We start from the raw sequence: 72,089 nt of genomic DNA on the forward strand, positions 1-72,089 counted from the left end.
AAGATTAATAATTTTAAAACTTAATTTACAAAGATAATCAGTTTTGAAATTTAATTTTTGTCATTTTTGAAAGTAGCTATATGATCTTTCATGAAATTTTGAGTTTTTCCCTAAGTCAAGAATGCTTTCACCAACTTGCAAGAAAGTGTGGTGAATTGTTTATATCTATTGACATGAGCTCCCTTTCGATTTTTATAAATTTTAGATTTTACGTTTCCGAGTTACAGGGTTTTATTCATAAAAAAAGGGGGATTTTCTAGATTTCGGACAAAAACTCAAAAATGCTTTCAGAAATTCTTATGAAACTTTTGTGAATTGTTTGTATATATTGATGTAAGCTCCCTTTAGAATTTCATAAATTTTACATTTTACATTTCTGAGTTATGGGGTTTTATTCATTAAAAAAAGGGGTGATTTTCCAGTTTTCGGACAATAACTCAAAAATGCTGTCACCAATTCTCATGAAACTTTGGTGAATTGTTTATATCTATTGATGTAAGCTCCCTTTTCATTTTCATAAATTTCTAATATGACATTGAGAATTAATTGAACTTTATTTGTTTATAGTCTGACAACAGATTTACTACGTATTGCACAACAGCAAGAAATCTTTAATTGAATATAAATTCAATTCATATAACCAATTTCAAGTTCTTTGACTACATTTATTCAGAAACCTATAATATGTCAAATATTAAATTACAATCCAAATTCAGACCTGAATCAAGCTTGAATATTGTGTCCATTTTTGCCCCAACTGTTCAGGGTTGGACCTCTGCGGGCGTATCTAGCTGCGCTCAGCGAAGCAGTTTATTATTTAAGAATTCTTTAAAAAAAAGAATTTTGCACTAATTAAGATTTCAAACAATGTACCTTTTTAAGAGCTAAAATTTCATTTTATATAGGTTATGTGCATGATTTTGTTTCTTAAGTTTAAGTGCTCTTCCTAGTCTGGCTTTTTGGGTAGATTGTACTTTTGAAGTTTGTTTATATTTTTATTTTTAAGCCAGGGGCAAAACTCTGTGAAAGTCCAGTGCACACTTTTAAAATGCTTATACAGTGTATGTATATCTCCATGTACAAACAAATACTAAAATAGCTAAATTACCCCTTAATTCATTTAAAAGGGAAAAAAATCAAAATCATTTCATGGTAATTGGATCTTGTATGAAAAAATTCAAAGGGAACATATATTTGCCAAATCAGGATATTGCATAAGGTTGTTGCATGATTTACTCTAATTTATTAAGTTATATATTATGTAAAAACAAAACATTTAAATGTACTGGTTTAATATTTTAAGAACCAATAAATAAAAAAACATCCCAATATCCAAGCTAAATTTCTAAAAGAACATCTTTGTGAAAAGAAACTGGTTTTCTCCCTCTTTTATTGGTGGGGGAGGGAGGTGCTAACACTGGGTAACACGAGTTCTGCTCAAGAGTCATTACGAGTATGTTTAATAATTACAACAGAGAACTTTTGATAAATTAAATATATTTGATCATGAAAATTTAAATTATATGCTCGTGGTGGGTCGCTAGAGGGCGCTGTACATGAATGTTCAGTGAATTCACCAATAAAACCGGTGGACGTGTTTAATTTAAAATCCCCAAAAGAGGTTTATGGCAGACACATTAACAATTATAGAAGTTATTCAATTTTAAATCTTAACAGCTTTTTATTATTCTAACTCATAAACCACATAATCCATATACTGGTAAAAAATAGCAAAATAAGATCTTAAAAAAATAAGTTTTAGGATTTCAAAATATATAACTCATTATTTTATAATTTGCTAAACTTAAGATAGTTTTGCCTATTCATTTGAAACATTTATTTTAATACATAACTCGAAATTTTAATAAAAAATATTAGTGACAGCATCAAGAAAAGTTTTACTGAAATGCTAATAAACCCTTTATAGGAGTTGTTGCCCTTTAAATGATAATTTAGAATAGTTGCTGTAAAGGAGAGGTAAAAGACTAAAACCATCTAGCCAATAATATGATGCATTTACTATACTTCTTTGATCTAAAAATGTGAAAGTGCATGAATCCATTTTACTCCTGTACTGTAGAATTTATTTTCCTTTATATGTTTTTTTCTCTCACAAATTTGGGCATTTTTTTAGATTAAAGTATTAAAATTGATTGAAATTTTAAGCAGCAAAAAAAAATCACCCGTACAATAATTGATGTAAAATATTATTATTTCCTCTAAATCAATACAGAAAAACATTTTTCTCCAGATGAGTTTAATATTCAGAATGCTTTTTTGTTCATAAGAAGGTGATAGAATTTATTGTAACTTATCTTTTTGACATTTTTGCAGAACTTTTGGCTTGTACATTTTCAAACAATTTCTACTCAAAGTATAGCTTGTGTTTGGAAGATCACAAACTTTATTATAAAATCAAATTAAATTGTTTAGATTCAGCAAATCAATATAAAATTTTACGGCCTATAAATAAGTTGTTGGTGTATCAGGGTTCGATTCCCTGCCTAGGCTTATAAATTATGTGGCTGGTTGCCAAAGTGGGTAAATTGCCTAGTGGCCCCGCACCAACTCTTATTTTTTAAGCTTGCAGAAATTTTTACCATTAATAAAATTTGTGAAAATCTTCCATTGAATAAACTATAAAGCAAAATCTCATATTAAAGTAACCTAGGATTAAAGAAAGGAAATGATGCAGCAAACAATCATCATTATAACCATGCATGTTCAGATAAAAATATTTGTTTATGCCCTGCCTACAATAGTAGAGGGGCAATATGTTTTTCAGTCTGTGTGTCAGTTTTGTCCGATCATCCCATTTCTGGTTAAAATATTGGCAAGTTAGTGCTATAAATTGTTTTGACATGTATTTATACCCCACGCAACGAGTTGCGGAGAGTATAATGTTTTTGACCCTTCTGTCCGTCAGTCCTGTTTTTTGTCATCGCAACTCCTCTCAAACCACACAACAGAATTTCAAGAAACCTTTTTAGATAATAAGGACATACTATGTAGTTGTGCATATCGACAGGAAATTACGATTCAATTCTTTTTCTAGGAGTTACGCCCCTTTGAACTTATTTACTTTAATGTACTACTGCAACAGTTTGTCATCGCAACTCCTCTTAAACCACACAACAGAATTTCATGAAACCTTTTCAGATAATAAGGACATACTACGTAGATGTGCATATCGACAGGAAATTACGATTCAATTTTTTTTCCAGGAGTTACGCCCCTTTGAACTTATTTGCCCAATATACTACTGCAACCTTTTGTCATCGCAACTCCTCTCAAACCACACAACAGAATTTCATGAAACTGTGTAGATAATAAGGACATACTATGTAGATGTGCATATTGACAGAAAATTATGATTCAATTTTTTTTTCTGATACAATTTTTTTTTCTTACACGTATTTTATTTCTCCAATGACAATTTGGGGACGTGAGGTATGTGAGCGTGCTCACTAAGATTCTTTAATTTTTCTATGTATTGTGTGTTATTTTGTCCCATGTACATTTACTCCATCTCCTTTTATTTTTTACTAAAACAGGTGATATTCCAGTGTGTTCACTCTTGTAGTAATTAATAATTTGAGATTTCCATACAAAGGAACAGCCCTCTAAAAATTCTCAAATTAAAACAAGTCTGAAGAGAATACGTTTAAAAATTGTATTTAAATATATTATAATTAAGTGGTAAATAAATTTTACATATTTGTTCAACACTTAAGTAATTTTAAATTTTTTTCTGAATTTCAAGTTATAAATGAATTATTGTTTAATACTGGAAATTTATTTTTTTAAATTGACAGATATTGATACAGTTGACAGAATAAAGATTTATTAATTGTACTGAGCTCAGTCCTGCATCTTCAGAAATTTATGAATAAATATACTTGTACATATTTGTGTAGTACTAGTTAGAACCCCCAGTGTCCATAGTGCTTGGAGGGACTGGTTAGAGATCCATATGTTATAAAGCACTGTACAACATCCACCATGCAGTTATGTTATAAACTAACTAGCATACTACAGGGGGTGGTTAAGGATCAGAAGGTGCATATACTAAAGAAAAGCAAGCTAATGTGTAAATATCAAAATATATTGCAGATTTAGGAAAGCAAGCTAATGTGTAAATATCAAAATAGAATGCAGAATTAGGAAAGCAAGCTAATGTGTAAATGTCAAAATAGAATGCAGATTTAGGAAAGCAAGCTAATGTGTAAATGTCAAAATAGAATGCAGATTTAGGAAAGCAAGAAATTGTGTATATGTCAAAAATGGAATACAGATTTAGGAAAGCAAGCTATTGTGTATATGTCAAAAATGGAATACAGATTTAGGAAAAGCAAGCTCATTAATTACTGGTGCAAAGAATTAAATATATTAAATGTATACATGCATGCTGTATCTGATAAATGCATCATTAAAATGTGCTGGTTAATGTATAAATTTTTAGCAAAACAAATGAGATAAGTACATAATACAAACATAGATTGAAGTTAAGAAATAACAGTCCTGTCAGGATACCCGTTAAATATTTGTTAAAACTTGAGAGTTTGGTTTTTATACGACCGCAAAAAAATTTTGGGGTCGTATATTGGTATGACGTTGGCGTCGTCGTCCGAAGACACATTGGTTTTCGCACTCTAACTTTAGTTTAAGTGAATGGATCTCTATGAAATTTTACCATATGGTTCAATACCACAAAAGGAAGGTTGGGATTGATTTTGGGGGTTATGGTACCAACAGTTAAGGAATTAGGGGCCAAAAATAAGCATTTTCTAGTTTCCAGACAATAACTTGTGGAACGGTGTATGGATCTTTCTGAAATTATACCACAAGTTTCCAGACAACAATGGGATGGTTAGGATTTGCTTTGGGGGGTTATGGCTCAAACCGTTTAGGAATTATGGACAAAAAAGGGGGGAAAACAAGGTTGTCCTGGTTAATGGACAAATACTTTAGTACAAAACATAATTTAAAGCAGTGTAATGGAGATAAATCAAATACAATATTTGAAGTACCTCCCTTACACTGCTTTTAAATTATGTATAAAGTAATGTTTAGGGACGACATCAAAAGTTCAATGTAGGATAAAAAACTTAATTCACATAGTTTTTTCACTGACCCCCATCCCCCCTCTTAACTTTATTTGGGAAAAATTGATTGACCAATATGGATATATGTAAAATCTATTTTGGATAAACAAAACTTGCAGCAATTTTAACCCCCACCCCTAAACTATTTGATTTAAGTTTTTTATCCTACATTGATCTTTTGATGTCATCCCTTAATGAACAATTAAGACAATTTAAAACAGTGTAAGGGAGGCAGGCATGGGGTAATGCAAATTTGTAATTGTAATGCATGGTAATGCATTACATTTTTCCAAGTAATTGCATGTAATGTGTAATGCAGCAATTTGTGCATTACATGTAATTGTAATATAATGCATTACTTTAGCAAAAAGTTGTGTAATTTCATGCATTACATGGCATTACATGTCATTACTTTCACATACTACATCTTTAACATATTGTTGGAGTTTTAGATAAACCAATTTTAAGATTTCTTGATTAACTAAGAATATGTTAATCATTAGAATATATTCTTTATTTCATCTTATTTCATACATTTTCCTGCATAAAAAGATTGATATTTGAAAAGCATAGCTGTATTGTTGTCATAAGATCAAAGAATATCTTTGTTTTGCTTAAATAAAAGATAATTAAACTTTGTTATAAAACACTAATTAGCTTGTTTAACAATCATGACATCAATATTTTCACCATTTAGACAATTGTTCATTAATTAAGGTCTATGTTTATTTTATAATTAGAGAAGTAATTCACAGTAATTAAACATTTCGTTTAAAATAAAAAAAAAAATAAAAAAATATATTTATAAAAGTAAAGTCAACATTAAGTTAAAATAATTAAAAATTGTAAAAGTCAAATTAAATAGACTTTTTACATGTATACTTATATTCAATTCATGGAACAGTTACTGCATATGCTAGAATCTTTTGTGACTTCTAGTTGTTTTTTAAAATGTTTAATTTTTCTATTCACTAATAAAATTTTCAAATGTAATGTGTAATTCAAGGCATTACTTTGCAAAAGTAATTGTAATATATTGCATTACTTTGATAAATGCATGTAATTGTAATTGTAGTATAATGCATGGTTTGGTCAAAGTAATTGTAATATAATGCATTACATTGCAATGTAATTCGCCCCATGCCTGAAGGGAGGTAATCCAAATACAATGGTTTGATTACTTCCTTTACACTGCTTTTAAATTATGTTTAAAGAAATGCATATTTATAAAGGAAGACCAAGAAAAATATCTGCAAATGTTGCATTTTTTTTTTTTACCAAAAAATCCATATGAAAGATTTGACACCATACCGTATTTTAAATTCTATTATAAAATAGATTAAGTTAGCACTATGGTAAATTTAAATGGGTAATTGGAAATTTGAATAGCGATTATGACCATAACTTGAGGGAAAGAATTTTTTTGGGGAAAAAGGGGGGGGGGGGGGGGGGTAAAAAGACATTGTGGGGGGTCAATTTTTTCTCATTTCAGATTTCAGAAATTAAAAAGAATTATTCTTCAAATTTTAAATATTGAAAAATTTCAAGAAGTAATCTTTTAAGTGCACAGTATGGCGCATTAGATTTTTAAAATCTTTGACCACATTTATTTATTTGTTATGCTGAATCTAACCGTGTGTTTAGATTTTTAATTTTGGGTCCAGTTTTCAAATTGGTCTACATTAAGGTCCAAAGGGTCCAAAAATAAACTTAGTTTGATTTTAACAAAAATTGAATATATGGGGTTCTTTGATATGCTGAACCTAAAATGTATTTAGATTTTTGATTTTGGGCCCAGTTTTCAAGTTGGTCCAAATTGGGGTCCAAAATTAAACTTTGTTTGATTTCAACAAAAATTGAATATATGGGGTTCTTTGATATGCTGAACCTAAAATGTATTTAGATTTTTGATTTTGGGCCCAGTTTTCAAGTTGGTCCAAATTGGGGTCCAAAATTAAACTTTGTTTGATTTCAACAAAAATTGAATATATGGGGTTCTTTGATATGCTGAATCTAACCATGTATTTAGATTTTTATACGACCGCAAAAAAATTTTGTGGTCGTATATTGGTATGACGTTGGCGTCGTCGTCGTCGTCGTCGTCGTCGTCGGCCGGCGTCGTCGTCCGAATACACAATGGTTTTCGCACTCTAACTTTAGTTTAAGTGAATGGATCTCTATGAAATTTTACCATAAGGTTCAATACCACAGTAGGAAGGTTGGGATTGATTTTGGGGGTTATGGTACCAACAGTTAAATAATTAGGGGCCAAAAAGGGGCCGAAAGTAAGCATTTTTGTAACTTCCAGACATAACTTGTGTGTTATTGTATGGATCTCTTTGACATTGTACTACAAGATTCCATATCACAAAGGGTCGATGATGGGATTGATTTTGGGGTTAATTTCCTCGAAATTTTAGGAATAAGGGGCCAAAAGGGGGCAAAAAACAAGCATTTTTCTAGTTTCATGACAATAACTTGTGTGTAAGTGTATGGATCTTTCTGAAATTTTACTACAAGGTTCAATTTCGCAAAGGGAAAGCTGGAATTGAGTTTTGTGGTAATTGCCCAAAACGTTTAGTAATAAGGGGCCTAAAAAGGGGTGAAAAATAAGCATTTTTTAGTTTCTAGACAATAACTTGTGTTCAAGTGTATGGATCTCTCTAAAATTGTATTACAAGGTACCATACCACAAAGGCAAGGCTGTTATTGAGCTTGGTTTGGGGGGGAAGGGGGGTGATGAATCATAGGGGGGGGGTCAAAAAAGGGGTAATTATTTTTTTTTCGTTTAAGGAATAAGGGGAAAAAAGGTTAAAAAACTAGGGTTTCCATTTTAATAGACAAATAATTGAGTAAAGAACATTATTTAAAAGCAGTGTAAGGTTGGTAATTCAAACTCATTTAAATATCTCACCTGCACTATGTTTGAATTATGTAAATTGGAAATTTGCCAATTATTTTAGTATAATAAACTTCATTGGAAATTTGCCAATATAAAATTTTGCTGATGAAGGTTTTTTGTTTACCTTTAGTCTGACTATGATGTCATTTTCTATTTTAATAGCCTTATGATGTAGTTAATTTTTTTTTAATACTTTTATGATGTATTTTAATGCGCTTTTATGGTTGCAAATTTATTGTTTTAATATAATAAACTCCATTGGAAATTTACCAATAGTTTGTTTATTTTTAGCTATGACTATGATGTCATTTTCTATTTAATTTTAAGGTTACAAATTAATTTCAGTTTTAAATATTATTGTAAAATGTTTGCCCAAAACATTTATTAATAAGTGGCCAAAAAAGGGGGCAAAAATAAGCATTTTTTTAGTTTCCAGACATTAACTTGTGTTCAAGTGTATGGATTTCTCTGAAATTGTACTTAAAGGTACCATACCACTTAGGGAAGTGGGTCAAAAAAATTTTGTGGGGGGGGGATTTTTTTTCCTTTTTTTTTTCTTTAAAATTTTCCATTTTAAGTTGGTTAATTCTGATCACAAAGAGAAAGTTGGAATTGAGTTTGGGGGATAATTGCTCAAATGTTTAGGAATAAGGGGCTAAAAAAGGGGTTAAAAATAAGCATTTTTTTTTAGTTTCCAACAATTAATTGTGTTTAAGTAATTGGATCTCTGTGAAATTGTACTGCAAGGTACCATACCACAAACTGAAGGCTGGGATTGAGTTTGGGGGGGCGTGATGTGTGAAAATTTTCCACTTAAAGTTGGTTAATTATTTCTGATTTAGATATAAAAGCAAATAATAATGATGTGGTTTGATTTTATCAAAAACTTAAATTGAAGTTATGTATATTGTAAATTTAGGTTACATTGGAATTTAAGAAATGGCTTTGGGGTAGGGTTATGGCTCAAACCTTTAAATAATAAGGGAAAAAAAGGTGAAAAAACAAGGGTTTCCAGGTTAATAGATAAATAAGTACAAAACATTATTTAAAAACAGTGTAAGGTTGGTAATTCAAACTCATTTAAATATCTCACTTACACTGCTTTTAAATTATGTAAATTGGAAATTTGCCAATAACTTTATTGTTAATAAATGCATTGGAAATTTTTCAACAATTTTAGTATAATAAACTTCATTGGAAATTTGCCAATATAAAATTTTGCTGATGAAGGTTTTTTGTTTACCTTTAGCCTTGACTATGAAGTCATTTTCTATTTTTATAGCCTTATGATGTAGTTGAATTATTTAATACTTTTATGATGTGTTTAAATGGGGTTTTATGGTTGCAAATTTATTGTTTTAGTTTAATAAACTCCATTTAAAATTTGGTAATAAAAAAAATTTTTGTTTATTTTTAGCTATGATTATGATGTCATTTTCTATTTTACTTTTATGGTTGCAAAGAAATTTTTATTTTTAGATATTACTGTTAAATGATGCTGTTTAAGGTTTTTGCTATGTTTAGCCATGACTATGATGTCATTTTCTATTTTAATATCTGTCATGATGTATTTAAATGGGCTTTTATGGTTACAAAGGAATTTTATTTTTAGATATTACTGTAAAATGTTGCTGATTAAGGATTTTGTTTATTTTTAGCCATGACTATGATGTCATTTTCTATTTTAATACCTTTATTATGTAATTTCCATTTTTAGATATTACTGTTAAATGATGCTGATTGAGGGTTTGAATGCTGGGATTGATTTTGGGGGTAATTGCCTCCAAATTTTAGGAATTAGGGGGCAAAAAACAAGCATTTTTCTAGTTTCATGACAATAACTTGTGTGTAAGTGTATGGATATTTATGAAATTGTACTACAAGGTTCCATATCACAAAGGGAAAGCTGGAATTGAGTTTGGGGGTACTTGCCCAAAACGTTTAGGAATAAGGGGCCAAAAATAAGCATTTTTCTAGTTTCCAGACAATAACTTGTGTTCAAGTGTATGGATCTCTCTGAAATTGTACTGCAAGGTACCATACCACAAAGGGAAGGCTGGGATTGTTTTTGGGGGTAAATGTCTCAAAATGTTAGGAATTAGGGGCCATAAAGGGGAAAAAAACATGCATTTTTCTAGTTTCATGACAATAACTTGTGTGTAAGTGTATGGATCTTTATGACATTGTACTGCAAGGTTCCATATCACAAAGGGAAAGCTTGGTTTGAGTTTGGGGGTAATTGCCCTAAACTTTTAGGAATTTGGGGCCAAAAAGGTGCAAAAAACCCAAGCATTTTTCTAGTTTCCAGACAATAATTTGTGTTCAAGTGTATGGATCTCTCTGAAATTGTACTGCAAGGTACCATACCACAAAGGGAAGGCTGGGATTGAGTTTGGGGGTGATGAATCATAAGGGGGTTTCAAAAAATTTGGGGGGGGATTTTTTTTTCCTTTTTTTTCTTTAAAATTTTCCATTTTAAATTGGTTATTTCTGATTTATATATAAAAGCAAATAATAATGATATGGTTTGAATAGGTAAATTAAAAATTTTTAAGTTCTTAGACTAATTTCATTCTGTGTGAGAAACCTATGCTGTGTCAAATATTTAATTACAATCCAAATTCAGTGCTGTATCAAGCTTGAATGTTGTGTCCATACTTGCCCCAACTGTTCAGGGTTCGACCTCTGCGGTCGTATCAAGCTGCGCCCCAGCGGAGCATTTTATTTTATTTTTGGGCCCCGCTATCAAATTGGTTCATATTGAGGTCAAAAGGGTCCAAAATTAAACTTTGTTTGATTTGATAAAAAATTGAATTCTTGGGGTTCTTTGATATGCCAAATCTAACCGTGTATTTAAATTTTTAATTTTGGGTCCCGTTTTTTAAATTGGTCTACATTAAGGTCCAAAGGGTCCAAAATAAACCTTAGTTTGATTTTAACAAAAATTGAATTCTTGGGGTTCTTTGATATGCTGAATCTAAATATGTGTTTAGATTTTTGATTATGGGCCCAGTTTTCAAGTTGGTCCAAGTTGGGGTCCAAAATTAAACTTTGTTTGATTTCAACAAAAATTGAATATATGGGGTTCTTTGATATGCTGAATCTAACCATATATTTTGATTTTTGGGCCCATTATCAAATTGGTCCACATTGAGGTCAAAAGGGTCCAAAATGAAACTTTGTTTGATTTCATCAAAAATTTAATTCTTTGGATTCTTTGATATGCTGAATCTAACCATGTATTTAGATTTTGGATATTGGACCATAATAGGTAAATTAAATTTTTTTAAGTTCTTAGACCACATTCATTCTGTGAAACATTCATTATCAGAAACCTATGCTGTGTCAAATATTTAATCACAATCCAAATTCAGAGCTGTATCAAGCTTGAATGTTGTGTCCATACTTGCCCAAATTGTTCAGGGTTCGACCTTTGCGGTCGTATCAAGCTGCGCCCAGCAGAGCATTTTATTTTCAAAGATGTGATAGGAAACACATATTTTTTTATTTGGCCTTATTCTGCACCCATATAACCCTCCTGGGTACAAAACAATTGAATTTACAATGTAGTTCAAATTTGTTAACAAACTTTGAAAGCTTTGAATGATGTATCATACAACCCAAAAACAGTTCAATCCCTGACTGAATGTGGGAAAATGAATATTTGTTTATGGAAATCACTTGATGTTACTCATTACTGGGAAATTTGGAAGCTGTGTATGTTTCTTGAAAGTCATACATGATTTCCTGTTTAGAATTTTGTTACACTGGTCATTCTGGGCCCTTTATATTAGGATGGGGACGTTAAATATGAGGTCCCATGTTCAGAGAGTACCACGTCCTGTGCATGTTAAAGATCCCTCTCAACAAGCTCAATTTGAGTGGTCCATAAGTGGCCAGTTTTTAGGCTAAATTATTTATACTGGTTTCAGCATTAGTATTTTCTGTAGTTTTTAACTATTTGGTATTTTGGCTTTCATTATCTAACTTTTGTCTTAAAAATCTGTCAGATTTAATACTTCGATGCGTTTTCAGCTTTTTTCAATTAGTTTTTTGTAGTGTGTCATATTATGTCGTATTGTTACACCACTGTCTAAGGCTAGGGTGAAGGTTGGCGCCAGTTAAAACATTCAAACCCACTGCATTTATTACATGCACCTGAGCCTGTTGTTCAGTGGTTGTCATTTCTTGGTATGTTGCATAGATGTTTCTTGTTTTGTAAATAGATTAGACTGTTGGTTTTCCTGTTTGAATTGTGTTACACTGGTAATTTCGGGGCCATTTATAGCTTACTTTTCGGTGTGAGCAAAAGCTCCGTGTTGAAGGCCGTATTTTGACCTATAATTGTTAACTTTTTATACGACCACAAAAAAAATTTTGCTGTCGTATATTGGTATGACAATGGCGTCGTCGTCGTCCGAAGACACATTAGTTTTCACACTCTAACTATAGTTTAAGTGAATGGATCTCTATGAAATTTAACCATAAGGTTCAATACCACACAAGGAAGGTTGGGATTGATTTTGGGGGTTATGGTACCAACAGTTAAGGAAAAAGGGGCCAAAAATAAGCATTTTTGTAACTTCCAGACATAACTTGTGTGTTAGTGTATTGATCTCTCGGACATTGTACCACAAGGTTCCATATCACACAGGGAATGCTGGGATTGATTTTGGGGGTAATTGCCGCAAAATATTAGGAATTAGGGGCCAAAAAACAAGCATTTTTCTAGTTTCATAACAATAACTTGTGTGTAAGTGTATGGATCTTTCTGAAATTGTACTACAAGGTTCCATATCACAAAGGGAAAGCTGGAATTGAGTTTGCGGGTAATTGCCCAAAACGTTTAGGAATAAGGGGCCAAAAATAAGCTAGTTTCCAGACAATAACTTGTGTTCAAGTGTATGGATCTCTCTGAAATTGTACTTCAGGTACCATACCACAAAGGGAAGGCTGGGATTGAGTTTGGGGGTGATGAATCATAAGGGGGTTAAAAAAAGGGGGGGGGGGGGGGGGGGGTTCTTTAAAATTTTCCATTTTAAATTGGTTATTTCTGATTTATATATAAAAGCAAATAATAGTGATATGGTTTGAATAGGTAAATTAAAATTTTTTAAGTTCTTAGACCACATTCATTCTGTGTCAGAAACCTGTGCTGTGTCAAATATTTAATCACAATCCAAATTCAGTGCTGTATCAAGCTTGAATGATGTGTCTATATTTGCCCCAACTGTTTAGGTCTCGACCTCTGCGGTCGTATCAAGCTGCGCCCAGCAAAGCATTTTATTATTATACATTGTGACATGGATGGAGAGTTTGTCTCATTCTCACTCAAACCACATCTTCTTATTTATATGTAGGTGAGTTTGGTTTTGTCAGGAACCCAACTCTTATATGTAAGAAGAATTAAGAAGAAGCATCGAAGAAGAGGTGGCATTTTCTAGAGATGTGTTCTACATGTTCTAAGTGTTTTTGGTATCTTACTTACTCATGGGTCATAATTTATGATGACTTATAAATATCAGTTTATCTTGCAGCTCGTTTCATTTTGTATAATCTTTTTTGCATTGAAAATCATCAAAGTTTAGCTGTAACCATGCAGGGACCTTACACTAGGTCCCTGCTGTAACACAGTGACAGTGTGTGTTAAGCCAACAATCTGTCAAGTAAGTGCATGTATTTGTTTGACCACAGCCACAGGGCCTGTCAGTGTCAGGGTTTAAGCTTGTTATTGCTTGCCTTGAAGTTGTTTACCATCCATATGAAGCCCATAGTAGACTCTAGTTCTCTCTAATCGACTCTGTTCAGTATCACCGACACGTTCAACATTAATATTTCCTAGTTCTGACGAATTTAAGAGTTGAAACCACTTGGTGATACTATGTAAACTTGTCCGGTGAAAAAAACAAGGGACATAATAAAGGAAACGATAATGTGTAAGCAAGAAACGCTTTCGGGGCAAAAATCCGGGTTTCCGAGCAAAAAAACCCAATCTTCAAAATAGGTACAAAAAAATGTTCATTTACCGATTTTCACAAACGAGGGCACATTTTAAAGCGGAAACACTCAGTTTTTAGAATATAGCAATCTTAAGGTGTCTCTCGAAACTTTCTCGCTTCGATTTTTCACATAAAGGAAAAAATGACAATTTTTTAGCTTGAAAATTTACACTGAAAAACTTGATTATTGTCGTATTATGCAATCGATCTGCCCTTTTTGGTCAAATGAATTAAAGAACAGCAATAACTTGTTTTGATTACCATCTGGAAACTTCGATATTTTGAAAATTATCATTGAAATTTAATGAAAACGGTCTTTCAAAAATGACACCAAAATTGGCCGCCATTGCAACTTGTCTGACAGACACTTATGATTAGGATATTCCTACTCAGAGGCTTCCGGTTGTCCGACTGTTATGAGCAACGAAATATCACCATGCATGCAACATGGTCTTTTCAGACCAAACTAGCTTTAAGAAACAAAACATCTTTTATAAAAAATACAGATATATTCAAAATGAATCTTTTTAGCCGACACTGTCGAAAAATAAAGCGTCGTATTTCTCGACTCGATTGTCGACATAAGATTTGTGACGTCATCAAATTATGACAACAGCGAGCACCGACTCCATTAACCATATCCGCCATTTTTTAAAATGAAGCTTCAATGGGACGACATTATGACCGAAGACTTTGACATCCATGCATGAATTTTATGTGCAAAATATGCATAAAATGTGAATAATTATATGAAGTGTGATACGAAAGGTGAGTTTTTTGTCTTAATGGTATAAAATAAGCCAAAATCTTGTTCGAAGCGGGCGAAGCGGACATGACCTAGCGGCCATTCACTTGCTTTTGTTCTGGTCCCGATTCACAAACACTTCATGATTTACGTAAAAGAAATGTAGGTCAAATGTTTTTTCAAAATTTTATTGTATTTTTAACAAATCTGCAATAATTTTAATGTGAAACTTGGTACACTTCAGTAACTTCCGGTTGCGATCTTCCGAAACGACGTCAACGCCGGGATTGACGTGAGTTTTAACGTGTCGTAAAATTGGACGTTTTTGTCACTTTATAAACTGAAATAGATTTTAACAGATGTGAGACAGCAACAGAGTCAATTCTAAGAAGTGGATAAATACCAATTCCTTTGTTCCAACTCGTAGATCTGTGTCATTTTCATGGAGTAAATACTGGCAAATTTGGAACCATACTATGTATCTTTCAATCATATGATTCAATCAACAATTTAATTTTACATTATTATTGTTGTATTTACATTTTTGTATCATAAATGCAGGGTTCAAAAATCTACCAGATATCTTATAAATGAATTCAATTATATTCTTGCGCCAAAGACAACTTTCACATTCGTACATTTTCTCATTGATTTTGGATATCGCAATGTTAATGTGATTACGCCACAATAAGACAACATTATTTACCTTGATTGACTTCGGGTCTATCTGCATAGTTCATTCACAAAAAAGAACTTGATATTTGTCTTTATTGCTACTTGTCTTGTAAAATTTGGACATTGCTAGAGAACAAGAGACACCCCTGTTCAAAAGCAGTTGTTGTTTTACGTGAGGGTACCCAAATTGCACCTATTATTAGAGTCTTTCTGCCTTCTTTAAGTAATTAAGATTCATTTTGAAGAGGTATCCTTATTTACTATATATAGAATTATAGTTATCTCGTACCATTGCAAACTCGTACCGATGTGAACTTGTACCACTAAAAACAAACTTGTACCAATGCAAACTCGTACCACTGATAACTCGCACCATAGTAAATTCATACCATTGTAAACTCTTACCAATTTATTTAAATGCATTCAAATGGTGTTTAATGATGAATAAATATTTAAATTTCACTCAATACCTCTTAAGTCTGTAAAAAGTATATAATTTGAAATCACAGACCAATTTGTAGCTTATTTTTCCTTGGCTAATTGGACAGAGAAAACTGTGGCAGATTGGCTTTGTTTTCTCCCTTGAACAGTTCCTTTATTTAACTTTTACTGACAGCTATTTGATTTAATTTTTAATCATTACAAATTAGTAACATTGAATATATTTTGGTAGTCAAAATTGTTTCTAAAAGGAATTTTATTTAATGAGACAATATATTTATACAATGGTCGTCTTCCATTGTGGTCATGAGGAACATCACAAACATGCCCCTTTTTATGTGGAAATTCGGCTTTGAGACGACTCATGTCAGCTTTTGTTTTGATAATCAGGAATTTCATTTAATAATACACATTAAACATTTAATTCCAAGCTGTTAAATTTTATAACAACAATCAAAATTTAATAATATGATTCAACAAGTTGATTGGTTAATAATCACCCAATAATCACACAATCAAAGGAATTTAATATATTAATTAACATGGTAATTAAGAAATTACTTTCGTATTTTTGTCTAAGTTTTCATTAAAATCTGGTATAAAATTCAAGAAATGTATTGAATATATTTTCAATGGTACGAGTTTGCAGTGGTACGAGTTCTGAATGGTACGACTTCGCAGTGGTACGAGTTTACGTTGATACGAGTTGACTTTTACAGTCTTCACGCTTAACCACAAGTCCTACAGCATTGGCTTGTAAAATTGCTTTCAGGCTTGTAAAATTTTTCTCTACAAGCCAACAGAATCCAACTTAAATTTTCAAAAAACTGAGCTTCAGGCTTGTGGACTCAAAAGTTTATCGTGAAGGCTGCTTTTAGTGGTACGAGTTGACGTGGTACGAGTTTGCAATGGTACGAGTTAACTTGCTTCCCTATATATAGATCCACAAATTTGATTTTGAATTCATACTGAAGAATAGTAAAATTATGTTCGAACAAACCTTTCAAGTAATATGAAACTTCATATTAGACAAAATAAGTTAAATACATTTGATATACTTGAATGGCTAAGTTTTACTATATAAAACAAGTGTATGGGAACTTTCTTATAAAAGAAAATCCTTTATATTATCAAAATCTGCATAAATCATGTAAATGAACAGCTATAGAATTATTGTCTTCCCATACTCTAATTCACCGATAGTTTCCTTAACTATGAGACCTCTTGTTAAAATTTCGACAACCGCACAGCGCAAGTGTGAGGGGAAAACTGTAAACAAACATGCACTAGAAGGTAAATAGTAATAACTGATTCTTAAAGAGCAAATTAAATACATCTTATCATTTAATAACTTAACAAATGGGAACGCATGGAAAATATGAAAAAAAAATATCATGGCTCTATCAATTCACTTATTTTTCATGTGCTCCGTGTTGATTGTTTATCAATGTCAAGATCCATTTTGGATTTGAATAACAATTTAATTACAAGAAACTCGTTTGATATGACTATAATCTATTCATCTATTTATATCTTATGTGGCTGTTACATGTATGTATTTTTAAGGGCGTACATAATGATGAGCACAGATTTAAACATTGTTTTGGCAACGTTGCTAATAGTAAGCAATCAAAATTCACAGAAAAAGTAGAACATCATCAAATCAGTAACATGAATTTTGAAAGTATATGCAAAGGAAAAAGAAGGTGTTGTATAATTTAGCAAGCGAAATACACAGCAGGGTCTTAAAATCTGAGGAGAAGATAATTTCCTTTTTTACCATCAATAAATTAGTATTTGATAGTAAACCTTGTAGCATTTTGATGTACGGCAAGAATAATTGCACAACAATGTTGCATTAAGAATACATTTTGTACACTGTGACATAATTAAGACCCCCAAAAAAGTGAAGTAGGATCTCCATCATTTGAATAAAAGGTTTTTTATTTCCCGCTAAAAATGAGCACATGGACCCCCTATTTTTTCTGTTACATTTGACTATGACTCAGTGAGTGAGTTTCCTACTTCAGTTAGTTTGATAGGAACTACTTGTGATAGACAATGATATTTTGGATAAAGTTGCATGACTATCAGTACATCTCAGTTTGTTGACCATTTCCAGGCCCTGCCCAGTAGTTCATGTCAACTTTGAATTAATTAGCAATGTTGCAGTCCATCAGATTGTCTTTTCTGAATTTTCTGCTGACAGGCAAGACAAATCTCTGTGTCAGCAGTTTATTATCTTGAAACAATTGACTTGATATTCAGGGCCGAATAGGGCCCGTACCGAAAATACTCCTTTGAGGGTTGACAGTTGAAGCCATTTGCAATGGTGTTCAACCACAGTCGATGTTTCCAAGATATCACAAATGTTATATTTTGAACTTTTAAAAGTATTGCATTAGACTAGAAATAACAGCACTTTATTTGAAGAATTGCCTCTGTCAGTTAGTGATAGGATGGTCACAAATATCCATTTAACTGTTGTTTCCTCATCACCAATAAAACTGCATTTAGAACTGTCAAATTCCAAGATTATTCACTAAAATCTTTCAATGAAAATGTGTAAATTTAAGTTATACAGGAGAGGTTATGACTATGAAAGACAATTGACCACTTTCGAGTTATGTCCTTCACCGGAAAAGTTCGTCAATTATGCATGCCTTTATGACATCATTTATTAGAGGGTATCGCCTGTATCCCTGCACTATTAAAGTTCATAAGCGTCTTTGTGATTGTCATTATGCAGGATAAACTAGAAGTTATGTTTGTTTTGTAGGTACATAATCACAATTCCCTAATGACAGTAGTCATCGTAGTGCTGATTATCAATTATAAGAATTTAATTTGCCAAATAATTCGTGCAATTTAGCATCATATTTTTTCAACCGCTCGCTCAACATGGGAAGGAAGTGACGATGCCCCTAAACACAGAAATGATGTTCACTAAAACCTAAGTATTTGACGGAAATGCAACGAACTCGAACGTGGTCTATTAAAATAGATGTTTGTGAACACAGCAGAGTGGTTCTTTTCTACTTAATTTGAGTTTAAATAAATTTACATGACTACAAAATACCATGATGAATCAAACAAACATTGTTAGTGTTTATTAACATGATCAAAGACCATTCAATTTGATAGATTATACCATTGAAACGAAATTTTCCTATTTATAAAACTTGGTAGATACTAATCACACTAATCACATTAGAATTATAGCAGAAAAAAACTGAATTTGTTAATTGTCATTAATTATTGTTTACAGAGAATACATAGAGCTCTGGTGCAGACTTAATACAGCCAGAAACGTCCATACCAGTGATTCTTCTGGTGTCAGTCAAATCTCCCATTTTTAAGCCCTCTTCTGTCCCTCTTGTTTTAAACATTCAAATCTCCTGCTTTTTGAAAATTTCAACCCTGAAAATTTGTCAGTCTCCTTTTTGTCGAGCCTTCGACTTTAGTTGAAAAAGGGAGACATAGCGATCCTACATTCCGTCGGCGTCGTCGTCGTCGTCGGCGGCGTCCACAAATATTCACTCTGTGGTTAAAGTTTTTGAAATTTTAATAACTTTCTTAAACTATCCTGGATTTCTACCAAACTTGGACAGAAGCTTGTTTATGATCATAAGATAGTATCCAGAAGTAAATTTTGTAAAAATAAAATTCCATTTTTTCCGTATTTTACTTATAAATGGACTTAGTTTTTCTGCCGGGAAATATTACATTCACTCTGTGGTTAAAGTTTTTAAAATTTTAATAACTTTCTTAAACTATCCTGGGTTTCTACCAAACTTGGACAGAAGCTTGTTTATGATCATAAGATAGTATCCAGAAGGAAATTTTGTAAAAAAAAAAATCCATTTTTTCCGTATTTTACTTTTAAATGGACTTAGATTTTCTGCCAGGAAACAACACATTCACTCTGTGGTTAAAGTTTTTAAAATTTTAATAACTTTCTTATACTATTTTGGATTTGTACCAAACTTGGACAGAAGCTTGTTTATGAACAAAAGCTAGTATCTAGAAGGAAATTTTGTAAAAAAATAAATCCATTTTTTCCGTATTTTACTTTTAAATGGACTTAGATTTTCTGCCAGGAAACAAAACATTCACTCTGTCGTTAAAGTTTTAAAAATTTTAATAACTTTCTTATAATATTTTGGATTTGTACCAAACTTGGACAGAAGCTTGTTTATGATCAAATGCTAGTATCTAGAAGGAAATTTTATTTTCTTCCAGTTAACATTACATTCAGTCTGCAGTTAAAGTTTTTAAACATTTATTAGATTCATAAACTATCCTGGATTTTTACCAAACTTGGACAGAAGCTTCTTACAATCAAAAGATATTATCAAGAGGAATATTTTTATTGATTTACTTCCTCATTTTTGTTGAGCCTGCGATTAACAGAAAAAGTAGGCGAGACACTGGGTTCCGCGGAACCCTTACGAATTTTTAGTTAAACAAGAGCATTAAAGGTTTTTTCTTATAAAAGTAGATAAGCCTACACAAAAACAGCCTGCACAATCTAAACTACAGTTGCCCCTCTATAAGTGGAAGTCGAAAGGACCCAACTTTACTTATTTTCAAAGATTGAGTCATCAGAAGTTGCTACATGTAGTAATAACAATATTTTGTCTAATTCAAATTATAGTAGACTTTTTTATTGTCAGCTTGGTATTTGAAAGAGGAAGATGTCTTTTAAATTTCTAATTCATCTTCATCAATATTAAATGTAGTATTAAAAATATTATGCATTAAATAAACACAGATAAAGACAGTATAAGAAGCAATTATATGCCTAGAGTGCATATTTTTCACATCTGATGACCATCTGATGTTTACTAAAAGTAAGTATATATGATATATACGGAAGAAGTTGTGGAACAAAACAAATTGTTACATATAAATGTTTTCAACTTTCTCCTTTCCTAATGAGGTTGAGCCTTGGTCTTTTTACATAACTTTTATCAGCTTGATTTATAAAAATTCAAACGATTATAATATATCATTTATTGATTTTCTCAACCTGGGTCTTTCAATTGGTTCTGTTATTACAATGTATCGCACGTAAAAGTGCTCTACCAACAGAATTTTCAGCATGGTCAATCATTTGTGGTCAATCTTTCAAGGTGTCCTCAAACTAAAAGTTTGAGCATTAATTAAGGAAACTCGTTTTCAATCACAATAAAAACATATGATTTCAGTATTTCGAACTTTACACAGCCGATTGCATTGAGTGTGTAGGTAAAGGTAATATCTTTGGTTAGCTTGCTTGCTAGCTGAACCGTGAAGTCATTATTAGGTTAGGTAAACTACCCTCCTTTAATAGTAGACTAGTCCGACAGATAACCAATCTATCTGTCTGTAGGACTAGGCTACTTCGAAAGGAGGGTAGTAAACCTTACCTAATAATGACTTCATGGTTCAGCTAGAAAGCAAGCTAACCAAAGATATTACCTTTACCTACACACTCAATGCAATCGGCTGTAATTGTTTTCTTTTACTTTTAAATTCTTGCACCTTCAACTTCTACACATCAGAGCTTATTAGTCCCCTACTGACAAAGTGGAAGGGGACTTTAGGTTTGCACTCCTTCCGTCTGTCTGTCTTGTCTGTCTGTCTGTCCATCAGTCATTCTGGCAAATCAGTTTTCCACACTTTTTTTCTTCATGCTTGAAGAAATTGATTTGATATATGGTGTATTGTTTTATCATGACAAGTTACAGATCAAGTTCGAATTATGTTCCGGTCTGACGATTTTGTGCAGAGTTATGGTCCTTGGACTTAGTAAATTCTTTCAAATATTCAGTTTTCCGCACTTATTTTCGTCATGCTTGAAGAAATTGATTTGATAATTGGTATATAGGTTTATCATGACAAGTTACAGATCAAGTTTGAATTTTGTTCTGGTCTGATGATTTTGTGCCGAGTTATGGTCCTTGGACTGAGAAAATTCACTCAAATAATCACTTTTCCGCATTTTTTTGGGTCATTCTTGAAGATATTGATTTGATAATTTGTATATAGTTTAATCATGACAAGTTACAGATCAAGTTCGAATTTTGTTCCAGGCTGATGATTTTATGCAGCGTTATGGTCCTAAGACTTTAAAAATTTACTTAAATAATCAGTTTTCCACACTTTTTATTCTCATGCTTGAAGATATGGACTTGATATTTGTTATATATAGTTTACACCATGACAAGTTATAGATCAAGTTAGCATTTTGTTCCAGTACAATGAATTTTTAACCGGTAGGGGACTATGTATTGCTATGCAATACTCTCAGAATTCTTGTTTATATTAATTATTCTTCAAGGGGAAAAAAAGTCTCAAATTAACCAAATAACCAAAATACCTGACAGTACAACAGACCAGATCAACCACCAACCGTTATTCCTCCAAAAAGACATACATTATTGTAGGATTTTCTTTTGTGAAAAAGGTTGCTGTTCTCCAATATATGTAAGATCTTTGGTTAAGTTTTTATGCCCCCGCCATTGTGGAGGGGCATTAAGTTTTACCCTTGTCCGTACATCCCGAAATTGGTTTCTGTTCTCTCACTTTAGTTTGCCTCAACCAAATGTTATGAAACTTATACACAATGCTTATTACCAAAAAACACAGATCAAGTTTGAATTTGGTGGGCATCACTTTTACCTTTCTAGAGTTATGCCCCTTTACAAATGGAAGAATTGCAGAATTTTTCGTTTCCATTCTTTAACTTAAGTTTGCCTTAACCAAATGTTATGAAACTTATGCACAATGCTTATTACCACAAAACTCAGATCAAGTACGAATTTGGTTAGCATCACTTTTACCGTTCTTGAGTTATGTCCCTTTATAACGTTATATGTACATGTAAGTGGGGGCATCATCTGTGTCCCACGGACACATTTCCCATTTATCTTTTTTCATTCTCTCATGTGTTTTTTTTTGCCCCTGCCGTAGCGGAGGGGGCATTAAGGTTTATCCTTGTCTGTACGTCCGTATGTCCCGAAATTGGTTTCTGTTATCTATCTTAAGTTTCCCTTGACCAAATGTTTTGAAACTTATACACATAGCTTATTACCACAAAACACAGATCAAGTTCAAATTTGGGTGGCGTCACTTTAACTGTTCCTGAGTTATGCCCTTTATAAATGGAAAATTTGCTGAATTTTTCCTTTCCGTTCTCTAACTTTAGTTTGCCTCAACCAAATGTTATGAAACTTATACACAATGCTTATTACCATAAAACACAGATCAAGTTCGAATTTGGGTAGCATTACTTTTATAGTTCTCTAGTTTTGTCCCTTTATAAAGTATGCGAGCAGGGGCATTATCTGTGTCCCATGGACACATTCTCCATTTATTTCTAAATTAGTTGTCTAATTTTCTGAAGGCAGTTACCATATTTACACAGCAGACTTTAGGCTAATAATACACAATTTTTGTATGTTAAAAAATGTAGTGGATTTATAAGTTTCTGGTAATCTCGTAAAGTAATAAAATTCAAAGTTGGAATGGATTTATCATTTAGAAATCTTCTGGACAACAATTTACATCATTTATTATTTTGTTTTGGGGCAGTTTTATCCAACACAATTATGATGATCTTGTAATTAATTTTTATTCAAATCAAGTGGTAGCCAAAGGTGGAAATTAAGTGGTTGAGGTGTCAAAAACTCAAATTGTCCAATAAAAACTTGTGAATTTGAGTGGTTTTAATAGGATTTGTTGGACTTGGTTGTTACAAACAAGTTTTTAATTTTGGCCTGAAATATTATATGATGAGTTTTTCAACAAACCAATATAGCAAATCAACATGATCCATGAGTATGTGATTACTACTAGTAGTAATTAGAGTATGCCCTTTTTTGACATGTGAAAAAAGATGTTACTGTCTTAATTTTTTATAACTTTAGACAATTACAGCACTTTAAGTTCAAAAACAAAGGACAACTGAAAATGTTTTAACAGTATAAATATTGTTTATGACTAATCTATGCGTGAATCATATAAAATTTGGAGCCATCACTGCTAATATTGCAAGTCTTCATTTCGTTTGTAACAAGATTAACATGTATTTATAATTATGACCATGCTGACTAATGGTCATTAGTGTATAATGACTACTTACAGATAGAGTTAGGCAATTAGAATTTTTTGTTAGGCCTGGATATCAGGAGAGGTATATACATGAAGTTCTTATGGGGCTAAATTTAGAATTCTGTATAGCAAAAAATAAACTGAAATTTTCCCAAATAGAGGCAGGTATCTCAATCAACAACCATTCTTTACCTGTCCTTTGAATTTGACAACAGACCTATGCCAAATGTTTGTAAAATTCAATTTAAACTTGTAACATCTCCATTTACGTGTATAGGGAATTGTTTTTTTATACGACCGCAAAAATTTTTTTCGGTCGTATATTGGTATGACATTGGCATCGTCGTCGTCCAAAGACATATTGGTTTTCGCACTCTAACTTTAGTTTAAGTGAAAGGATCTCTATGAAATTTTACCATAAGGTTCAATACAACAAAAGTAAGGTGGGGATTGATTTTGGAGGTTATGGTACCAACAGTTAAGGAATTAGGTGCCAAAAAGGGGCCAACAATAAGCATTTTTATACGCCCGTCAAATTTTTGACGGGACGTATTATGGTATACAAATGTCTGTCCGTCTGTCTGTCCGGCGTAAACATGTCGCACCGTAACTTGAGAATGACTTATCCAAATTTCATGAAACTTAACATAGTTGTTTCTTATGATGGTCAAACGATCTGTATACTTTTTGGTGAAAATAAGATTAAAACTTTTTGAGTTACGGGACTTAGTAACTAAAACAGGTGTGTGTTTTTTTCACATGTCGCGCCGTATCTCAAAAACAATTTATGATTATTGCTGAAAACTTTACACACTTCTTAGTTATATTAATCTTAAGATCTGTATACTTTTTGGTGATGATTCAAAATTTTATTTTAGAGATATTGAGTATTTTGTTAAAAAAGGGGGAGGGGTTTTTCACATGTCGCGTCGTATCTCAAAAACAGTTTATGATTATTGCTTAAAACTTTACACACTTTTTCGTTATATTAACCTTAAGATCTGTATACTTTTTGGTGATGATTAAAAATTTTATTTTTGAGTTATTGAGTATTTTGTAAAAAAGGGGGAGGGGTTTTTCACGTGTCGCGCCGTATCTCAAAAACGATTTATGATTATTGCTTAAAATTTTACACACTTCTTAGTTATATTAATCTAAAGATCTGTATACTTTTTGGTTTTGATTCAAAATTTTATTTTTGAGATATTGATTTTTTTTTTTTAAAAGGGGGGTTTTCAAATGTCGCGCCGTATCTCAAAAATCGATTTATGATTATTGCTTAAAATTTTACACACTTCTTAGTTATATTAATCTAAAGATCTGTATACTTTTTGGTTTTGATTCAAAATTTTATTTTGGAGATATTTAGTATTTTGTAAAAAAAAAAGGGGGTTTTCGCATGTCACCCCGTATGTCAGAAACTATTTATGCTTATTGCATAAAAATTCACACACAAGACGACGGGCGTATCATGCGCTCATGGCGCAGCTGTTTATTGTAACTTCCAGACATATCTTGTGTGTTAGTGTATGGATCTCTCTGACATTGTACCACAAGGTTCCATATCACAAAGGGAACGCTGGGATTGATTTTGGGGGTAATTGCCTCCAAATTTTAGGAATTAAGGGCCAAAAAGGGGCAAAAAACAAGCATTTTTCTAGTTTCATGACAATAACTTGTGTGTAAGTGTATGGATCTCTCTGACATTGTACCACAAGGTTCCATATCACAAAGGGAATGCTGGGATTGATATTGGGGGTAATTGCCTCCAAATTTTAGGAATTAGGGGCCAAAAAAGGGCAAAAAACAAGCATTTTTCTAGTTTCATGATAATAACTTGTGTGTAAGTGTATAGATCTCTCTGACATAGTACCACAAGGTTCCATATCACAAAGGGAATGCTGGGATTGATTTTGGGGGTAATTGCCTCCAAATTTTAGGAATTAGGGGCCAAAAAGGGGCAAAAAACTCATGACAATAACTTGTGTGTAAGTGTATTGATCTTTATGAAATTGTACTACAAGGTTCCATATCACGAAGGGAAAGCTGGAATTGAGTTTGGGGGTAATTGCCCAAAACGTTTAGGAATAAGGGGCCAAAAATAAGCATTTTCTAGTTTCCAGACAATAACTTGTGTTCAAGTGTATGGATCTCTCTGAAATTGTACTGCAAGGTTCCATATCACAAAGGGAAGGCTGGGATTGATTTTGGGGGTAATTGCCTCAAATTTTAGGAATTAGGGGCCATAAAGGGGCAAAAAACAAGCATTTTTCTAGTTTCAGGACAATAACTTGTGTGTAAGTGTATGGATCTTTATGAAATTGTACTACAAGGTTCCATATCACAAAGGGAAAGCTGGGTTTGAGTTTGGGGGTAATTGCCCTAAACGTTTAGGAATTTGGGGCCAAAAAGGGGCCAAAAAACCAGCATTTTTCTAGTTTCCAGACAATAACTTGTGTTCAAGTGTATGGATCTCTCTGAAATTGTACTGCAAGGTACCATACCACAAAGGGAAGGCTGGGATTGAGTTTGGGGGTGATGAATCATAAGGGGTTCAAAAAATTTGGAGGGGGGATTTTTTTTTCCATTTTAAATTGGTTATTTCTGGTTTATATATATTATAAAAGCAAATAATAATGATATGGTTTGAATTAAGACTAAGGTAAATTCAAAAATTTAAAAAAGTTCTTAGACCACATTCATTCTGTGTCAGAAACCTATGCTGTGTCAAATATTTAATTACAATCCAAATTCAGTGCTGTATCAAGCTTGAATGTTGTGTCCATACTTGCCCCAACTGTTCAGGGTTCGACCTCTGCGGTCGTATCAAGCTGCGCCCCAGCGGAGCATTTTATTTTTATTGTTTATGCACAAGTAATAACATTTACTTCTAGATGGTTATATCTTTTTATGGTCTTTTGGTAAATTTTTACCATGACTATTGCTGAACTGTTGATAGAATAATCAGTTGATCATTTTTAGAGTTTTTATCAATTCACATTTCAATTTTACATTTATTTTTTCTATTCAGATACATTTTGGTCTTTAATAGTAAATAAAAGTACAAGAATTAAAGGTTAAATTATTGTCCTTTTCAAAGTACAAATGTACTGTTATATGTCATGTATGTGTGATTACAAAATAAAAGCAGATGTAGGGATTACATATCCCGATAATGTCAAGGAGACAGTAACCCAACAACACATCTCAGGCTTTCATAATGTTTTTCATATTTTTCAATGTAAACATTTCTATTTGAAATTAGAAGTCCTACATCTATATGGGCAATGGCTTTTGAGACCATCAGGGGATAAAATATTTTAATTTTTGTTCTGCAGGGGTTAAAAACTCATAAATTGTTCTGCTGGGGTTTAAAACTTATATATTGTGTAGATATGAACTACCATCATGTATATAATGTACATTGTTTATTTTCAGATCAGATTAATTGAAGAAACCTAGCAACAGAAATGGAGATTCGTTCAGCATTAACATAAAGATGATTGTGGAATCAGGTCCTCCTCCTGATATAGACATGGCATCAGAGTTACCTCCCCTGTCAGTAGATACCATGTCACAGGTTAGTGTCATAGGTCAAGTGTACCATTTGTTAAGCAGTTGAAAGAAATTTTGTGTTTCCATGTAGTACTTAGAATTTTGATAGAATAGAGAATAGATACAGGGAATGGGTCAAAGAGAACAATCCTGACCAAAGAGCAGAAACCAAACCAAGGCCACAGTGAGAAAATCCAGCACCCGGAGGTGGCTTCAGCTGTCCCCTAAACAATAATGTATACTAGTTCAGCAAAATCCAATATTTTTAAGGAAGTTTCTGCCTTTATGCCGTTGCTTAGAGTCTTCACTGGTCCCTCATCAAGGTCTACAGGACATCATACCAATCTCATAAAACTGAACCTTTTTTCAGCTGTGTTAGATATCCTATGTTTTGTAGTTACATGAATTTAGAGGGGAAAAACTGTATAAAATGTTGGTTTCTCATGCATTTTTGTACATCCTTCATCAGAGATCATTACCTGATGATCAGAAAATCCAATAAACAAGTTCTACACAATGTACTATTAAACTCTTAAGTTGTTTCAAGATAGTCTCAAATAAATCTTTGTTTTTATACGCCCGTTTACAGGACATATTATGGTATACCTTTGTCTGTCCGTCTGTCCGTCCATCGTCAACATGTCGAACAATAACTCAAAAACGCTTTAACCAATTTGCATGAAACTTTGGTGAATTGTTTATATCTATTGATGTGAGCTGTCTTTTGATTTTTATAGATTTTAGATTATACGTTTCCGAGTTATGGGGTTTTATTTATTAAAAAAGGGTGATTTTCCTGTTTTCGGACAATAACTGAAAAACACTTTCACCAATTTGCAAGAAACTTTGGTAAATTGTTTATATCTATTGATTTGAGCTCCCTTTCGATTTTTATGGATATTAGATTTTAAGTTTTCGAGTTGTGGAGTTTTATTCATTAAAAAAGGGTGATTTTCCAGTTTTCAGATAATAACTCAAAAATGCTATGAGCAGTTTTCATGAAACTTTAATGAATTGTTTATATCTATTGACATAACCTTCTTTTATTTTTTTATACCCAACGCAAAGAGTTGCGGAGGGTATAATGTTTTTGACCTGTCTATCCGTCCTTCTGTCTGTCCTTCCGTCTGTCCGTCCGTCAGTCCTATTTCTTGTCATCGCAACTCCTCTCAAACCACACAACAGAATTTCACGAAACCTTTTTAGATAATAAGGACATACTATGTAGTTGTGCATATCGACAGGAAATTATGATTCAATTTTTTTTCTAGGAGTTCGGCCCCTTTGAACTTATTTACTTTAATGTACTACTGCAACCTTTTGTCATCGCAACTCCTCTCAAACCACACAACAGAATTTCATGAAACCTTTTCAGATAATAAGGACATACAACGTAGATGTGCATATCGACAGGAAATTAAGATTCAATTTTTTTTCCAGGAGTTACGCCCCTTTGAACTTATTTGCCCAATATACTACTGCAACCTTTTGTCATCGCAACTCCTCTCAAACCACACAACAGAATTTCATGATACCTTTTCAGATAATAAGGACATACTCTGTAGATGTGCATATCGACAGGAAATTACGATTCAATTTTTTTTCCAGGAGTTACGCCCCTTTGAACTTATTTGCCCAATATACTACTGCAACCTTTTGTCATTGCAACTCCTCTCAAACCACACAACAGAATTTCATTAAACTGTGTAGATAATAAGGACATACTATGTAGATGTGCATATTGACAGGAAATTATGATTCAATTTTTATACGACCGTATATTGGTATGACGTTGGCGTCGTCGTCATCGTCGTCGACACATTGGTTTTCCTACTCTAACTTTAGTTTAAGTGAATGGATCTCTATGAAATTTTACCATAAGGTTTAATACCACAAAAGGAAGGTGGGGATTGATTTTGGGGGTTATGGTACCAACAGTGAAGGAATGAGGGGCCAAAATTAGCATTTTTGTAACTTCCAGACATAACTTGTGTGTTAGTGTATGGATCTCTCTGACATTGTACCACAAGGTTCCATATCACAAAGGGAATGCTTGGATTGATTTTGGGGGTAATTGCCTCAAAATTTTAGAAATTAGGGGCCAAAAAAGGGGCAAAAAACAAGCATTTTTATATGGACAAATACTTTAGTACAAAACATAATTTAAAGCAGTGTAAGGGAGATAAATCAAATACATCATTTGAATTACCTCCCTTACACTGATTTTAAATTATGTGGGTCAATTTTTTCTCATTTCAGATTTCAGAAATTAAAAAGAATTATTCTTCAAATATTTTTTTTTTTTTCAAATTTCAAATATTGAAAAATTTCAAGAAGTAATCTTTAATTGCACAGTATGATTTGTAAAATCTCTGACCATGTATTTAGATTTTTAATTTTGGGTCCAGTTTTCAAATTGGTCTACATTAAGGTCCAAAGGGTCCAAAATTAAACTTAGTTTGATTTTAACAAAAATTGAATATATAGAGTTCTTTGATATGCTGAATATAAACATGTATTTAGATTTTTGATTTCGGGCCCAGTTTTCAAGTTGGTCCAAATTGGGGTCCAAAATTAAACTTTGTTTGATTTCAACAAAAATTGAATATATGGGGTTCTTTGATATGCTGAATCTAACCATGTATTTAGATTTTTTATTTGTGGGCCTCGCTATCAAATTGGTTCATATTGAGCTCAGAAGGGTCCAAAATTAAACTTTGTTTTATTTCATCAAAAATTGAATTATTGGGGTTCTTTGATATGCCAAATCTAACTGTGTATTTAGATTTTTAATTTTGGGTCCCGTTTTTATACGACCGCAAAAAAATTTTGCGATCGTATATTGGTATGACGTTGGCGTCGTTGTCATCGTCCGAAGACACATTGGTTTTCGCACTCTAACTTTAGTTTAAGTGAATGGATCTCTTTGAAATTTTACCATATGGTTCAATACCACAAAAGGAAGGTGGGGATTGATTTTGGGGGTTATGGTACCAACAGTTAAGGAATAAGAGGCCAAAAATAAGCATTTTCTAGTTTCCAGACAATAACTGTGGAACGGTGTATGGATCTCTCTGAAATTATACTACAAGTTTCCATACCACAAAGGGATGGTTAGGATTTGCTTTGGGGGGTTATGGCTCAAACCGTTTAGGAATTAGGGGCAAAAAAGGGGGAAAAACAAGGTTGTCCTGGTTAATGGACAAATACTTTAGTACAAAACATAATTTAAAGCAGTGTAAGGGAGATAAATCAAATACATCATTGAAATTATCTCCCTTACACTGCTTTTAAATTATGTATAAAGTAATGGTTAATGAACAATTAAGATAATTTAAAACAGTGTAAGGGAGGTAATCCAAATACAACATTTTGGTTACTTCCCTTACACTGCTTTTAAATTATGTTTAAAGAAATGCATATTTATAAAGGAAGACCAGTAAAAATATCTGCAAATGTTGCATCTTTTTTTTTTACAAAAAAATCCATATGAAAGATTTGACACTATATTTTAAATTCTATTATAAAATAGATTAAGTTAGCACTATGCTAAATTTAAATGGGTAATTATGGTTGCAAACTCCATTGGAAATTTGAATTGAGATTATGACCATATCTTGAGGGAAAGAATTTTTTGGGGGAAAAAAGGGGGGTGGGGTGGGGGTAAAAAGAAATTGTGGGGGGTCAATTTTTTCTCATTTCAGATTTCAGAAATTAAAAAGAATTATTCTTCAAATATTATTTTTTTTCAAATTTCAAATATTGAAAAATTTCAAGAAGTAATCTTTAATTGCACAGTATGGCGCATTAGATTTGTAAAATCTTTGACCAAATTTATTTATTTGTTATGCCGAATCTAACCATGTATTTAGATTTTTAATTTTGGGTCCAGTTTTCAAATTGTTCTACATTAAGGTCCAAAGGGTCCAAATTAAACTATGTTTGATTTTAACAAAAATTGAATATATGGGTTCTTTGATATGCTGAATCTAAACATGTATTTAGATTTTTGATTTTTGGCCCAGTTTTCAAGTTGGTCACAATTGGGGTCCAAAATTAAACTTTGTTTGATTTCAACAAAAATTGAATATATGGGGTTCTTTGATATGCTGAATCTAACCATGTATTTAGATTTTTTATTTGTGGACCCCGCTATCAAATTGGTTCATATTGAGGTCAAAAGGGTCCAAAATTAAACTTCGTTTGATTTCATCAAAAATTGAATTATTGGGGTTCTTTGATATACCAAATCTAACCGTGTTTTTAGATTTTTAATTTTGGGTCCCGTTTTTGTCAACCTGCGACTTTTGTCGCAGAAAGCTCGACATAGGGATAGTGATCCGGCGGCGGCGTTAGCTAACTTATTAAAAGCTTTATATTTTAGAAGGTGGAAGACCTGGATGCTTCATACTTTGTATATGGATGCCTCATGTAACGAAGTTTCCGTCAGTCACATGTCCAATGTCCTTGACCTCATTTTCATGGTTCAGTGACTACTTGAAAAAAAAGTTAAGATTTTTTGTAATGTTAAATTCTCTCTTATTATAAGTAATATGATAACAATATTTGGTATGTGCCTACCTTGCAAGGTCCTCATGCCTGTCAGACAGTTTTCACTTGACATCGACCTCATTTCATGGATCAGTGAACAAGGTTAAGTTTTGGTGGTCAAGTCCATATCTCAGATACTATAAGCAATAGGTCTAGTATATTCGGTGTATGGAAGGACTGTAAGGTGTACATGTCCAACTGGCAGGTGTCATCTGACCTTGACCTCATTTTCATGGTTCAGTGGTTATAGTTAGGTTTTTGTGTTTTGGTCTGTTTTTCTTATACTTTATGCAATAGGTCTACTATATTTGGTGTATGGAATGATTGTAAGGTGTACATGTCTAGCTGGCAGGTGTCATCTGACCTTGACCTCATTTTCATGGTTCAGTGGTTATAGTTAAGTTTTTGTGTTTTGGTCCGTTTTTCTTATACTTTATGCAATAGGTCTACTATATTTGGTGTATGGAATGATTGTAAGGTGTACATGTCCAACTGGCAGGTGTCATCTGACTTTGACCTCATTTTCATGGTTCAGTAGTCAAAGTTAAGTTTTTGAGTTTTGGTCTTTTTTCTTATACTATATGCAATAAGTCAACTATATTTGGTGTATGGAAATATTCTATGATGTATATGTCAGTCTCACAGGTTTTATTTGACCTTGACCTCATTTTCACGGTTCATTGCTCAGTGTTAAGTTTATGTGTTTCAGTCTGTTTTTCTTAAACTATAAGCAATAGGTCAGCTATATTTGTTGTATGGAAGGATTGTAAGCTGTTCATGTCTGCCTGGCATGGTTCATCTGACCTTGACCTCATTTTCACGATTCATTGGTCAATGTTTAGTTTTCTTGGTTAAGTCTGTTTCTTAGAAACTATAAGCAATATGTCAACTATATTTAGTGTATTGAATGATTGTAAGGTGTACATGTATTTCTCTTTTGGTTAATATGACCTTGACTTCATTTTCTTGGATTATGTTAAGTTTATGTAATAGTTGTAGTAAAGCTTTCATTTAGGACTATCAGCATAATATCAATGGTTAGTAAAGAAGGCGAGACATTTCAGCGTGTGCACTCTTGTTTAAATTGGTCTACATTAAGGTCCAAAGGGTCCAAAATTAAACTTAGTTTGATTTTAACAAAAATTGAATATATGGGGTTCTTTGATATGCTGAATCTAAACATGTATTTAGATTTTTGATTATGGGCCCAGTTTTCAAGTTTGTCCAAGTTGGGGTCCAAAATTAAACTTTGTTTGATTTCAACAAAAATTGAATATATGGGGTTCTTTGATATGCTGAATCTAACCATGTATTTTGATTTTGGACATTGGACCATAATAGGTAAATTAAAAAAAATTCAAGTTCTTAGACCACATTCTTTCTGTGTCAGAAACCTATGCTGTGTCAAATATTTAATCACAATCCAAATTCAGAGCTGTATCAAGCTTGAATGTTGTTTCCTTCTTTGCCCAACTGTTCAGGGTTCGACCTCTGCGGTCGTATCAAGCTGCGCCCAGCGAAGCATTTTATTTAAATTGGTCTACATTAAGATCCAAAGGGTCCAAAATCAAACTGAGTTTGATTTTAACAAAATTGAATTCTTGGGGTTCCTTGATATGCTGAATCTAATCAGGTGTTTAGATTTTTGATTATGGGCCCAGTTTTCAAGTTGGTCCAAGTTGGGGTCCAAAATTAAACTTTGTTTGATTTCAACAAAAATTGAATATATGGGGTTCTTTGATATGCTGAATCTAACCATGTATTTTGATTTTTGGGCCCCGTTATCAAATTGGTCCACATTGAGGTCAAAAGGGTCTAAAATTAAACTTTGTTTGATTTCATCAAAAATTGAATTCTTTGGATTCTTTGATATGCTGAATCTAACCATGTATTTAGATTTTGGATATTGAATAGGTAAATTAAAAAATTTTAAGTTCTTAGACCACATTCATTCTGTGTCAGAAACCTATGCTGTGTCAAATATTTTATCACAATCCAAATTCAGAGCTGTATCAAACTTGAATGTTGTGTCCATACTTGCCCCAACTGTTCAGGGTTCACCCTCTGGGGTCGTATCAAGCTGCGCCCAGCGGAGCATTTTATTTTTTCTGATACAATTTTTTTTTCTTACACTTATTTTATTTCTCCAATGACAATGTGGGGACGTGGGGTATGTGAGCGCGCTCACTAAGGTTCTTTAATTTTATAAATTTCTGATATGACATTTAGGAGTTATGAAACTTTATTCTTTGAAAAAGTGACGGGCGTATCATGCGCTCATGGCCCAGCTCTTTATTATTTATAGTAATTTAGCTTGAGAGAACAATTCATTTACCCCGGTATGTAGTATTTAAAATGATTGAAATATAAAAGCACATAAAAAGAGTTATTGCCCTTAAATTTAATGGATTTGTTCCCCTTACTATGTTTTTGGCTATTATCTTGAAAACTATAACAGATACAGAGAAGTTTTATACGTAAGAAATATATCCCCTAGACAAAACCTACAAATAAGTCAACAAGACAGAAATGGTTGGTTTATAGGAGTATATTTTGACATAATTATATCTAATTTTAAGATGAAGTTAAAAAATTTTATATAATCAATACAATTATTTTTCTAATGAAGCATTATTGCCTTATTAGTTTTTTAATTAGGGTGTTTATTATGTTATGAATAATAACATTGAAATTGATCTGCCCTTCAAAGGGCAGGCGCCTTGATTGGTCAATGAAATTATTTGTATCCGTATTGTCACTGAAAATTTCTACCTATTTTAGCTCACCTGGTCCTACCCTAATGGCCATGTGAGTCAGTCAGTGCCATCCTCCCTTGTTTTCTGTCATTAACTTCTCCTTTGATTCCACAAAATCTAAAGTTTTAAACATGGCAGAAGATCAACGGGAAATTTTATAGGAGTTATGCCCTTAAGAAATGTAAATTATATGGAAATTTGCAATTGTAAGCGATCTCACGCCTTCATTTCTGTTTTCATAGTTATGAAAATTATATCAAGGGTTTATATCAGCAATGTCTGTTCAGTTGAAAATCAGTGCTGATCAACTATTTTTACTGGAGTTTTGCCCTTTGAAAGTTAATTAATTTGGGCAATATATCCACCATTCATTACAGGTAGGCAATAATGGTAGCCTTTATACGCCCGTTTACGGGACGTATTATGGTATACCTCTGTCCGTCCGTCCGTTGTCAACATGTCGGACAATAACTCAAAAACGCTTTAACCAATTTGCACGAAACTTTGGTGAAGTGTTTATATCTATTGACGTGAACTCCCTTTCGTTTTTTATAAATTTTAGATTTTACGTTTCTGATTTATGGGGTTTTATTCATTAAAAAAGGGGGATTTTCCAGTTTTTGCACAATAACTCAAAAACACTTTAACCAATTTGCAAGAAACTTTGGTGAATTGTTTTTATCTTTTGACGTGAGCTCCCTTTCGATTTTAGAAATTTTAGATTTAACAGTTCCGAGATATATGGGGTTTTATTCATTAAAAAAAGGGGGATTTTCCAGTTTTCGTACAATAACTCAAAAATGCTTTCAGCAGTTTTCATTAAACTTCGGTTAATTGTTTATATCTATTGACGCAAGCTCTCTTTCAATTTTTATAAATTTTAGATTTTACATTTCCGAGTTATTGGATATTATTCATAAAAAATGGGTGATTTTCCAGTTTTCAGACAATATCTTCAAAGTGCTTTGGTGACTGGTTTATATCTATTAAGATAATTACCTCCCTTTAGTTTTTCATAAATTTATGATATTACATTGAGAAGTTATTGAACTTTATTCTTTGAAAAAGCGATGGGCATATCATGCGCTCATAGCGCAGCTGTTTACTTCCCATTCCTCTAGATCTGTCCATACAGTAAACTTTGATATGGATGACATCTTCTCAGATGTATAATTTTCGGGTTACAAAGTGTGATTAAATTTTTCACAGATTTGGAAACTTTGAAATGCCCTATGTGATGTGGCTTGAGCAAGTAAAAGTTCCTATTATTACGCAGTTAAATTGTCTGGAAATTCGGTTCTTTACAAATATTTATTACTCTTGAAGTTTTTACATCTTTATTTTATGGCTTCTGCTCTCCAAAAAAGCACAAATGGTTGCAGTCAATTTTTCAAAAGAGCAGTATGTCCAATATTGCACAGAGGTTTTTTTAAGCGGCACATTAGTTATATTGACCCTTATGAAATATTACATTGTAATTGCTCTTGATAACCACCAAACCCTGATTAAATCTTTTAAAAAAGAAATATTTGATACAGTGAAAGTATGGTTGATTATATGAAGGAGGTATATGGAGGTAGAATTGTAGTAATAACTGATATGTTTTATTTGGATGAGTTGTTATTTTACAGGTCCAGTTGACAGAATTTATTCCACATTTAGTATGTCTAGTCACAGGAAGGGAACAACCATACTTTGGTAAAAATCAGTACAAACCGGTATGGTGGCCTGATGGTGTGGCATGGACAACTCCAGATGAAGAATCAGATAATACTTTAGCATTACGGGTATTAAAAATAGCACTATACATGTCAACATGCTTTACTGTGTCAAGTGTTTTGCTTAAAAATACATTTTATCTATTATACTTGGCACAATTTATGAAAGCATAAGATGAAAATCATGAATTATCTGCACTATGTAATTGACTCCTTGCAAAGACCTTTATCTCATACACTGTCAACATACAGATCTCATACACTATTGTCAACATACAGATCTCATACACTGTCAGCATATTATTGAGATCTCATACACTGTCAGCATATTATTGAGATCTCATACACTGTCAACATATTATTCAGATATTGTACTCTGTTGACATACAGATCTAATACACTGTCAACATACAGATATAATACACTGTCAACATACAGATCTAATACATTGTTGGCATACAGATCTAATACACTATCAACATACAGATCTGATACACTGTGAACATACAGATCTCATACAATGTCAGCATATTATTGAGATCTCATACACTGTCAACACATAATTCTCGTACTCTGTTTACATACAGATCTAATACACTGTCAGCATGCTATTCAGATCTCATACACTGTTGACATACAGATCTAATACACTGTCAGCATGCTATTCAGATCTCATACACTGTTGACATACAGATCTAATACACTCTCAGCATGCTATTCAGATCTCATACACTGTTGACATACAGATCTTATACAATTTTAACATACAAATCTCATGTCAGTATATAATTCAGATCTCATACATTGTTGACATACTATTGAGATCTCATACACTGTTGACATATTATTCAGATTTGTACACTGTCAACATACAGATCTCATACAATGTCAGCATATTATTCAGATCTCATTCAGTGATTCTCTGTTGACATACAGATCTCAAAAACTGTCCAAATACATATTTCATGTCAGTATTTAATTCAGATCTTATACACTGTTGACATGTTATTCAGATCTCATACACTGTCAGCCTTTTTAGATCTCGAACACTGTTTGCATTTTATTCAGATCTCATACCGTTTTGACATTCTATTTAGATCTTATGCACTGTCAACTTATTATTCAGATCAAATACACTGTCAACATGTTATTTAAATCTCATACACTTTCAGCTCATTATTCACATCTCATACACTGTCAACATACAGATTTCATGTCTGTATATGATTTAGACATCCTACCCTGTCAGAATATTATTCAGATCTCATACACTGTCAACATACTATTGTGATCTCATATATACAATGTCTGAAAAGGGACTGGTATTAACGGCTGTCGGATTGCCCTGGGCAACTAAAAACAATGTTCGGACTACTGATTTTCGTAGTGGACTTGTCCGAGGTGACAAGTAAAAAATAAAGATATCCTTACATTCAAACTAAATTGCTCCAGTTATAGTATTTCTAGATCGGAAGTTTATTTCTATAAAAACACAAATCATCAATTTAACAGTTGTTGATGCCGTTTTTTCAACCTTTATACATCTGGTGCAAATTCGGCATTTCGCGTATTTTCCCTAATCTAAATTAAGAGTTTTTAAATATCGACCAATCAAAGAGCGCAGTATTTTTATCGGACCAATCAGAAGTCTCTCTTCTCTCTATTTCTTGGAAGTGGTTCTTTATAGAAATTGAAGGGGCAAACATACAAATTCAATTTTATTGAACGAAAAAGTTGTCCAAAATTAAATATATAAAAATTAAGATACAAATATGTTAAACCATTGATTCAAAAGAGAACTTTACCAGTACCATACAAATGTACCAATTTTTGTGCATGTCAGTATATGATTTTTATCGATCGCCGCATCATTTTTGAGTTTGGGCCAGATGCCGAGGATGTCCTAACTAACTGAACATAAGGTCATACACTGACTCACAGACATTAAGGTCAAGTTACAGTAAATGAGCTGTCACAGATTTCAGTAAAATTTTACATACAACTTTGGCTTGATGAACTACAACTGAAAATCGAAAAAATAATGCATTTATCTCATTTATCATTCGAAATATTACTGATTGAATTCTTTCAAAATGGGTGAACATTTGTATAGAAAGCACATAAAATCGGCAAAAAACCTTCTAAAATTTGTCTTAAAATCATCAAATCTCTAATTTCTACTCCATAGATTTTTCTTAAAAAACTATATGTTGTTGATACACAAATTTCCGTTTTAATGATGCAAAATAAAGATAGGGTCACCGACTTCGTTTTTACGGTATACATCATTCACAGTTGTGTTCTTAGTGAAAAAATCCCACAAAATGTCGAAATAATCGTAACGTCATCACGTTGCAGGCCGTAAAACGTTGATTTTTGACGTTTTTCACTACCAACAAGGTAACAAATTGATTATTAGACAAAAAACGAAGTCGGTGACCATATAATTATTTTATATCATTAAAACAGAAATTTATGTGTCAACAACATATAGTTTTTTAAGAAAAATCTATGGAGTAAAAACTAGAGATATGATGTTTTTAAGCCAAATTTTAGAAAATTTTTCTCCGATTTTATGTGCTATCTATACAAATATTCACCCATATTGAAAGAAATCAATCTGCATTATTTCAGATATTTAAAGAGATAAATGCATTGTTTTTTTCGATTTTCATTTGTAGTTCAACGAGCCAAGGTTGTATGCCAAATTTTAGCAAAATCTGCGATATAGCCTATTTACTGTTTCTTGACCTTAACAGCCTGTTAACATAACAATATAGTAATATAGAACTTGTTATTGTATCAGGTTCACTCTGTCTGAGCTCTATCTGAAAAATTCATCTCTATTTTTATATGACCGCAAACAAATTTTTGTGGTCGTATATTTGGTATGACGTTGGCATCGTTGTCGTCGTCCGAAGACACATTAGTTTTAGCACTCTAACTTTAGTTAAAGTGAATGGATCTCAATGAAATTTTACCATAAGGTTCAATACCACAAAAGGAAGGTGGGAATTGATTTTGGGGGTTATGGTACCAACAGTTAAGGAATTAGGGGCCAAAAATAAGCATTTTTGTAACTTCCAGACATAACTTGTGTGTAAGTGTATGGATCTCTCTGACATTGTACCATAAGGTTCCATATCACAAAGGGAATGCTGGGATTGATTTTGGGGGTAATTGCCTCCAATTTTTAGGAATTAGGGGCCAAAAAGGGGCAAAAAACAAGCATTTTTCTAGTTTCATGACAATAACTTGTGTGTAAGTGTATGGATCTCTCTGACATTGTATCACAAGGTTCCATATCACAAAGGGAATGCTGGGATTGATTTTGGGGGTAATTGCCTCCAAATTTTAGGAATTGGGGGCCAAAAAGGGGCAAAAAACAAGCATTTTTCTAGTTTCATGACAATAACTTGTGTGTAAATGTATGGATCTTTATGAAATTGTACTACAAGGTTCCATATCACAAAGGGAAAGCTGGAATTGAGTTTGGGGGTAATTGCCCAAAAAGTTTAGGTATAAGGGGCCAAAAATAAGCATTTTTCTAGTTTGCAGACAATAACTTGTGTTCAAGTGTATGGATCTCTCTGAAATTGTACTGCAGGGTACCATACCTCAAAAGTAAGGCTGGAATTGAGTTTGGGGGTAATTCCCTCAAAATTTTAGTAATTAGGGGCCATAAACGGGCAAAAAAACAAGCATTTTTCTAGTTTCAAGACAATAACTTGTGTGGATCTTTATGAAATTGTACTGCAAGGTTCCATATCACAAAGGGAAAGCTGGGTTTGAGTTGGGAGTAATTGCCCTTAACGTTCAGGAATTTGGGGCCAAAAAACAAGCATTTTTCTAGTTTCCAGACAATAACTTGTGTTCAAGTGTATGGATCTCTCTGAAATTGTACTGCAAGGTACCATACCACAAAGGGAAAGCTGGGATTGAGTTTGGGGGTGATGAATCATAAGGGGGTTCAAAAAATTGGGGGGGGGGGGGGATTTTTTTTTCCTTTTTTTTCTTTAAAATTTTCCATTTTAAATTGGTTATTTCTGATTTATATATAAAAGCAAATAATAATGATATGGTTTGAATAGGTAAATTAAAAAATTTTAAGTTCTTAGACCACTTTCATTCTGTGTGAGAAACCTATGCTGTGTCAAATATTTAATTACAATCCAAATTCAGTGCTGTATCAAGCTTGAATGTTGTGTCCATACTTGCCCCAACTGTTCAGGGTTCGACCTCTGCGGTCGTATCAAGCTGCACCCCAGCGGAGCATTTTATTTAGTTTGCTACACTACCATGACTACTGTACAGTGTTATTTAAATTTTCACCTCTCTGACTTTCAATTTTCAGTTCACAAATTGTACCCATTATATACTGAGTCTGTACAAAACTACAAAAAATAGGTGAATTTAACAGATGGAATAATAACAACATAATAAGTATACTTTATTGCGATGTTGTGTGACTATATCAAATAAGAAAGATACATAAAAGACACTGCAAATCAAAAAAGGTACTAAAAACTGTCTGTTATGAGTTGGCAAAATTTGGACAAGTGATATTTCCATTCTGACAAGTAAAATTCATAGTCACTTGTCTGATGGGACAACTTGGTATAAAACCTAATGTCAGTCCATGTATCAGCATATTATTCAGATCTTATACATTGTCAGCATTCTATTTTGATCTCTTAAACTGTCAGCCTTTTATTCAGACTGCATACACTGTTAGCATATTAATAAGATCTAATACATTATCATCAAATATTAAGATCTCATACACTGTTGACATACATATCACATATTATTCAGACATCATACACTGTCTGCAAATTTTTCAGACCTCATACACAAGTAGTTGTCAGCATATTGTTCAGATCTCATACATTATCAGCATATTATTCAGATATCATACACTGCCTGCAAATTTTTCAGATCTCATATACTGTCAACATACAGATCTCATACACTGTCAGCATACTAATCAGATATCATACAATGCCAGCATATTATTCAGATATCATGCACTGTCAACATATTATGCAGATATCATACAATGTCAGCATATTATTCAGATATCATACACTGTCTGCAAATTTTTCAGATCTCATACACTGTCTTCAGATCTTATACACAAGTAGTTGTCAGCATATTATTCAGATATTATACACTGTCAGCATACTATTCAGATCTCTTACATTATCAGCATGCTATTCAGATCTCTTACATTATCAGCATGCTATTCAGATCTCTTACACTCTCAGCATGCTATTCAGATCTCTTACACTGTCAACATACTGATCAGATATCATACAATTCCAGAATATTATTCAGATATCACACACTGTTAGTATATTATGCAGATATCATACAATGTCAGCATATTTTTCAGATATCATACAATGTCAGCATATTATTCAGATATCATACAATGTCTGCAATTTTTTCAGATCTCATACACTGTCAACATACAGATCTCATACACTGTCTTCAGATCTTATACACAAGTAGTTGTCAGCATATTATTCAGATATTATACACTGTCAGGATGCTTTTCAGATCTCTTACATTATCAGCATGCTATTCAGATCTCTTACTCTCTCAGCATGCTATTTAGATCTCTTACACTACCAGAATGCTATTCAGATCTTTTACACTCTCATCATGCTTTTCAGATCTCTTACACTGTCAGCATGCCAATCAGATCTCTTGCACTGTCAGCATACTGATCAGATATCATACATAGCCAGCATGCTATTCAGATCTCTTATTCTGTCAGTATGCTATTCAGATCTCTTACACTGTCAGAATGCTATTCAGATCTCTTACACTGTCAGTATGCTATTCAGATCTCTTACGCTGTCAGCATGCTATTCAGATCTCTTACACTATCAGAATGCTATTCAGATCTCTTAAACTGTCAGCATACTGATCAGTTAGCATACAATGCCAACATATTATTCAGATTTGTACACTGTCAACATACATATCTCATTCAGTGATTCACTGTTGACATACAGATTTCATACACTGTCAACATACATATCTCATGTCATTATTTAATTCAGATCTTATACACTGTTGACATGTTATTCAGATCTCATACACTGTCAACCTTTTTAGATCTCAAACACTGTTTGCATTTTATTCAGATCTCATACCGTTTTGACATTCTATTCAGATCTTATACACTGTCAACTTATTATTACAGATCTCATGCACTGTCAGCATACTGTTTAGATATCATACATAGCCAGCATGCTATTCAGATCTCTTACACTGTCAGTATGCTATTCAGATCTCTTACACTGTCAGCATGCTATTCAGATATCTTACACTGTCAGCATATTATTCTGATCTCTTATACTGTCAGCATATTATTCAGATATCATACATAGCCAGCATATTGTTCAGATCTCATACACTGTCAGCTTATTATTCAGATCTCTTTCACTGTCTGAAAATTTTTCAGATCTCATACAACATGTACAACTCTCATACACTGTCAACATACAGATCTCATACACAAGTAGTTGTCAGCATATTATTCTGATCTCAAACAGTGTGAGCATGCTATTCAGATCTCTTATACCGTCAGCATATTATTCAGATATCATACATAGCTAGCATATTGTTCAGATCTCATACACTGTCAGCATATTATTCAGATCTCTTTCACTGTCAGAATGTTATTCAGATATCATACACTGACAGCATATTATTTTTTTACAGATAAAAGCCCAAGAATTAAGAGCAGTTGTAAGAAGTTGTTATAAACATCTGGGCCAGGAAAGTTTATTGGGAGGAGCTTCTGAACCATCAGAGATAACAAAGGTACAAAGTATTGCCAGAGTATTTAACCATTGAATAAGTTATTTCATGAACTCTAAATTGACAATTGATCATCATTCTTTATGAACTGGCTCAAAAGCTGGAAAGAATTATGTTCATAATATACTGTTGTTTTATTACTATTTACTTCTCACTGAAGCTCCACATGAAATTCTCTTTGTTGCCCCAAATTGCCTTCTCACAGTAGCTCCACTTTGCTATCTCACACTTGATCCACATTGCCTTCTCATTATAGCCCCTGTCCACCATATTGCCATCTCACAGTATCTCCACATTGTCTTCTCATTGTATCCCCACATTGTCTTTTCACAGCCTTCTCACAGTAGCTCCACCTTGCCTTCCCACAGTAACTTCACATTGCCTTCTCACAGTAGCTCCACTTTGCTTTCTCACAGTAGCTCCACATTGTCTCACTGTTGCCCCTGCCAACCACATTGCCTTCCCACAGTAGCTACATTGCCTGCTCACTGTAGCCCCACATTGCCTTCTCACGGTAGCTTCATATTGTTTTCTCACTGTAACTCCACAGAGTAGCTCAACATTGCCTTCTCACAGTAACTCCATACATTGCATTGTCACTGAAGCTCCACGTTAACTCCAGCTTTCCTTCTCATACAAGATTTACATTGCCTTCTCACAGTAACCCCATACAGTAACTCCAGATTTCTTTCTCACACTAGGCCCACATTGCCTTCTCACAGTAGCTCCACACAGTAACTCTAGATTTCCTTCTCACATTAATTTACATTGCCTTCTCACAGTAGCTCAACATTAACTCCAGCTTTCCTTCTCATACTAGATTTACATTGCCTTCTCACAGTAGCTCCACACAGTAACTCAAAGAGTAGCTCCACATTGCCTCCTCACAGTAGCTCAACATTGCCTTCTCACAGTAACTCGATATAGTAACTCCTGATTTCTTTCTCACACTATATTTACATTGCCTTCTCACAGTAGCTCCACACAGTAACTCCAGATTTCCTTCTCACAGTACTGTAAATTCAGAAATTATTGCGTGCATTTATTATTGCGATTTTTTAAAAATGGACAAAAATGCGAAATTAATTATTGCGATGTCAGGAAAATCTGCATACAGATATATGTAAAAGATAAATGAATGCGAGTTCTTATTATTGCGATACTCACTTAGTCGCATTATTCGCATTAATAGCCTAGCAATAATTTCTGAATTTACAGTAGCTACACTTTGCCTTCTCACAGTAGGCCCACATTGCCTTCTCACAGTAGCTTCACACAGTAACTCCAGATTTCCTTCTCACAGTAGCTCCACATTGCCTTCTCACAGTAACTCCAGATTCGTTCATACACTAGATTTACATTGCTTCTCACAGTAACTCCACAGAGAAACTTCAGATTTCCTTCTCACAGCAGCTCCACACATTGAATCCAGATTTCCGTCTCAAACTAGATTTACATTGTCTTCTCACAGTAACTCCACACATTAACTCTACATTACCTTCTCACAGTAGCTCCACATTGCCTTCTCACAGTAGCTCCACATTGCCTTCTTACAGTAGCTCCACATTGCCTCCTCACAGTAGCTCCACCTTGCCTTCTCACAGTAACTCCAGATTCCTTCATACACTAGATTTACATTGCTTCTCACAGTAACTCAACAGAGAAACTTCAGATTTCCTTCTCACAGTAGCTCCACATTGCCACCTCACAGTAGCTCCACCTTGCCTTCTCACAGTAACTCCAGATTCCTTCATACACTAGATTAACATTGCTTCTCACAGTAACTCCACAGAGAAACTTCAGATTTCCTTCTCACAGTAGCTCCACATTGCCTTCTTACAGTAGCTCCACATTGACTTCTCACAGTAGCTCCACATTGCCTCCTCACAGTAGCTCCACCTTGCCTTCTCACAGTAACTCCAGATTCCTTCATACACTAGATTTACATTGCTTCTCACAGTAACTCCACAGAGAAACTTCAGATTTCCTTCTCACAGTAGCTCCACATTGCCTCCTCACAGTAGCTCCACATTGACTTCTCACAGTAGTTCCACATTGCCTCCTCACAGTAGCTCCACATTGCCTCCTCACAGTAGCTCCATATTGCCTTCTTACAGTAGCTCCACATTGCCTCCTCACAGTAGCTCCACATTGCATCCTCACAGTAGCTCCACATTAACTCCCCACAGTAGCTCCACATTGACTCCTCACAGTAGCTCCACATTGACTTCTCACAGTAACTCCACATTGACTTCTCACAGTAGCTCCACATTGACTCCTCACAGTAGCTCCCCATTGACTTCTCACAGTAGCTCCACATTGCCTCCTCACAGTAGCTCCACATTGCCTCCTCACAGTAGCTCCACATTGCATCCTCACAGTAGCTCCACATTGACTTCTCACAGTAGCTCCACATTGACTTCTCACAATAGCTCCACATTGCCTTCTTACAGTAGCTCCACATTGCAATGTCACAGTAGCTTCATATTGCCTTCCCATAGTAGTTTCACATTTTTACAGTCAATAATAACGGAAATATGCCATTCTGCACAATAAGGAAATTTTATAATCTTTAACAAAAGTGGATGGATTGCCTATTATACATACTGGGTATATATGTGTGGACATACAGTATTAATTTTACAAGGAAGAAATTCAGAATTTGTCAAAATTAATAATTTTTATCAAACAAATATTCTTAGCCATACATTTGTGTATTTTCTGTTATGAGTCTTAGCTTCAATTTTAATCCCTTTCATCAGTCAGTAACAATTAATGCCAAATGATGGACTTCATGGTAAGCTTCCATTAAATGTTAGTTACTATTTGTAGGATGAGGTTCTAGAATCTCCTGCTATTCAAGACACCAGTGTGCCTGATACAGGAGGTAACAAATGTTAGAAAATAGTATTACTACAGTAAAATCTGTGATAACTGGTGACAAATATTTTCTTTAATTTTTAACTTAACTGGCATGTAGGGCCATGTGAGCTATTGCCATCATTTGTCAATTGTCATTGTTTTGTCATAAAACTTTTTCAAAGATCTCCTCCTCTGAAACTATTGAATCAATTTCTACCAAACTTTGAGTGAATGATCCTTATGGGATCATTTATAAAATGTGTGGTTTTTTTTCTCAGTAAGTCAATAAACATGGCCACCATGGCTAAAAATAGAACATAGGGGGGTCAAATGCATTAAGTGTCTTATATTTTGAAAACTATAATAGAAAGAGAAAATCTAACTTGGCAAACATTTGTAGAATGTCAAGATCAGCATATTTTCAATTTTCACCATAATTTATTTTTATTATCAGATGACTTTTAAAGGAGTTATTGCCATTAAATGACGGTTTTTAGCTTAAATTCATGTTTTGACCTAGTAACTCAAAATGATATTTGAAAAGTAAAAACTGTTAAAGGCAAGAATAACCAGCAATACAAGACCTACAAATATTCCTATATGACCGAGAGAAAAAAACATTGGATGGCGTCTTAAAGAGTTATGGTCCTTAAATGAGGATTTTGACAAATTTTCTTGTTTTGCCAATTATCACAAAAAATTATATCAGATAGTAAAAATTGTAAGCAGCAAAAATTATCAGCAAATATAGGACCTATGAAAAACACTTTGTGACCAAAACCATTGGATGACTCCTTATGGAATTGTGGTCCTTCCATGACGATTTTTGACAAATTTTTAGTGTTTTTGCCACTTATCTCAAGAACTATAAAATATACATAAAAACTGTAAACATTCAAAATTATCAGCAATACAGGATATACGAACAAGCCAATATGACTGAAACCATTGGATAAGTCCTTATAGGAGTTGTTGGCCTAAAAACAACTTTTTGACTGATATTCATAATTTTGCAAATTATTTTGAGAAGCATATGATCAGCTATGCAAGAGGTGCAAAAATATATGTTTAAACTTTTTGATGATAAACAATATGTTGACACAAATTATCAATTTGAGATATTTTTAATAAAATGGAATTCTCATGCATATTTGAACTTTATTAGTGAACTAGAACTTTAAAAAGGCTCTGATTGTGCAGGTAGCCAGTTTATAAAACTCATAATACAGTTTATTATAAATGAAAACTTTTGGAACTAATTTTTGGTACAGAATGGACATGTTTGTAGTTTAGTTAGGGGCTAGTTGTCACAGATTTTACTGTATAAATTTATGCAGCATATTTATCACAGCTGTGTATTACTTGTTTTTCATGTTTTTGTCACACATTATACATGGTATAAGACAGCAAGTCATCAACACAAGTAAACATAAAAAAAAGAAAAGACAACAAACAAAAGCCAAAAACCCCAAAATTTCCCCAATTCTAGACATTTTTTTATTGAATTATACAAGAGACAACAGTTAATCACTAAATTCATCAGTTTTAGTAGAAACAACAGTAAAACCTGTAATTCATCAGTGTTACTAGAAACAACAGTAAAACCTGTAATTCATCAGTGTTATTAGAAACAACAGTAAAACTTGCAATTCATCAGTGTTAGTAGAAACAACAGTAAAACCTATAATTCATCAGTGTTAGTAGAAACAACAGTAAAACCTGTAATTCATCAGTGTTAGTAGAAACAACAGTAAAACCTGTAATTCATCAGTGTTAGTAGAAACAACAGTAAAACCTGTAATTCATCAGTGTTAGTAGAGAAAGAATTAAAGCTGACCTGATTACATTTGCTATTTAATCAAAATGTCAACATTTAGAATGCCAGCTGCAGTGAAATTGGTATGATCAAAAACAGTTTTATACGCCCGCTTACTGGACGTATTATGGTATACCGTTGTCCGTCTATCCGTCCGTCCGTCTATCCATCCAGTGAATTGTTTATATCTATTGACGTGAGCTCCCTTTCGTTTTTTATAAATTTTAGATTTTACGTTTCCGAGTTATGGGGTTTTATTCATTAAAAAAGGGGGATTTTCCAGTTTTCAGACAATAACTCAAGAATGCTTTCACCAACTTGCAAGAAATTGTGGTGAATTGTTTATATCTTTTGAAATGAGCTCCCTTTCGATTTTACATTTCCGAGTTACAGTGTTTCATTCATAAAAAAAAAGGGGGATTTTCCAGTTTTCGGACAATAACTGAAAAATGCTTTCAGCAGTTCTTATGAAACTTTGGTGAATTGTTGATATTTATTGATGTAAGCTCAGTTTAGAATTTTATAAATTTTACATTTAATATTTCTGAGTTATGGGGTTTTATTCATTAAAAAAGGGGGGATTTTCCAGTTTTCGGACAATAACTCAAAAATGCTGTCAGCAATTCTCATGAAACTTTGGTGAATTGTTTATATCTATTGATGTAAGCTCCCTTTACATTTTCATAAATTTCTAATATGACATTGAGAATTAATTGAACTTTAATTGTTTACAGTCTGACAACAGATTTACTAAGTATTGCGCAACAGCACAGTGTATTGCACAACAGCAAGAAATCTTTAGTTGAATATAAATTCAATTCATATAATCAATTTCAAGTTCTTTGACTACATTTATTCAGAAACCTATAATATGTCAAATATTTAATACAATCCAAATTCAGACCTGTATCGAGCTTGAATATTGTGTCCATTTTTGCCCCAACTGTTCAGGGTTGGACCTCTGCGGGCGTATCCAGCTGCGCTCAGCAAAGCAGTTTATTGTACTATGGATCAAATCTAAAAGCAAGATTCTGATATATATATAAAAATAAGAAGATGTGGTATGATTGCCAATGAGACAACTATCCACCAATGACCGAATGACATAGATGTTAACAACTATAGGTCACCCTAGGTCCTTCAACAAGGAGAAAAACCCATACCGCATAGTCAACTTTAAAAGGCCCAAAATGACAAATGTTAAACATTTCAAACAAGAAAACTAACAGCCTGATTTATGTACAAAACAATGAACAAAAACCAAATATGATATACAGCAACAACGACAACCACTGAATTACAGGCTCCATTTGTCTCCATTTGTCCACGGCTTTAATTGTTCATTCTATTTCTGCTGACAAGATCGAAGGTATAGAAATTATTATAGTTACCCCGTTTTAACCTGATACTAATAGTTGTAATTTCTGTTTAACTGTAATAAGACATTTTTTCTTCTGAGGAATTTGGAATACTGCAAACAAATTCATTGAAGGATTTATTGATGTAGTCATTTGCCCTAAATATTTGAGTATATTCTCGATGATATTTTTAATCTTGCAGGTGATTGTCAAGAAAATGTTGAAGATCCTATATGGATATGTTTTCTGTGTGCTCAACAATTTGCCGATCAGGAGGAATTAATGACTCACCAAGACAAATGTGAAGAAGAGGCTGAGAAGGAGGAAGAAACTAAACCCCCACCCCCACCCCCTCCTCCTCCCTCACCTCCGGTGCATAGAAAGTTAAGACCCCGTCGTACTAAACCAACACACATAGTTATACAGCCTCAAACGGCACAATATCAAGTCCAGCCAATTAAATTAGTCTGCCATAGGAGGAGACGATTTACACCAGAACCTTATATTCCTCCCAAAACGGAGGATTTTCTTAAAGCTCTTAATTTATCAGACAAACCAAAGGAACCTCCTAGAGTTGTTACTCCTGTCTCAGATATTGATAGTGATTGTGAAATAATTGATGTCACATATGATGAATCTGCGGTAAAGACGCCCAGAACTCCCAAATCATTAATGTCACAGTTGAGTAGAGACACACATAACAGTTGTAGAAAACGACACTTAAGTTTTACTCAAGCATTGGAACTTCCTGAGGGGTATAGCTCAGAAGACTCTGAGAGTGAAAATGAAAGTGGATCTCAGAAAAACAAATTGAAAACTCCACTTGGAACTTTACTTTGTGGCATTGATTTAACTTCACCATTAGGACAGAGGGTTAAGAAACACTGGAAGATTGATACTAATTATTCAATCATTAGTGGAGATAAAATAGAGCAGTTTTGTTCTGGACCAATGAAAAATGATTTTGTGGAAAAATTACGTCACAGGGGAGAATCTTCATACCCAATTGTATTCAATAAGAAGAACCGAAGGCATATGTCAAAACATAAACATGCATATAAATTTAACTCAGGACAAAGAAAGGAATTCATGATGCGTTTAAAAACAGGACTTACAAAAAGAAGCAGAAAATTATTGGAGGACATAGTCAAATGTTGTGTTAAGCTTGAAAGAGTGAAACCAGGAGTGATAAGGAGATGGTTAAGACCTAAGCCCCCTCCACCCTATCCGTATGCATACATCCGTAGAATGTATGAACAGGAACATCCTATTATTAAGAAAATAGTACAGAAACCCAAACCTGGACCTAAATATGCCAAATTAAAACAAATAACTGATGGTCTTCGCAAATTAAACAGGCCTCACAATCTTCTTCCAAATCAGCGAATGTTTTCTAAAGTGGTTCATAACCCAGATGGTTCTACAAGTATGAGAATGGTTTACCCACATCCCACTGCCCCAGTTAGACCTCAGTTCGGCAATGTGCCAGGCAATAATAGGCGAAAACAAACATTTAATCAAAGTACGGTGCGACAGATCAATCCAGATGACATTGAAATAATTGAACTCTCATCTTCTGATGAGGAAGGTGATAAAGCACCTCAGCAACCTCCTCAGACAGCTTCACTTCCTCAGAAAGGGATGACCACATTTAAAAACATAACTGGGGTTGCACCAAGTCCTCAGCTAGCAAGAAGGATGGCAGTTCCTAATTCACAAAAGGTATTCAGGTCAAATCAGCAGCATTTGTCGGGTTTAATGTCACCAAGAATGACTTATTACCCAAGACTTCAGCAACAAGTCTCAAGGCCTATTAGTCCTTCAAATACCAGAGAAAGAATATTTCAAGGTGTAAGAGGAATATTAAGTCCGTCGTCATTACAAAATAAATCTCTTACTACTATACATTCCTCACCTCCAGGCGCAAGTACTTGTAAAGAACTAATGCAAAATTCCAAGCCTGTATCAGGTTTGATAAATAGAGCAATGTTTAAAGAGACACCACAGATTCTTAGAACCTCTCAGAATAGTCCATCCAAATCAATGAACAAAAATTCACCAAAAGCAGCAGGTTTTCCTGGGTATGTTCGAATGGACTACACAGTTCCTGCTGATTCAGATTCTAGTTCAGTAGGTGCAAGCTTTAGTGTTAAGTATACAAATGGATCCCCAGTCATATCTAAAACTGTGGTCCAACCTGTACAGACCAACAGATCACCATTAATTACTGGGTCACAGCCAAAACCACGAGATCCTATAATGGAGTCAGACGTCATTGTCATTGATGATGAAGATTGATTATAATTAATTATTTATTTATCATAGTCATGCTGGTATTCATGGTAGTTTACTTCTTTTTGTGTTTCTGAAAACATCATGTTCTATGGCAAAAAAAGTTTTGTATCTCGGATTTTTTTTGTGTGTTATTTCCTTGTACTTTAATTTCTTATTTAAGCAATATACCTTGATGCAATATGAACATGATGAATAAGGCATTCATTTGACAAAGTTATTTCAGACTTCTACTCTATGTTCCAAATTAGAAAGTTCAAACTCTAGTTCATTTAAATTATCTTCTAAACTATTTACTTTTATAAATTGTAACTTGGATGGAGAGTTGTCTCATTGGCACTCATACCACATCTTCCTATATCTATAAGCATGATATAATAGAAGGTTATTGCATGAATATTGGGGAAAATTGTCCTTAGTAGATTTTTATGAAGAATTGAATGCTTCTTTTTGTAATTTTATTGGGGTGTGAAAGCTTTTACAGAATCACATTTTGTATGAAGCACAGAAAAGCTTCACACTAAAAAATGCTGCTCTCAACTCTTCTCAACCTTATATAATTACATAAAGAAGCATTCAATTCTGTAATATATCTACATTTGTATGTTGCAACCATGAACATGATGAAGAGTTAAATCAAGCCTTTTTCTTTTTTTTTATGATTGTTTTAAAGAGTACATGCAGTCATAGAAAATGATTATAGCATGAACTTGCGTGTGCAAAATAAATTATAAGAAGGATAATATTCACCAATATTTATGCAATAACCCTTTTATTGTATAGTAATGCTTGTAAAACTCTTTAAGATATATTTTTGTCACACTGACGTCACTAATTTGAAGCTTTATTTGCACGTGCAATACAATAAATTATTACACACCAACCTTTGATTATGATCAAAATGAAATTTGGTCTTGCCATGCAATTAATATGGATTCAACCACTGCATCATGTGTGATACAATATTCTGCTCTGAAAACATCTCATATATTCATTCCTGACTGTCTTATAAAAAACTGCCTCAGATTATTTGTAAATGGAATCGGTTATTTCTTCATTTAAAAAATCATTAAAATTTTTATTAATAAATTATTAAATTATATGATACATTTATTACCCAAAGAAGTTAGTTTTACAGCAATATGTGTTTGAAGAAAAATTTCGAGAAATTACTTAAAATGCATATAATATTCTTTAAGAAGTCAAATTAATATAAAGGCAGCCACAGTTATAAATTTTATCATCATAATATAAGATGCTTGAGCTTTAATTGATGATGAAATCTTTAGGACTCACTTCTCCATTATTGATGCCTATTTCTTTATGAAAGTACTATAGAAAAGATTTGATATCTCCCCGGGCCTTTACCAGATGGGCTATCCTATAAGGTTACAATTTAATGATACCACTCTACAGTAAGTCAGTTGTATGTTCACAATATGATGATAACTCTAAAAGTCAAGGTCATATAGTCATAAGATACCACTCTACAGTAAGTCAGTTGTATGTTCACAATATGATGATAACTCTAAAAGTCAAGGTCATATAGTTATAAGATATCACTCTAGTGAGTCAGTTATATGTTCACATGATGATGATAGCTCTCTACAAGTCAAGGTCATATGGTCTTATGATACCATCTACAGTGAGTCAGTTGTATGGTCACATGATGATGATAGGACTCTACAAGTCGAAGGTCATATTATGGTCATAAGATGCCATCTACAGTGAGTCAGTTGTATGGTCACATCATGATGATAGGACTCTACAAGTCGAAGGTCATATTATGGTCATAAGATACCATCTACAGTGAGTCAGTTGTATGGTCACATGATGATGATAGGACTCTACAAGTCGAAGGTCATATTATGGTCATAAGATACCATCTACAGTGAGTCAGTTGTATGGTCACATGATGATGATAGGACTCTACAAGTCGAAGGTCATATTATGGTCATAAGATACCATCTACAGTGAGTCAGTTGTATGGTCACATGATGATGATAGGACTCTACAAGTCGAAGGTCATATGTTCATAATATACCACTCTTCAGTGAGTCAGTTTTCCTTCTCTTAGCATAATATGAGATGCTTGAGCTTTAATTGATGATGAAATCTTTAGGACTCACTTCTCCATTATTAATGCCTATTTCTGTAAGGAAGTACTATAGAAAAGATTTGATAGCTCCCTTGGCCTTTACCAGATGGGCTATAAGGTTTAATAGTACCACTCTACAGTAAGTCACATTATGATGATAACACTCTACAGGTCATAAGAACAAATTAATGTGACTGATGATTAGATACTTAATTAGTCATGTTAGTTTTCTGAATAATGATTTCAATTTTTATACGACCGCAAAAAAATTTTTGTGGTCGTATATTGGTATTGGTTTTCGCACTCTAACTTTAGTTTAAGTGAATGGATCTCTATGAAATTTTACCACAAGGTTCAATACCACAAAAGGAAGGTTGGGATTGATTTTGGGGGTTATGGTACCAACAGTAAAGGAATTAGGGGCCAAAAAGGGGCCAAAAATAAGCATTTTTGTAACTTCCAGACATAACTTGTGTGTTAGTGTATGGATCTCTTTGACATTGTACCACAAGGTTCCATATCACAAAAGGAATGCTGGGATTGATTTTGGGGGTAATTGCCTCAAAATTTTAGGAATTAGGGGCCAAAAAAGGGGCAAAAAACAAGCATTTTTCTAGTTTCATGACAATAACTTGTGTGTTAGTGTATGGATCTTTCTGAAATTGTACTACAAGGTTCCATATCACAAAGGGAAAGCTGAAATTGAGTTTGGGGGTAATTGCCGAAACGTTTAGGAATTGGGGGCCAAAAAGGGGCCAAAAATAAGCATTTTTCTAGTTTCCAGATAATAACTTGTGTTCAAGTGTATGGATCTCTCTGAAATTGTACTGCAAGGCACCATACCACAAAGGGAAGGCTGGGATTGATGATGGGGGTAATTGCCTCAATATTTTAGGAATTAGGGGCCAAAAAGGGGCAAAAAACAAGCATTTTTCTAGTTTCAGGACAATAACTTGTGTGTAAGTGTATGGATCTTTCTGAAATTGTACTACAAGGTTCCATATCACAAAGGGAAAGCTGGGTTTGGGTTTGGGGGTAATTGCCCTAAACGTTTAGGAATATGGGGCCAAAAAGGGGCCAAAAAACACATTTTTCTAGTTTCCAGACAATAACTTGTGTTCAAGTGTATGGATCTCTCTGAAATTGTACTGCAAGGTACCATACCACAAAGGGAAGGCTGGGATTGAGTTTGGGGGTGATGAATCATAAGGGGGTTTAAAAAATTTGGGGGGGGGGGTTCCTTTTTTTTTTCTTTAAAAATTTTCCATTTTAAGTTGGTTATTTCTGATTTATATTTAAAAACAAATAATAATGATATGGTAGGAGATACACACCAAACAGGATGTGTACATAATTATATAATAAGTATTGTGCAATAGCAAGAAATTTTCAATTGCACAGTATTGCACAATAGCAAGAAATCTTCAATTGCACAGTATTGCGCAATAGCAAGAAATCTTCAATTGCACAGTATTGCGCAATAGCAAGAAATATCCAATAGCACAATATTTGGCAATAGCAAGAAATTGTCAATTGTACATTATTGCGCAATAGCAAGATATATTTAATTGCACAGTATTGTGCAAAAGAAGATACCTCATATAAATTGCTTTGTTTGATTTCAACAAAAATTGAATATATGGGGTTCTTTGATATGCTGAATCTAACCATGTATTTAGATTTTTGATTTTTGGGCCCCATTATCAACTTTGTCCACATTGAGGTCAAAAGGGTCCAAAATTAAACTTTGTTTGATTTCATCAAAAATTGAATTCTTGGGGATCTTTGATATGCTGAATCTAACCATGTATTTTTGGATATTGGACCATAATAGGTGAATGTCCAATTTAAAATTTTTAAGTTCTTAGACCACATTCATTCTGTGTCAGAAACCTATGCTGTGTCAAATATTTAATCACTATTCAAATGCAAAGCTGTATCAAGCTTGAATGTTGTGTCCATACTTGCCCCAACTGTTCACGGTTCGACCTCTGCGGTCGTATCAAGCTGCGCCCTGCGGAGCATTTTATTATCAATTAACACACTACTATAGGGCTGTTTAACGACCTTGAATACCCATAAAGGTCTTGCACGGTTGGTAATTGACACAGCAATTATGTCATCCTTGATGTTTCTCAAGTATAAATTCTTTAAAAATGAAATTTTTTTATGGGCATTAATAGCAAAAGATCATTTGAGAACAGATTGAAGTAAAAGGCTTCACCCTATTTTGAGTTCTTTTCTCCTTTTGTTCAAATTTAATTTGTTTTGATAAAAATTGTACATATACTTTACAGAACCTTATAAAAACTACTTTTAATAGTGCTAGTTAAATATGAGAAAAAAAGAATTGCCAAAAAAGTGTGTGTCTTATACTGGAACAGGATTCCTTCTTCCAATTGATTAATAACTGATGAGAGGCCAGTTGGATTTTAGCAACTTTTTATGAGGTTCAAGTGAAGTCTGTTCTGTTCTTAACCTACTGCCTGTGATCAAAATGTTTTACATCCATCTGTCCTTCAGTGACTACAATCTATTTGCTTTGTCTTTTCAGACTTGGAAAACTATTATGCCTTATAGATTTTATGAAGGAACCTTCAAATATTAAATTTAATCAGGGTTAACAGTTACGCATTATAAACTTTTGTATATATTTAGTGTATTTAAGTTAAGTGATGTTAATATATCTTTTAAGATGAATTTATTGCAGCATGTTTTGTATGTAGTTATTTTTTCGCAAAACTTATATTCATAGATAGAGTTTAATGACAAAATTTTGTTATCAGGCTCTGAATCTAAAAATCATTAAATTCATGGTGAGATTGTGTAGAGCAAACCCTATTTTCAGGTAATGTCTTACTTAAGACAAGACTTAGGTATGCCATTCCGTCAGCATACAATAGTGTTTCAAAGCTTTATATTTTAGAAATAAGAAAAGCTACACACTCCATATTAATATGTAGATGGTTTGCTTTAAAGAACCCATCAAACTATTGTCCATATTGCCTCAACTTAATTTTCACTATTCTTGATGAGGTGATTTTCTTAGTAATATTGGATTGTTCACATCTTATATTATTTTTGTTGATTATTTCAGTCCAATACAGTGGCCTTGGTGGCCATGTGGTCTAAGTAGTTGAAATACTGTATCACTAGCCTGTCAATACTGAGGTTGTGCGTTCGACTAGGATTGTCAGTTTTGCTATCAAAGATTTGTGGTTCTCTATGGGGACTCCGGCTTTCTCCACCAATAAAAACTGACCGCCACGAAATAGCACAATAATGCTGAAAGAGGCCTTAAAACACCAATCAATAAATCAGTCCAATACATCACTTACTATGACTTCTTTTTCATAATCAATTTAATTCCAATAAAATATTTTACACTTTGTGTCCATGTGCATGCTTTTGTGTGGTTCACAGTCATACACAGCTGATATATGGAGAACAGCTTGGCTTAAAACCATCACATTTTGTGTGTAGGCGTATCTAAGATAGCTATATGCCAGAGTTTGCGAAATCTCCTTTTCCCTGATGGTCCTTGAAGAAAATCTGCTGGTCCTTGCTATTATTTCTATTGCAAAATACCAAAATTGTGTCTGTCCTTTCAAAATTTTAGTGGTCAAAATCTTCAGACCACCACTTTTCAAGAAAGATTGAAGTTTATGTGACCTTGTTGTCATGGACTTTATCCACTTATTATCTCAGTCATTATGCAAAATAGGATGATGTAAACTAGTGTATGAATGAATCTTGCAGTGTAGGTCACTGGGGACTACATTTCCACTTATTAACTTTGCTTAAAGTTTGTGTCTTAAGATCATATCTTGGCCATCTTACATAGGTAATATAAAGATCATGAAAACTAGTTTTATCTTCATGTGAGACCAATCCACTGTCTTTTAAGTTTTTTTTTCAAAATGATACTTTATTTTCGGATTTAGCAGAGTCTAAAAATGGCTTATTTTATGATAAATGTGCTGCAGGTGTCTTCAGTCTTGTTTGTGTACACAGTTGGAGAATTTTGCAGATTTTCCATGAAGTAAAACTTGCGGGTAGTTTATTTTCAGCAGCATTTTCTATTGATATTAATTTTGTGTAATTAGTTACTACAGTTTTAAACCTATAGCCTTCAAGTTTTCTAGAATTTTTATGTGCAGATAGAAGATGTGCACCTCTTTTTGTGTACATACATTTGATAATTTTTGTGAGTTTCAACTCATTTCCCCTACAAAACTAGTTTTTCTTACTTTTGAGAATTATAGAAATAAAAAGATGGTGTGAAGTTCCTTTGGACCCAGCTATGAGCACGAAATTGTACTGACGTGTGAGCATTTGTAGCTTGACATTGGTCTTAAGACAATGTGTTGAAGATGAGGAGCAGCAGTTAAGGTGCTGTGCCTTTGTGTAGTGTATTGTTAAGTATATATAAAAAAATAAGGAGATTGGTATGATTGCCAATGAGACAACTATACACCAACTATCCACCAAAGTTCAAATGAAGTCGATGTAAGCTATTACATCATGGACTTTGTGTCATGAATACATACTTATCCTTTTTTTCAATTATTTTTCCTTACTAGCATTCAACTAAATGTTCCTGTAAGTATATCCAATAGAAGTGTTATTACCATTTATATTTATTTCAAATTACAAATAGTAAGCTTTCCATTCTGTCTATTAGAGTCTTTGACCAGTTTTCATAAAGATAAATTTCTGCCTGCATTTCTTTTTTCTATTCACCAGACTGTTATAAAGCAGAACATTACCTGATGAAAAAGAATATAGTAGTCTAATGATTTTATTTTCCTATATCATACTTGTAAAATTTTCATATAGTAGGTCGATTTTTCATTGAAAAATGTTTGTGTTTGATTTGATTCAAATCATATATTTTTGTACAGATGCATTTATGTATAAAATATCAATGAAGATTCACATTTTGTATTCACTTTCTGTATGTCTTTATTGAAGGTATAATAAACTGCATATTAGAAAACAATCCCTATTAGTTATTTACTACAGCAGGAACTTTTTCGGTCCTATAATTTTGTCTTGATTTTCTCAGTAAGTTAATGTTGCAATGATCTTATATTTTAGATGTTATCTTGGGCAGAGTATGATCTTATATTGATGTTATCTTGGACAGAGTATGATCTTATATTGATGTTATCTTGGGCAGAGTATGATCTTATATTGATGTTATCTTGGACAGAGTATGATCTTATATTGATGTTATCTTTGGCAGAGTATGATCTTATATTGATGTTATCTTGGACAGAGTATGATCTTATATTGATGTTATCTTGGGCAGAGGATGTTCTTATGTTGATGTTATCTTGGGCAGAGTATGATCTGTTGGCATAGGTTATCTGTTTATTGTTTCTTATATAAGCAATGTTAAAGATAAAAAGGAGAAGATGTGGTATTATTGCCAATGAGACAACTCTCCACCAGAGACCAAATGACATAGAGTATTCATTGGGTCATGTTCCCAAAACGAATTGGGATTAAATTGTCACTATAATTTGTTTCAAAGTTATATAACTAGTTCAATCAGCCAACCAACTTGTTTTGTCAAAAATTAGGCTGTTGGTTTTCCCATTTAAATCGTTTCACATTTTGTCATGTCAAGGTATAATATAGCTGACTATACTGTATGGGTTATGCTCATTGTTGAAGGGTTAAATGGAATATCCTGATTTTCATACATTAATAACAACTATATACATTTACTGGCACTTAAACAACTCTGTTTAACAATTAGGCATGTTTTTTTTCTTGACAGGAACAGTCTCTTCAGAAACCACAATGTTGGTAAATTTCTATGATAGAGCTGTTGTTGGCCAGCATCAAATGTTTTTTTTTTATACACGGCTCAAAGGGTCATTGGAATAAAGTGTGTTTATTAGAGATAATTAAGATATACCTTGTGGAAATTTTTCAAGAAATGATATGAATCTATCATCTCTAATAAACTGATAGTTGTCTCATTGGTAATTCTTACCATATCTCCTTAACTCAAAGGACCAAGTGAGTTTTCTCATCACCTGGTGTCCGTTGTCGTCCGTTTACTTTTACAAAAATCTACACACAAACTTCTGGGTCAAATTTAACCAAGCTTGGCCAAAATCATCATTGGGGTATATAGTTTTTTAAAAATGTGTCTGATAACCCTGCCTGCCAATCAACATGGCCGACATGGCTAAAAAGGAATCATAGGGACAAAATGCAAGTTTCGTTTATTACTCTAGTATCTTGAAAACCATTAGAAAAAGAGCAAAGGAGTAGGTAAGACCCCTTTTTGACCCCAAAATATAGCATTTTGAAATTTTGTTAAAAATGTAAACTTTTAGCCATTTATTGGAAAGTAGGATACTTCTGTTACATAAATATGGGCTGTTTTTGACAGTACAATGCACATGCTTCACGTACTAGCATCATTAATTCAGGCAAAATTACTGAAGTCTTCATAATTTTAACGTTTGCGCTAATTTTAAGACGGTTTTTGTCTAAAATGGAAGTGGCCGCACTTGTGTTCAGTCTTAATATTTATATATATGTTGTATTTGATGATAATACATAACATGTATAAAGGTTGAGACTGAACACGAATGCGGCCACTTCCATTTTAGACAAAAACCATCTGAAAAGTGACGTTTTATGGCATATTTGATAGATTTTTCATATTTAAGCTTGAATTTGAGCGTCTTAAATGGCCAAATCAGTTCAAATCTTTAACATAAACTAATTGAATCAACTAAAGGAGACACTTAAGTGTTTAAAAAATGTCAAAAATCTTTCATCAGATGTACTTAAAATTTTAGGCCGAAATTAGCCCTTACCGACCTTTCTCAGGATCAAAAATGTTCAGAACGTTGAGATCTACCTATTTTTGATTTATATCAAAACTCTCCGACGACTTCTTATAGAAGTTAATGCCCTTAAGTGACGAATGTTAAGACCCCACCCCACCCTCATTTTTGCCGATTATCTTGAAAACTATAATAATAGATCCAGAGAAACTTTTAATAGCAAAAACGATTAGAAAGACAAGATCTGCAAATAAGTCAACATGGCAAAAGTAGTCTTCTTATTGGAATTATTGCCCTCTACTGAAGATTTTTATGCGTTTTTATACGACCGCAAAAATTAAAAAATTTTTGGTCGTATATTGGTATGACGTTGGCGTCGTCGTCGTCGTCGTCGTCGTCGTCCGGCGTCGTCCGAAGACACATTGGTTTTCGCACTCTAACTTTAGTTTAAGTGAATGGATCTCCATGAAATTTCACCATAAGGTTCAATACCACAAAAGGAAGGTTGGGATTGATTTTGGGGGTTATGGTACCAACAGTTAAGGAATTAGGGGCCAAAAAGGGGCCAAAAATAAGCATTTTTGTAACTTTCAGACAATAACTTGTGTGTAAGTGTATGGATCTCTCTGACATTGTACCACAAGGTTCCATATCACAAAGGGAAGGCTGTAATTGATTTTGGGGGTAATTGCCTCAAAATTTTAGGAATTAGGGGCCAAAAAAGGGGCAAAAAACAAGCATTTTTCTAGTTTCATGACAATAACTTGTGTGTAAGTGTTTGGATATTTCTGAAATTGTACTACAAGGTTCCATATCACAAAGGGAAAGCTGGAATTGAGTTTGGGGGTAATTGCCCGAAACGTTTAGGAATTGGGGGCCAAAAAGGGGCCAAAAATAAGCATTTTTCTAGTTTCCAGACAATAACTTGTGTTCAAGTGTATGGATCTCTCTGAAATTGTACTGCAAGGTACCATACCACAAAGGGAAGGCTGGGATTGAGTTTGGGGGTGATGAATCATAAGGGGGTTCAAAAAATTTGGGGGGGGGGATTTTTTTTTTTTTTTTTTTTCTTTTTTTCCTTTTTTTTTTCTTTTAAAATTTTCCATTTTAAGTTGGTTATTTCTGATTTATATTTAAAAGCAAATAATAATGATATGGTAGGAGATACACACCAAACAGGATGTGTAAATTATTATATAATAAGTATTGTGCAATAGCAAGAAATTTTCAATTGCACAGTATTGCACAATAGCAAGAAATCTTCAATTGCACAGTATTGCGCAATAGCAAGAAATCTTCAATTTAACAGTATTGCGCAATAGCAAGAAATATCCAATAGCACAATATTGCGCAATAGCAAGAAATTGTCAATTGTACAGTATTGCGCAATAGCAAGAAATATTCAATTGCACAGTATTGTGCAAAAGAAGATACTTCGTATAAATTGCTTATTTCTTGATCAATTTCAATGGGGTTTTATTCTTGAATTCTTGTGGTTCTTTAATATGCTGAATCTAACCGTGTATTAAGTTTTTGGATTTTGGGCCCCGTTTTTAAATTGGTCCACATTGAGGTCCAAAGGGTCCAAAATTAAACTTTGTTTGATTTCATCAAAAATTGAATTATTGGGGTTCTTTGATATGCCGAATCTAACCGTGTATTTAGATTTTTAATTTTGGGTCCCGTTTTTTAAATTTGTCTACATTAAGGTCCAAAGGGTCCAAAATTAAACTTAGTTTGATTTTAACAAAAATTGAATTCTTAGGGTTCTTTGATATGCTGAATCTAAACATGTGTTTAGATTTTTGATTATGGGACCAGTTTTCAAGTTGGTCCAAGTTGGGGTCCAAAATTAAACTTTGTTTGATTTCAACAAAAATTGAATATATGGGGTTCTTTGATATGCTGAATCTAAACATGTATTTAGATTTTAGATTTTTGGCCCAGTTTTCAAGTTGGTCCAAATTGGGGTCCAAAATTAAACTTTGTTTGATTTCAACAAAAATTGAATATATGGGGTTCTTTGATATGCTGAATCTAAACATGTATTTAGATTTTAGATTTTTGGCCCAGTTTTCAAGTTGGTCCAAATTGGGGTCCAAAATTAAACTTTGTTTGATTTCAACAAAAATTGAATATATGGGGTTCTTTGATATGCTGAATCTTACCATGTATTTAGATTTTTTATTTGTGGGCCCGCTATCAGATTGGTTCATATTGAGGTCAAAAGGGTCCAAAATTAAACTTTGTTTGATTTCATCAAAAATTGAATTATTGGGGTTCTTTGATATGCCAAATCTAACCGTGTATTTAGATTTTTAATTTTGGGTCCTGTTTTTTAAATTGCTCTACATTAAGGTCCAAAGGGTCCAAAATTAAACTTAGTTTGATTTTAACAAAAATTGAATTTTTGGGGTTCTTTGATATGCTGAATCTAAACATGTGTTTAGATTTTTGATTATGGGACCAGTTTTCAAGTTGGTCCAAGTTGGGGTCCAAAATTAAACTTTGTTTGATTTCAACAAAAATTGAATATATGGGGTTCTTTGATATGCTGAATCTAAACATGTATTTAGATTTTAGATTTTTGGCCCAGTTTTCAAGATGGTCCAAATTGGGGTCCAAAATTAAACTTTGTTTGATTTCAACAAAAATTGAATATATGGGGTTCTTTGATATGCTGAATCTTACCATGTATTTAGATTTTTTATTTGTGGGCCCGCTATCAGATTGGTTCATATTGAGGTCAAAAGGGTCCAAAATTAAACTTTGTTTGATTTCATCAAAAATTGAATTATTGGGGTTCTTTGATATGCCAAATCTAACTGTGTTTTTAGATTTTTAATTTAGGGTCCCGTTTTTTAAATTTGTCTACATTAAGGTCCAAAGGGTCCAAAATTAAACTTAGTTTGATTTTAACAAAAATTGAATTCTTCGGGTACTTTGATATGCTGAATCTAAACATGTGTTTAGATTTTTGATTATGGGACCAGTTTTCAAGTTTGTCCAAGTTGGGGTCCAAAATTAAACTTTGTTTGATTTCAACAAAAATTGAATATATGGGGTTCTTTGATATGCTGAATCTAACCATGTATTTTGATTTTGGACATTGGACCATAATAGGTAAATTAAAAAAATTGAAGTTCTTAGACCACATTCTTTCTGTGTCAGAAACCTATGCTGTGTCAAATATTTAATCACAATCCAAATTCAGAGCTGTATCAAGCTTGAATGTTGTGTCCATACTTGCCCCAACTGTTCAGGGTTCGACCTCTGCGGTCGTATCAAGCTGCGCCCAGCGAAGCATTTTATTGTCTAATATCTTAAAAGCGGTTATAGATTGATTGGAACTTTAAAAAACAAATAAGAACAAGACAAATAAATGTCATGGCTGAAATCGTCAGACGACTCCTTATTTCGGAGTTATTGCTCTTTAATGACGCTTACCAATTTTTAGTGTTTGTCTATTATCTTGAAAATTATAATAGACAAAGAGAGACTTTTGAAAGCAAAAATGGTCAGCGAGACCAAGATCTACAAATAAGTCTCATGGCCGAAATCTTCAGTCGACTCTTAATTGGATTTATTGCTCTTTAACGATGATTTTTACCAATTTTTAGTGATATTGCCTATTATCTTGAAAACAATAATAGATAGACAGACAATTAAAATATCAAAAACGATCGGTGAGACAAGATCTACAAATAAGTCAACATTGCTGAAACCGTCAAGAACCGAAAGAAAATGTAAACAGAAAAAAATATCAGCAATACAAGATCAATAAATTTTGATATGAATTCTATTCTAGTCTACAATGTTGGAGTGTCCATTGTTGAATATACACATAGATCTAGTTGAATGACAGGGTAAAAAGGCAAAAAAAAAATAATAAACAATCTGACTGGAATTAATTTAAAAAAATAAGAAACAAAGTCACTGGACTAGTTAGGAAATCTAAAGAAGATTACAATAATAACCTTATAAACAAAATTATGAATGGTAATCCGTCTAGCACTAACTGGTGGAAAACAGTTAAACAATTTTCTGGTATTAAGCCTAGCGATAATGGTATACCACCCATTCAAAGAAACGGAACATTAATTTTTGATGATATTGAAAAGGCAAATGAATTTAACTCTTACTTTGATTCACAATCTTATTTAGACGACGCAGAGGCCGATAACATAAGTAACCTTAACGATGCTCTTAATAACTTAAACGAAATTGAATTAAATGACACAGAAATTGAGGATTTCCTTGAATGTTCTAAATCCCTCTAAAGCATCTGGATTTGACATGCTAAATCCAAGGTTATTAAAAGAAGCTTCATCGGTTATAAAATATCCTCTTTGCAAATAAAGGTCTTCTCATTGAATTGCAGAGATATGGTATGTCTGGAAACTTACTTAAATGGATGGAAAATTATTTGAATGGAAGGTCTCAAAGAGCAGTTATAAATGGCTCAAATTCTGACTGGTTGTCCACTTATGCTGGCATTCCACAAGTTTCTATATTAGGTCCTCTTTTGTATTTGGTATTTATTAATGACATAGTCACTGATATCAAAGCCCAAACTAAGCTTTATGCTGACGATACAAGTCTATATTTAACTGTTGATAATCCAGTAGGAGCTGCTGAAATTCTCAATAGCGATTTGAACAAAGTTCACGAATGGTCCCAGAAATGGCTTGTAAAATTCAACCCAAAGAAAACTGAAACCATGATTATTTCCCGTAAAAATGTAAAACCTTATCACCTTTAAAAATGAATAACGAAGAATTAGACGTAGTCGAAAAGCACAAGCATTTATGAGTATTATTTTCTAATAATGGTTCATGGAATGTACATATTGATTATATTGTACAGAAATCTTACAAAAGACTTAATATTTTAAGGAAAATAAAACACACTTTAGATAAAATTACCTTGGAAAAATATATATATATATCGTTTATAAGACCTAAGAATCCCATTAGTAGAAACTTTCAGATCGAAGAAGTAACCACAAATTACTACTGCTTCATAAAACTGTCAATAACAAAACCCCAAAATATTTGCAAGAGTTATTGCCTGGCTATGTCAGTGGTCGATACGACCACAGTACAAGATAAAAGTAATTATCTATTAGAGGTGAAAACCAGCACAAAACTTTATTCAGATTATTATCTTCCGTCTTTCATCAAATTATGGAATCATTTACCATTAAGTATAAGAAATTGTGAATCTCTCTCTGTATTTAAGAAACATATTTGTAATCAGAACGATCGAGTCCCTTTATACTTTAATGCTGGGTGTCGAAAAGGCCAAATCCTTCATGCGCGACTAAGAATGAATAGTAGTTCTTTAAACTGTCACTTGTTCCCAAGAAACTTGGTTTCTTCTCCTCACTGTCGCTCTGGTGACTTGGAAATTAATTCACATTTTTCATTGTTTTGTCCATTATATTCGGACATAAGACAAGAAAGGATAATTCATTTGGAAGCCTACAATTAACAGTACCAATGGACACCGAATTACTATTAAACGGCTCAAATGTAAATTTCAAATGAAGAAAACATTAGTTTATTGCTCATGGTACAAAGGTTCATTATTAAATCTAAAAGGTTTACAAACTAATAATTCACACAATATACCTGTAACTAAGCATTTCATCTTATCAGTTGCATTTTTCTTTTCTTTTTCAGTTCATTATGTTACGTAACTCAACTGACATTATCAATATTTTTATTATGTAACAGAGCATGTTTTTTTGATTTATTTGTGTATGTTGTATCTAATTTAACAAGGAGACAGATTGACATAAGCACTTGTTGCTTGTTTCTGAATCCTTTTGTGAATGTAAATATATATTGTAATTGTATGATTCATAATAAAATATTGTTTACACCAACGACAGGGTCTATTTATATTAAACTAGAGTCTTTCACGTGATTTTTGGGGCTAAGGTTGCATGCAATCAAAACCCGTATGTGGTTGGCTTAAGACTTAACAATTTTACAGACTTCATCACTACTAATCAGATAAACAGAACATAGTGTATTGAGCACAACATTCTATTTATCCTATCCATGAACATTTCAAGAAAATCAAAGAAATATATATTCATATATTCAAGTTACAAGATGATGAGAGTGCATATAACCTACCTGTCAAGAAAATTACATGCATTGTGCATTTAGCACTAATTAGTATTTGTTCTTACAATATCTCTGATGTAATTATTTAAGTTGTATTTGAAATTGGTTATTTTTTTCCTTTGTCCTTAATTGTAGTTGAAACAACTACAATCAGAGACTCACAATTCACAGTATTGCCTTCCAAAGCTTAATATAATGAAATGTTTAATATTTAGTTCTCACTGCAAAATGCATGAAATATTTACTCTTTAGTGCTCACAAACACTTTGATTTTATTTTTTTATATGAGTGTTAGGACGTATACATGTCCATCTGGCTGAATGAACTTGATGATCAAACTTGAATATAATTTCATACGGTTGAACGTAGTATATAAGGTTGAAATTATTTTCTCTTGTCTTTTTCGTGATGTAGAAGGTGTCGTACCTATCGTACGGTCAGGTTCCCGCGGAAACGGGGGTTTGGTCATTCAACATGACAGCGCCAAAGCGATCGGTACTAAAATTACTTTGTAAAATTTGTTGGTAATGGCTGAAAATGGGGAGTATTCAGTAGCGGCGTTGTCGTGTAGCTTTGCACTTTAATTATGAGTTTTTGTATTCTTTATATTATAACAGTGTGTTATTTCCTTTACATGGTTTTCAAAGCATACATCTCCATGGGGTGACGTACATGAGACTAGTTTTTAGAGTGAAGTTCTATTAATACAGAATGAAGTAAGTACAAGAGAACGACATTTTCATTGATCGCCGGTCTATGTTCTAGTGTATAGAATAATTTCAATGCGAACATCGATCACAGTTTTCCGATTTTGTCGGATTTTGACATTTTTTGCCCATATAAAAGCCTTTCCAAAATTTGAATTTTTTCCTGATTTTCAGATTTTTGTTATAAATGAACAATTTTAGCCAAAAAGGGAAGTTTTCAGAAAGTGCCAGAGAACTTTTTGTTTGTACTATTAGCGCTAACATGAGATATATATATAGATAAACATATAAGTGCCTTTAAATATAAACACATCAAACTATGATAACATTGTTATTGCAATTTATATAAAATTGAAATGTTGACTGTAAAAAGTGATTCCATTTATCAGTAAAATACAGAATTTAATCTTTTTCTTAAAATGCTATTTCGTTATCTTGAAGATAAGCTTATGCCCAAGTTTCTAAATCCTTGAGGGTTTAAAGATTTGTCTTGTCAAAAAGATTTAATTCCAGACTGTCTGTAAATGTTAACTGTAAAAAAGTCCATCTGTCAGAAAAATACTGAAAATGATATGATAAATTTTTGACAGAGGTATCGATGACCGAAATACTTAACTTCAGACTGAATCTGAATGTTAACTGTACACACAAAACTCAGTCCATTTATCCGTAAAATACGAAAAATGAAATAAATATTCCAAAAAATTGTCTCTGGATTCTGTCTTTTGGCCATAATCAAGCTTCTATCCAAATTTAATTTCATAAAATTCATGAAGGTTTGACAGTTATTGATGTACTAAAAAAAATTAAACCACAAACTGAAAATAAATATTGACGACGCCGACGCTGTCTTCGACGACGGAATCCAGGATCGCTGTCTCGCTTTCGTGAATTAAATGTCGCAGGCTCGCCAAAAAGAACTATTGTCTCCACGAAATACCCCCTTCCCCCAAAGCAGGCGATAGGGGCTTCGTCTTGCTTTTTTTATGTTTTCTTCCACATTTGCTCTCTTTTGTTTTAGTTGGGCCCATTGTAAAGTTGGATTATTAGGTTCCTGCTTCGCTGTTTGTTGGACATGTTTATGAGTACACGTTTTAGCTCACCTGTGTGAGCCAGGTGAGAATTTCCCATTACTTGGCGTCCGTCGTCTGTCGTCATCCGTCGTCGGCCTTTTACGTTTACAAAGATCTACCCCTCTGAAACTACTTGGCCAATTGGAACCCAGACCACAATAATCATTAGGGTATCTAGTTTAAAAGTTGTTTCCGATGTAAACCTACATGGCCGACATGGCTAAAAATAGAACATAGGGGGTAAAATGCAAGTTTTGTCCAATATCTTGAAAACCACTATTAGATAAAGACAATCTGACAAGGGCAAACATATCAGTATAATGAGATCTACCTACAGTCTATTTAAACTTTCAGGCGAATTCTTATAGGAGTTATTGCCCTTAAATGACGAATTTTATAAAACAAAAATCGTGTTTGCCTATTACTAGTATCTTGAAATCTATACAGAAACATAAAATAGTAAAAATGATCAGCAAGATCTACAACTTATATAAAATTAAGAAGTGGTATGAATGCCAATGAGACAACTCTCAAAAGAGACCAAATGACGTAGAAGTTAACAACTATAGGTCACCGTACGGCCTTCAACAACGAATAAAACCCATACCGCTTAGTAAGCTATAAAATGCAACAGAAATGACAAATGTTAAACAATTCAAACGAGTCAACTGCCTGATTTATGTACAAAACAATTAATAAAAAACAAATGTGTTATACAGTAATGTTGTGAAAGTACATATTCCGCAACGTAACGTTATAAATTTTCCCGTACTTTCGCATTCCCATTGTTGACGTCAACTTCCGCCCAAGTGTTGTTTACGTTAGTTTCAAGACGTTGAGCTGTGTTTGGAAGATTTAGATATAAAACTAAGAAGATAACAGAGCAATTTGGAAGCTGGAAGCAAAATTTCATTAAAAGGTAAAAAGCACTGCATCACACTTTTGCATGACTTAAAATATTCCCGCATCAAGTATTTAGAATTACACTTAACGTGACAGAACGAATGTCCCTATTTGAGTATTTCAAATTAAGCGTGATCGACAAATTCATAGTAGCGTTCGTTTGTACAATTATTCTGATTGCACGCGTATTCATGTGTGAATAAAGTGATTGTATATTTATAAATTTTCGTATTTTTATACACGATTGCGTTTAGTTGTGGCAAACCCATGTGAACTCCCATGAAAACCCGCTCGGACCCATTTGTATTCATTAAGGAATGCGTTCACAACAAGCAACAAACGACAACCAAGTGGAATTACACGCTCCTGACTTGGGACAGGCACATACATACAGAATGTGGCGGGGTTAACCATGTTTGCTGGCCACAGGCACTTGTCTCAGAAAAAAAAATCCTATATACCGTGTTATATACACCTTATCGCTATTTAGTCCAATCCGGAAAAAACAGTCATTTAGACAACTTCCTGTTTGGGTCAACAGGCCGCAAACAAAGGTCATCAGTAACGAGCTGAGGGAGGGAAAAATTTAGACAGCGATCAATAGGAAACTTTGATAGATTATGATCCACTTTTTCCAAACTCAAATTATAGTCAAAAAAATATTGTGTTTGAAGTATTTACGATGTTTTGAACAGGTCTCATTAAAAAGTATCATGCATGGTGCATTGTTTAAACAGGGTCCCAGATAGCTTCAACTGGATGAAAAAGTTGTGTAATTTTAGAACTTATCCGGAATGGAATTAATAGCGATTAGGTGTATTAAGGTATATAGGAAATTTTTTCTGAGATAAAGTGCCTGTGTTGCTGGCGCCAAACCTTTTCCTAACTTGGGACAGTGCTGTAACAGTACAACATAAGAACAATAAAACTATAAAAAAACAGTTGAAAAGGGCTTAACTCTTAAGATTGATACAAAGCAAAAAAAGACCTAATAAAAACACAAAAGACATAAAAATACAGATCTGAGAGTACTCACAGTTACTGAAAGCTAGTTCAAAGCCAATAACAACTAATAAAAAAATATAAAATATCATATTACACATCCAACATCCAATGGATTTTGTGAAAAGACGTCATTTACAGTCAGAGAAAAACATGACCTTGTGCAATGCCAAAATATAGGTATAGACAGATTGTAGGATCGTGAATGTACATATTTGTATAACATTAATATTTAGTTTGTTTTTATTTTATTGATCACAGTTGAATTGGTAACCTTTTAGAATAAGTAATTTGAAGGATCGATAAGTATATCCGGCTCCGATCTAAATTAACGGGCTCGGTAAACAACATCATCGTAAAAATTAGGATGTGGTATGCCGTTTGTAATACCTTGGACTATTATACTAATATATTATGTCCCGGGTAATACTAAGTAAGTTTTCTACAGGTACAGCCAAACTTCTCAACCAAATCTTTGTATTTATGAAAAAAGTTAGTAAAGGTTAAGTTATTTGTGGTAACTAGATCCTTGACTTGATAATTTACCAGAAATACATAGATTACGTTCATTGAAATCCAAATCGTCACTACAGATACGGGCATAGCGAACGAGTTGAGATATATAAACACCGTAAGGGGGTGCCAAAGGAAAATCACCGCCCGAAAAAAAATAATTAACAATAAGGAACGAAAAATCGTCCATTTTGTCGTAAATTTATGTGTTTAGTTTGTGTAGAGTTAACTTAACGTCCACTTGACTGAAATCGTCAGTGGACTCTTTATTGGAGTTTATGACGATTTTACAAACTTCTGAAATAATTTGTCCACTCTTTATATGAGTAATCGCCTTGGATTTTGAAATAGCAGATAGCAATCGGTCTAGATCTTTAATGAAATGTGCAAACTTAAAATTCTGTGGTGTAGTTTTCTTTTTATCGCACAAAATTGAGTTTTCCATGCATAATATTGGTGCCTCTTGCAGTCGGGTCACCTTACAATATGTACCAACCCCTCTGCATCAGGCACGAGGATGACATGCCAGGTTTGTGCATCTGCTCATAGTATCATAACCAAATTGTCTATTTACATACATGTATACCATGTGCGTCTATCTCCCACCTTGCCATGCAGCACTGTGACCGTCCTTTGGTGGCTTTTGTAGTTAAGTTACATATCCAATACATTGTCAATTTATTTGAAGCATTTTTTCATGTCGGGGTGTGCATGAGAAAGAGGTATAACATTGTTAAACGTATATATATATAAACAAGTCTAAATTGAAAACAACGTTCAAACCTATGATTGCGTTGGATAAAAACCGCAATGTTTATACGTGTGCATGCAAAACAAATTTCTTGTTAGAGGGGTCTAAAAACAGCACAAACAACATTTTTCAAAAGACTAAAAAAGTGAAAAAGTATATTTTAACAAAACGCATTTGACTAACAGGTCGAACAACAAATGTTCTTAAATCCTGCTGACTGCCATTGGCGATTGCCAAATAAACGGATCACAAGGTGTAATAAATGGATCTTAACTTTAAATTTAATACCAAACAGAAAACAATAAACTTGCGGCGAAGATGGTATACCGCAAACAAAGGTGCAAAGATTTTTTGTACACCATATCCGGATTTCGACAATTAATG

General features: G+C 33.2%; 1 protein-coding gene and 1 long non-coding RNA gene across 2 annotated transcripts; both read left to right on the top strand.

The window, feature by feature from the left end:
- The first annotated feature begins 14,640 nt into the window (after positions 1–14,640).
- Positions 14,641–52,865, top strand: LOC127726951 (uncharacterized). Its single transcript, XM_052234326.1, has 6 exons — positions 14,641–14,774; positions 27,403–27,544; positions 36,458–36,613; positions 43,280–43,381; positions 46,211–46,265; positions 49,617–52,865. Exons 2-6 carry the CDS (start codon positions 27,464–27,466, stop codon positions 51,710–51,712), a joined length of 2,490 nt encoding a protein of 829 aa, XP_052090286.1. The 5' UTR covers positions 14,641–14,774; positions 27,403–27,463; the 3' UTR covers positions 51,713–52,865.
- LOC127726957 (uncharacterized) lies at positions 31,822–33,150 on the top strand. The gene is made up of 2 exons (XR_007993731.1): positions 31,822–32,275; positions 32,423–33,150. It is a non-coding gene; the product is annotated as an uncharacterized LOC127726957 (long non-coding RNA).
- Positions 52,866–72,089: the final 19,224 nt, after the last annotated feature.

The sequence above is a fragment of the Mytilus californianus genome, unplaced genomic scaffold (genome assembly GCF_021869535.1).
Source record: "Mytilus californianus isolate M0D057914Y unplaced genomic scaffold, xbMytCali1.0.p SCAF_19, whole genome shotgun sequence".
Lineage (NCBI taxonomy): Eukaryota > Metazoa > Mollusca > Bivalvia > Mytilida > Mytilidae > Mytilus > Mytilus californianus.

What these genes read in the sequence shown, in the direction of transcription:
- LOC127726951 (XM_052234326.1), top strand. Translation starts at nt 27,464, where the DNA reads ATGATTGTGGAATCAGGTCCTCCTCCTGATATAGACATGGCATCAGAG. An exon ending in ATAATACTTTAGCATTACGG is followed by an intron (nt 36,614 to 43,279) that starts GTATTAAAAATA and finishes ATTTTTTTACAG; the next exon opens with ATAAAAGCCCAAGAATTAAG. An exon ending in CAGTGTGCCTGATACAGGAG is followed by an intron (nt 46,266 to 49,616) that starts GTAACAAATGTT and finishes TTAATCTTGCAG; the next exon opens with GTGATTGTCAAGAAAATGTT.